Here is a 72089-nt window from a genome sequence, read left to right as displayed (position 1 = left end):
AGTACTGGGACCCTCCCCGGCCTGGCTTTGAAAAATTCGGGCCCCGATAACCACCTCTTGGAACTGAAGGAAAGTTCCTGTGTGGCCTGCAGATTGAAATAGCACATATGCATTGCACAGCTAGCTTTTTGTACCACACTTTCGTTTTTCATGTGGCATTGTAGAGCTTCAGAAGTTGATCTGAAAGATCAACCCCTCCCATGTGCCTGTTGTAATCAAGGACGCAAACCGGTTTAGGGGTAGTGGTTGTGGTACCTTGTTTAGCGGCATAGAAGCTGGTGTTAGTGTCAATGGTGGTCAGTAAAAGAACATCCCTCTTGTCCTTGGACTTAACCGCCAGCATGTTCTCATGGAGGAGAGCCCTGCTTTCACTCTTTCTCAGTGGTTGCCCTATCAGGTATCTAGGGAGACCTCCCTGATTTTTGCTCACTGTGCCGCAAGCCACAGTACCTCTGGCAGTTAGGGACACGAATAGGGGTATTCTGGTATACTAGTTATCCACTTAGAGGTGGTAACTCTTATTCAGCAGTGGGTGCAGTAAGTCATACACTAACTCCTAGGACGGGGAGGGGGGGGGGGGGCATTCTGGTAGTTCTATCCTGGAATCTCTTCCTTTGTAAATGCGGAACTTGTGGGTGTACCCGGAGCTACTCTCACAAAGTTTGTAAATCTTAATGTCATACCGTCATACCTTGCCCGTTTGCTAGGCAGGTACTGGTGGAATCTAACCCCTTCCCTCTGAAAACTAATAGGCACTCATCTACACAGACATTTTTATCAGGGGTGTACACCTCAGCAAACCTGGTGTTAAAGTGGTCAAGGACAGGCCTAATCTTGAACAGCCGGTCAAATGTCGGGTCGTTATGGGGTGGGCACTGTGCATTGTCGTTGTAGTGTAGGAATTTCCTAATTGACTCAAATCGCTTCCAGGTCATGGTCTTACTGTAAATTGGAGTCTGGTAAAAAATGTCCGAACTCCAATATTGTCTAATGTTTTTTTTTTTTTTTTTTTTTTTTACAACACCCATATGTAGCACGAGTCCACAAAACTTCATCTCTGCTGCATTTACTGGAGTCCAACCTAGGGGTCTAGCATATTGTGATGTAGGGTTCTGAGCAATAAATTGCTGGGTGTATAAATTGGTTTGGGCCACCATTAAATTTACTAAATCTTCAGAGAAGATGATTTTGAAAAAATCTAGTTCAGTGAAGCCTGCAGTCTGTATTCCGGAGCTGCCCACAAAATCCGGAATTTGGGGTTGATAATTGTCAGGGGGTAGGGTCCATAAGGGTTCACTCTGGGGGGCTGCCTCCACTGCTACCCTGGGGCGACTTATAGAGGGTCCCTCATCACCGGATGATGAGGGGGTAGAGGAAAGTGGCATCCTCTTCTCCCTCACTGGCAGACTCAGTATCAGAGGCAAGAATGGCGTATGCCTCTTCAGCTGATTATACTCGTTGGGACGGACGGGCCATTTTTATTTTATTAGGGTGTGAAATGTGTAAACCTTTATTTATTGTGAGGGGTGTGTATGTTGTGTATTCACACGTGAAGGGGCTTGTAATTAATTTGAAATATAGGAATCATGCAAACGGCAGGTCGGCAATTCACGGCCCCTGGCCGTGTGCACCCCGCATGCGGACCCATTCACATTCCGGAGATGCGGAACGGAACACCGGAAGCACTACGGAGTGCTTCTGTGGCGTTCCTTTCCGTGCTTCCGCACCGCATGACATACCACAGACCCATTCAAGTTGAATGGGTCCGGCCCACTGCACGGATGTTGCCCATGCATTGGGGACCGCAATCACAGAGAGGCACAGAGCATGATCAATCATGTTACTGCTCCATGTCTCTGCTGTCTGGGACGGGGCTTGGGTGTCTTTCACACAGCGGATTCCACGCACAGGATCTGCTCGTGTGAAAGAGCCCTAACACTACCTAACTAAAACCTGTAAATACACGGAAAAAAAATAAAATAAAATCTGCACCGTAAACTGAGCAGACCGGTCAGAATTTTTTTTGTTTCTGATCAGTGCTCAGCAGGACGCACGCACACACAAAGATATTATGTGTGTCCAAAAATCTACACTAACACTACCTAAAATTGATTTCAAAGTAACACTAAATATATTTTTTTCAAAATAAATAAATAAATACTTATTGGTGCTCAGGGATGCAGAACACACGCAAGCTGACGTTTGTGCATCTGTGCAGACACTGCAGTATAAAAATTTACTGCAGATACAAAAAAAGAACACTAGCTAAAAATGTATATATATTTATTGAGGGGATTCGCTCTAGTAGACAGGATAAGCGGACGCAGTATAGAGGCACCAACCAGTTCTTAAATCAAACAGTTCAGTGTTTATTCCCACTCTTGGCAAGTTCATAAACAAAATGTCACCTTTTGGTTTTGGTGTTAGTTTACACCCAGTCCATGAACAGACTTTAGGCGGGCTGTTTCCCCTGACGCTGGTCTCAGACCTCCAAGCCCAGCACAAGCCTCAGATCCCAATACAGAGATCCTTTCTGCTGAACCCAGCTGTCTTTAAAAGGCAGCTAGGTATTTTCAAAACCCGGACCGGCACATGAGTCCAGTCCGGTGTTTGACCCCACCTGGCCACTAATCAGTCCAGCAGCACACACTGGGAGGAAAATACCTGCCTCCCCATACAACTCCCTATACTGTGTCACTATATACAGGTCCTTCTAAAAAAATTAGCATATTGTGATAAAGTTCATTATTTTCTGTAATGTACTGATAAACATTAGACTTTCATATATTTTCGATTCATTACACACAACTGAGTAGTTCAAGCCTTTTATTGTTTTAATATTGATGATTTTGGCATACAGCTCATGAAAACCCAAATTTCCTATCTCAAAAAATTAGCATATTTCATCCGACCAATAAAAGAAAAGTGTTTTTAATACAAAAAAAGTCAACCTTCAAATAATTATGTTCAGTTACGCACTCAATACTTGGTCGGGAATCCTTTTGCAGAAATGACTGCTTCAATGCGGCGTGGCATGGAGGCAATAAGCCGGTGGCACTGCTGAGGTGTTATGGAGGCCCAGGATGCTTCGATAGCGGCCTTAAGCTCATCCAGAGTGTTGGGTCTTGCGTCTCAACTTTCTCTTCCCAATATCCCACAGATTCTCTATGGGGTTCAGGTCAGGAGAGTTGGCAGGCCAATTGAGCACAGTAATACCATGGTCAGTAAACCATTTACCAGTGGTTTTGGCACTGTGAGCAGGTGCCAGGTCGTGCTGAAAAATGAAATCTTCATCTCCATAAAGCTTTTCAGCAGATGGAAGCATGAAGTGCTCCAAAATCTCCTGATAGCTAGCTGCATTGACCCTGCCCTTGATACAACACAGTGGACCAACACCAGCAGCTGACATGGCACCCCAGACCATCACTGACTGTGGGTACTTGACACTGGACTTCAGGCATTTTGGCATTTCCCTCTCCCCAGTCTTCCTCCAGACTCTGGCACCTTGATTTCCGAATGACATGCAACAGTCCAGTGCTGCTTCTCTGTAGTCCAGGTCAGACACTTCTGCCGCTGTTTCTGGGGAATGCGGCACCTGTAGCCCATTTCCTGCACACGCCTGTACACGGTGGCTCTGGATGTTTCTACTCCAGACTCAGTCCACTGCTTCCGCAGGTCCCCCAAGGTCTGGAATCGGTCCTTCTCCACAATCTTCCTCAGGGTCCGGTCACCTCTTCTCGCTGTGCAGCGTTTTCTGCCACACTTTTTCCTTCCCACAGACTTCCCGCTGAGGTGCCTTGATACAGCACTCTGGGAACAGCCTATTCGTTCAGAAATGTCTTTCTGTGTCTTACCCTCTTGCTTGAGGGTGTCAATGATGGCCTTCTGGACAGCAGTCAGGTCGGCAGTCTTACCCATGATTGCGGTTTTGAGTAATGAACCAGGCTGGGAGTTTTTAAAAGCCTCAGGAATCTTTTGCAAGTGTTTAGAGTTAATTAGTTGATTCAGATGATTAGGTTAATGGCTCGTTTAGAGAACCTTTTCATGATATGCTAATTTTTTTAGATAGGAATTTTGGGTTCTCATGAGCTGTATGCCAAAATCATCAATATTAAAACAATAAAAGGCTTGAACTACTTCAGTTGGTGTGTAATGAATCTAAAATATATGAAAGTCTAATGTTTATCAGTACATTACAGAAAATAATGAACTTTATCACAATATGCTAATTTTTTGAGAAGGACCTGTATATATATATATATATATATATATATATATATATATATATATATAAAAGCTTCTAACTATTACTACTTAAAAAAAAATAAAAAAGGCACAGATGAAAAAAAATGTCAACACAAAAAAAAAAGAGCCCAGGTGCTGAACGGTGAAGTACTGACTGATAAGCGCGGTTGCTGAAAAAAAAAAATCACTGCAGCAGATGTAAGGTACCAGTAAGCAGTGGTGGTGAACCACAAGTTCCATGCAGTCTCCAGCTAGAATGGCTGCGTGCAGAGGGATTCTTCCGGTTCCCTCTGATGCTGGAGCGTTGTTCCAAACACTTTAGTGCCCTGGCTGACCTCGGAGGAGCATTGTGCTGACTACTTCAGCACCGGTCACCTCCACATGATGCCCTGCAGCTCCATACTGCTTCCGGCGCTGCGATGTGCCAGTCTTCAGTGACCGGCCAATCGCAGCGCTTGGAGTTGGGGGGGGGGGGGATGGAAATACGCAATGCTGCTCTTGCCGGTAAGAGCTGCCATCGCACCCCGATTCCCCTGCGATCCTCTCCCAGAACCCGGCGGACCAGTACGGCGCTGGTCCTTAACCCCTTAAGGACATAGGGCGTACCGGTACGCCCTATTTCCCGAGTCCTTAAGGACCAAGGGCGTACCGGTACGTCCTAACTTAAAATCTTAATTCCGGCGCCGCTGGGGTTAATCGGAACGGGATTTCGGCTGAAATCATTCAGCCGGCATCCCGTAACAACGCAGGGGGGGGTCATTTGACCCCCCCGTATCGGCGATCGCAGAAAACCGCAGGTCAATTCAGACCTGCGGTTTGCTGCGCTTTTTGCCGTTTCTGATCCCCGCGGTCCCTGACCGCGGGGATCAGAAACTTCAGAGTGCCCGAAATCAATATTGTTAACCCCCCCCTGCACCCCTGCACGATTTGATGGCGGCGGGTGGTGCAGGGGGGGTGTCGCATGCAGTGGGGGTGTTGCGGGAGGCGGGCGGTGCGGCAGGCGGGATCGCGATCCCCCGCCCGCCTCCCATTGCATAATCGTTGGTGTACAGTGGGTATACCAGGGTGCCAGCACATTGCTGGCACCCTGGTATAAACGGCTGACATCGTTGATGCGATGTCAGCCGTTTAACCCTTTCCATACAGCGGTCCGTACGGACCGCTGTATGGAAAAGGTTAACAGTAAGAGGGAGCTCCCTCCCTCTCCGATCGGGGGGCTGCTGTGCCTTTGCAGCCCCCCGATGGGAGAAGGAGAGAGCCCCCAGACAGCCCCCCCAGAACCCCGTCCTTACCCTTCCCCGTCTGCGAAGTTCTGACCATAACTGAGCAGACGGGGAAGGTTCCCATGGCAACAGGACGCCTGATCAGGCGTCCTGCTGTCCATGGTGCTGAACAGATCTGTGCTGAAAGCATAGACCTGTTCAGTGTAAGTAAAATACAGTGCAGAAACCTATATAGGTTCTGTTCTGTATTTTACAGACATCAGACCCACTGGATCTTCAAGAACCAAGTGGGTCTGGGTCAAAAAAATCAAATAAAAAGTGAAAAAAGTTAAGATAAAAAAAAAAAACATTTATCACTGAATAAAAATTAAAAAAATAAAATACACTACACATATTAGGTATCGCCGCGTCCGTAACGACCTGATCTATAAAATGGTCATGTTACTTTCCCTGCACAGTGAACGCCATAAAAATAAAAAAATAAAAACTATGAGAAAATTGAAATTTTGCCCACCTTACTTCCCAAAAAAGGTAATAAAAGTGATCAAAAAAGTCGCATGTACGCCAAAATAGTACCAATCAAACCGTCATCTCATCCCGCAAAAAATGAGACCCTACTCAAGATAATCGCCCAAAAACTGAAAAAACTATGGCTCTTAGACTATGGAAACACTAAAACATGATTTTTTTTGGTTTCAAAAATAAAATCATTGTGTAAAATGTACATAAATAAAAATAAAGTATACATATTAGGTATCGCCGCGTCCGTATCGACCGGCTCTATATAAATATCACATGACCTAACCCCTCAGGTGACCACCGTAAAAAAAAAAAAAAAAAAACTGTGTAAAAAAAGCAATTTTTTGCCATCTTACGTCACAAAAAGTGTAATAGCAAGCGATCAAAAAGTCATATGCACCCCAAAATAGTGCCAATCAAACTGTCATCTCACCCCGCAAAAAATTAGACCCTACTCAAGATAATCACCCAAAAACTGAAAAAACTATGGCTCTTAGACTATGGAGACACTAAACAATTTTTTGGTTTTCAAAATGAAGTTATTGTATAAAACTTACATAAATAAAAAAAATTGTATACATATTAGGTATCGCCGCGTCCGTGACAACCTGCTCTATAAAATTACCACGTGATCTAACCTGTCAGATGAATGTTGTAAATAACAAAAAAAAAAACATGCCAAAAAAGCTATTTCTTGTTACCTTGCCGCACAAAAAGTGTAATATAGAGCAACCAAAAATCATATGTAACCTAAACTAGTACCAACAATACTGCCACCCTATTCCGTACTTTCTAAAATGGGGTCACTTTTTTTGGAGTTTCTACTCTAGGGGTGCATCAGGGGGGCTTCAAATGGGACATGGTGTCAAAAAACCAGTCCAGCAAAATCTGCCTTCCAAAAACCGTATGGCATTCCTTTTCTTCTGCACCCTGCCGTGTGCCCGTACAGTAGTTTAGGACCACATATGGGGTGTTTCTGTAAACTACAGAATCAGGGCCATAAATAATGAGTTTTGTTTGGCTGTTAACCCTTGCTTTGTTACAGGAAAAAAAATATTAAAATGGAAAATCTGCCAAAAAAGTGAAATTTTGAAATTGTATCTCTATTTTCCATTGAATCTTGTGCAACACCTAAAGGGTTAACAAAGTTTGTAAAATCAGTTTTGAATACCTTGAGGGGTGTAGTTTCTTAGATGGGGTCACTTTTATGGAGTTTCTACTCTAGGGGGGCATCAGGGGGGCTCCAAATGGGACATGGTGTCAAAAAACCAGTCCAGCAAAATCTGCCTTCCAAAAACCGTATGGCATTCCTTTCCTTCTGCGCCCTGCCGTGTGCCCGTACAGTAGTTTACGACCACATATGGGGTGTTTCTGTAAACTACAGAATCAGGGCCATAAATAATGAGTTTTGTTTGGCTGTTAACCCTTGCTTTGTTACTGGAAAAAAAATATTAAAATGGAAAATCTGCCAAAAAAGTGAAATTTTGAAATTATATCTCTATTTTCCATTGAATCTTGTGCAACACCTAAAGGGTTAACAAAGTTTGTAAAATCAGTTTTGAATACCTTGAGGGGTGTAGTTTCTTAGATGGGGTCACTTTTATGGAGTTTCTACTCTAGGGGTGCATCAGGGGGGCTTCAAATGGGACATGGTGTCAAAAAAACTGTCCAGCACAATCTGGCTTCCAAAAACCATACGGCGCACCTTTCACTCTACGCCCCGCTGTGTGGCCGTACAGTAGTTTATGGCCACATATGGGGTGTTTCTGTAAACAGTAGAGTCAGGGCAATAAAGATACAGTCTTGTTTGGCTGTTAACCCTTGCTTTGTTAGTGGAAAAAATGGGTTAAAATGGAAAATTAGGCAAAAAAATGAAATTCTCAAATTTCATCCCCATTTGCCAATAACTCTTGTGCAACACCTAAAGGGTTAACGGAGTTTGTAAAATCAGTTTTGAATACCTTGAGGGGTGTAGTTTCTTAGATGGGGTCACTTTTATGGAGTTTCTACTCTAGGGGTGCATCAGGGGGCTTCAAATGGGACATGGTGTCAAAAAAACTGTCCAGCACAATCTGGCTTCCAAAAACCATACGGCGCACCTTTCACTCTACGCCCCGCTGTGTGGCCGTACAGTAGTTTATGGCCACATATGGGGTGTTTCTGTAAACAGTAGAGTCAGGGCAATAAAGATACAGTCTTGTTTGGCTGTTAACCCTTGCTTTGTTAGTGGAAAAAATGGGTTAAAATGGAAAATTAGGCAAAAAAATGAAATTCTCAAATTTCATCCCCATTTGCCAATAACTCTTGTGCAACACCTAAAGGGTTAACGGAGTTTGTAAAATCAGTTTTGAATACCTTGAGGGGTGTAGTTTATAGAATGGGGTCATTTTTGGGCGGTTTCTATTATGTAAGCCTCGCAAAGTGACTTCAGAGCTGTAGTGGTCCCTAAAAATTGGGTTTTTGTAAATTTCTGAAAAATTTCAAGATTTGCTTCTAAACTTCTAAGCCTTGTAACATCCCCAAAAAATAAAATATCATTCCCAAAATAATTCAAACATGAAGTAGACATATGGGGAATGTTAAGTCATCACAATTTTTTGGGGTATTACTATGTATTACAGAAGTAGAGAAACTGAAACTTTGAAATTTGCTAATTTTTCCAAATTTTTGGTAAATTAGGTATTTTATTATGCAAAAAAATTAATTTTTTTGACTTTTTTTTACTAGTATCATGAAGTACAATATGTGACGAAAAAACAATCTCAGAATGGCCTGGATAAGTCAAAGCGTTTTAAAGTTATCACCACTTAAAGTGACACTGGTCAGATTTGCAAAAAATGGCCTGGTCCTTAAGGTGAAAATGAGCCCGGTCCTTAAGGGGTTAAGGGGTTAAATGCCCTACTTTAATGATATAATATCCCTGGAGCTGGAACATTTACATATTCCATAAATTTCACCCGAAAGCCAAATATCCCTAACTTTTTGTGAGTAGTGTATGTTTTCATTTCTTTGAATATTTTGCTGGCAGATTAGCACATGGATGATGCTGTCTGGTCTCTTATGTTTCTTCTGGGTCTCGCTGATCCCACCAGGAAGCCCATTCAATGCTGCAACCAAACATGATTAAAGGGGCTATCCGAGAAGAAAACAGTCCCGCACTGGTGACGATACTCACCTGGTCCCCGCCGCTGGATTTGGTTTGTGTGACGTCACACATGACCTAAGGGGAAGAGGTCACCGCTAGAGATGAGCGAATCGAATCCCACAAAGTGGAATTCGATCCGATTTTCAGGATAAATTTGATTTGCCTAGAAGCCAAATTTCCTTGTGCTTCGTGTCGGCGAATCGATTAAACTTGGCCTCCTCCACTTGCTGGCGACGGGCCGCCAGCCTCCATCTTGCTTGAAGATCTCGCGCCACACAGGATTTCGCCCGAGATCTTCAAGCAAATGAATGCGGTAAGTTTGATGTATCGTTAATTTCTCAGTTGTCGCAATCATGTATGGACGTGGCATCTGAGGGGTACAATGACGGGGGCGGCGCTATTGCTTCCCCCCTGTCATTGCACACGCTACTTTTAAAAAAATGCACTTTGTGACGAAGTAATTTGTCACAAAGCAAATTTTGGGGTGAAATTTGGGGAGTCAGCCGAATCGGAATTTTTATTAATTCGCTCATCTCTTGTCACCCCCGAAGCCTGTGATTGGCGATGACACATGTTGATGCCGATGCAGAATTGCCATTCCGAGCCACACAGGCCGAATTCAGCAGCGGGGATCGGGTGAGTATAGTCGCCAGTGCGGGTATGCCACATCTAGGAGGTCTGTTTTTGTCTTGGATAGCCCCTCAGGACAGGGCCATTTTAGTTTTTTACTGCCAGCCTTAACTTTTTTTTTTTTTTTCCTTTCACATGTGAGAGTTTGCTTTTTGCGGGACAAGTTGTACTTTCTAGTCACGTTATATTGCATCTGATGAAGTGGGAAGCTGAAAGATAACTTCCAAATGGGGTGGATTTGGGAGACAAAAGTCAATTCCACCAGTTTTATGGGTTTTGTTTTTACAGCGTTCCCTATGAGATAAAGCTGGCCTGTTCCCTATATTTGATATAAATTACAGTGATTTACATCGTTTTTCTTGATTTCTGATGAAAAAAATAAATACATTTTACATCACCATATTCTGACCCCCCCCCCCATAATTTATTTTTTTATGTACAGAGCTGTTTTTTTTGGCAATACCATATTATTGTTTGATTGCCTTTTATAAAAAAAATGTAGGGGAGGTGAAATGACAAAATAGTGACAAATCAGCGATTTTGAAGTCCCCCCCCCCCCCCCCCATTACGCCACACAGCCACCTCTCCAGTATATAATCTCACACAGCAGCCACCTCTCCAGTATATAATCTCACACAGCAGCCCCCCTCCAGTATATAATCTCACACAGCAGCCCCCCTCCAGTATATAATCTCACACAGCAGCCCCCCTCCAGTATATAATCTCACACAGCAGCCTCTCCAGTATATAATCTCACACAGCAGCCACCTCTCCAGTATATAATCTCACACAGCAGCCCCCCTCCAGTATATAATCTCACACAGCAGCCCCCCTCCAGTATATAATCTCACACAGCAGCCCCCCTCCAGTATATAATCTCACACAGCAGCCTCTCCAGTATATAATCTCACACAGCAGCCACCTCTCCAGTATATAATCTCACACAGCAGCCACCTCTCCAGTATATAATCTCACACAGCAGCCCCCCTCCAGTATATAATCTCACACAGCAGCCCCCCTCCAGTATATAATCTCACACAGCAGCCCCCCTCCAGTATATAATCTCACACAGCAGCCCCCCTCCAGTATATAATCTCACACAGCAGCCCTCCTCCAGTATATAATCTCACACAGCAGCCCTCTTCCAGTATATAATCTCATACAGCAGCCCCCTCCAGTATATAATCTAATACAGCAGCCCCCTCCAGTATATAATCTCATACAGCAGCCCTCTTCCAGTATATAATCTCATACAGCAGCCCCCTCCAGTATATAATCTCGCACAGCAGCCCCCTCCAGTATATAATCTCGCACAGCAGCCCCCCTCCAGTATATAATCTCGCACAGCAGCCCCCCTCCAGTATATAATCTCACACAGCAGCCCCCCTCCAGTATATAATCTCGCACAGCAGCCCCCCTCCAGTATATAATCTCGCACAGCAGCCCCCCTCCAGTATATAATCTCGCACAGCAGCCCCCCTCCAGTATATAATCTCGCACAGCAGCCCCCCTCCAGTATATAATCTCGCACAGCAGCCCCCCTCCAGTATATAATCTCGCACAGCAGCCCCCTCCAGTATATAATCTTGCACAGCAGCCCCCCTCCAGTATATAATCTCGCACAGCAGCCCCCCTCCAGTATATAATCTCACACAGCAGCTCCCCTCCAGTATATAATCTCGCACAGCAGCCCCCTCCAGTATATAATCTCGCACAGCAGCCCCCCTCCAGTATATAATCTCGCACAGCAGCCCCCCTCCAGTATATAATCTCACACAGCAGCCCCCCTCCAGTATATAATCTCGCACAGCAGCCCCCCTCCAGTATATAATCTCGCACAGCAGCCCCCCTCCAGTATATAATCTCACACAGCAGCCCCCCCCCCCCCATGTATATAATCTCACACAGCAGCCCCCCTCCAGTATATAATCTCACACAGCAGCCCCGCCCTCCAGTATACAATCCCGCACAGAATCCCCCGCTCAGCCCCCCTCCCCAGCACTGTCAGACGCTGTCCTTCCTACTCTGCAGTCAGCCAGTGCCTGTGATAGAGCGCCCGGCTGCAGACCCATGTTGTGACGTCAGGAGGTCCTTGCGGAGTATAGTATTTCCCCTGACACAATGTACGGTTCTTCCAGCAGGAGTAACAGGCTGTCCCTCCGCCGGGATACGCTCCACACATAGCTAGCCGCACTACAGCAGCACACGTAACGTGCACCGGAATCACAGGACGAGAATGTGAACAAGCCGTGGCCAGGAAACACCTCCTCTCAGATGAGTATATCTCACACCCGCCGCTTCCTCCTGTCACTCCCTCCACCTGTGTGAAGAGACGGTGCATCTACTGACAGAGGAAGAGCAGTCGGACATGGTGTCTCCTGGGACGTGACCCTGTGCAGCATCTCGTGCTCTTTCCCACTTGCTTCTAGTCCGGGCAGAGACAGAGCAGCGACTTCAGGTAAAGACATGGAGAACACAAGAGGTTTCCAACCTATTTTACAGTTTGTTGTCGCAGTTTTTAAAGCCAGACTCAGATGTGGATTTTAAAATTAGAGCAGGAATTATTTTCTCCTGCAGGTGTGACCATACCTTTACTCCAGGAACTCTTATGATTCTTTTGACCGGGCTGACGTCAAGCTGTCACATTTTGTTTCCTTGGGGCATACTCCATACCTTAGCTCTCTGAAATTTGTATTTACGTTCCACTTCAAGTGGGGGCTGTTCCTTAGTACATGGGTTGGATACAAAAAGTTTGGTGTTTGTCCCATACAAAGAATACATATAGGGACAAATCTTTAAAATGTGGCCCTGCTGAAGCTTACGACAAATGAGGATATGAAAAAATAGATGAACAAAAAATGGTTAACCATTTAACGGACAGAGGATTGTTGTTACATTACACAAACAGCTGGGACTACAATGGAGATTCCTAAAAACTGCATTCACGAGATCATGTCCTATCAGGTGACTTGTCGGTGGCCGTTGTACACGGTGTGAAAGTTGTAGTGAAGGCCACGGGGAGTATTTTATTTCTGTGTCTACATCAGCTGACGCTGTAAGGGGCTTTTGGAGAATTTGGGCTCATGCACATTACCGAGATCAACCCCAGAAACATGGTCTGTGTGACGGCCGACCGCAGCTCATCTGACCTGAACTGAGTGTATTGTAGTGATTTATGATTATCACATGAGATACAAACTCACTGTATCTTAGAACATTATGATACAGTCATTTCATGTCAGGGGAGCCGCTTCCGACACACGGACTGCGTTTCCCAGGCCAATCGCGGTCACGTGCACGAGCCTTTAGAAAGAGATGTTTCATTCATTTAACTGCAGCTGCGCTGCAATACCAGGTACAGCCACAATGACAGGTGTGGCGCTGCCATGCATTTCTAATCCTGCACTTACTCGTGTATCACAATTATGCCTTAGGCCTCTTGCACATGACCGTATGGCTTTTTCAGTATTTTGTGGTCAGTTTTGTTTCCATTTCCGTTCCGTAAAAAATCTCTGTATGGCAAACCATTGTTTGCGAAAACATAACATTTTTAATCATTAATGAAATGTGTTTTAACAGTATACACATGGGCAAAGTGGGCATGGATCTGCAAAAAGCGGATGTGTTCTGTATGCATTCCGTATTTTTTGCAGCCCCATTGACTTGCATGGAGCCACAGATCGTTATTTGTGGGCAATAAAAGGACAAGTTCTATCTCTCAGTGGAACGGATATACGGAAACGGACTGGTTTTGTTTTTCGCGGAACCATTGAAATGAATGGTTCTGCATACGGACTGCAAATGGAATCTACAAAAAACGGAACGGATACGGAAAAAAACCCATTAATGTGCAAGGGGCCCTAGGCCTCTTGCACATGAACGTGTGCTGCCCGTGCCGCAGTCCGCAATGCACGGGCACCGACAGTGGGGCTGCCGCATGCGATCCGTTCGTTCTGCAAAAATATAAGACAAGTTCTATCTTTTTGCGCAACGGAAGCATGGAACAGAACCCCACGGAATCACTCCATAGGATTCAGTTCCATGCTTCCGTTCCACATCTCCGGATTTGTGGACCCATTCAATTGAATGGGTTCGCATCCGTGATGCGGAATGCACATGGCCGGTGCTCCGTGTATTGCGGACTCGCTGTATGAGGGCCGTAATGCAGCCACGGGGGGCACACGGCTGTGTGCAAGAGGCCTTATTCACACAGTCAGTGATTTCCATCAGTGATTTTGATCCAAATCCAGGTGCGGCTCTAAACACAGAACAGGTGCAGATCTTTCCCTAAGGGCTCATACACATGAACGTATTTTCTTTCCGCTTCTGTTTTTTTCTTTTTCTTTTGTGGACTGTATGCGGAACTATTCACTTCAATGGGTCTGCAAAAACAACGGAAGGACTCCGTGTGCATTCCGTTTCCTTATTTCCGTTCCGCAAAAAAGTAGTGCATGTCCTATTATTGTCCGCAAATCGTGGTCCGAGGCCCCATTCAAGTCAATGGGTCCGCAAAAAATGCAGAACTCACACGGAACACATCCGTATTTTGCGGATCCATACTGTAGAAATGCTATGCCCAGCCCATATTGCTCATGTGTTTGGTGATTTAATAAATTTCCGTTTCCATACGGATATGTTTTGTGGAATAATGGAACGGAAGAGGACTTAAATCGTTGAAAAAACAACCTCAGATACGGAACACGGATCCGTGAAAAACGGACCGCAAAACAACGGTCGTGTGCATGAGCCCCAACTGTGCTGCATTTTGTTTCATGTAGGTCAATCAGAAACCACTCTTGGAAATTGCGAGGGCTGTTTGCAGTCAAACCATTGATACTCCCCCATAAGCTGCTGACTAAAGCTTCTGAGAACCAGTATCGGGCCTGTTTATCAGGAAATTAATGCTCTGCAATTTTTTCCCATTGTATTTAAAAGCTTGTTCTCGTCGACATACTGCAATGTAGCAGAAATAAGCACACGGTAACAGTTTCACAAGCCGATGTCTCTCTGCGGTGCATGTGAGAACTTGTTACAAGAGGCGTTTCTGTGAAGAACACTGCATAACCTGTTTAGAAACCTTCCCTGCGTCCTTTGTGTGTTTTCACAATGCAGTTGGGAAATGCTTTGATATAGAGATGATTATGACAAGGAGCATCCTTAGGTTTACAAGGGCACTATGGCCACAGGTGCATGAAACCCCAGTCATTTGTGGTGGTGAACATGCTGGTAAGTTCCCCGCTTTACCAGCAAATTCCTGCAGCCATTGGTCACCAGTGGACAGAGCTTCATACTCGTGCGGCAGCCAGAACTTATAGTGTCCCTAGATTTTACCCACTTACCGACCGCCCATTGACTATAAACATCTTGGGCAGTCGGATTTATCTCTCATTGGCCGTTTTGGAATGTCTTTTCAGAAATTGCAGCTGGCACCCCAGAGAGAAGGTAGCGTCCATTCCTGGGTGTCCCTGCTTTCTATATCGCTGTATACAGAGTGCCTAACGAGCTCTGTGTGTACAGCTAAGGAAGCAATGTGCCGCTTCCTGTCCCGGCCCGGTGGTCGTGTGAGTGCAGGAGCTGTCAGGTCTTCCACAGACCTCGATCAGCCCTGCACTGAGGCTGTACAGTGCAGTATTAGAGCTCGTTCACACGACCCTTTTTGTCCCGTTCCCGTATTGCGGACCACATTTGCGGATCCGCAATACACGGGCACCGTTCCATTGTCATTCCGCATCACGGATGCGGACCCATTCACTTAAATGGGTCCACAAATCCGGAGATGCGGATCTAAACACTACGGAAGCTCTACGGAGTGCTTTCTGGGGTTCTGTTCCGTGCCTCCGCACCGCAAAAAGATAGAACATGCTTATATCTTTTTTGCGGAACGGAGGGATCGTGGATCCATTCAAGTGAATGGGTCTGCGATCCCCATGCGCCTGCCCCACAGAAGGTGCCCGTGCATTGCAGACCGCAATTTGCGGTTCACAGCACGGGACACCAACGGTCGTGTGAACGAGCTCTTAGGCTACTTTCACACTAGCGTTCGGGCGGATCCGTTCTGAACGGATCCGCTCATATTAATGCAGACGGAGGCTCCGTTCAGTACGGATCCGTCTGCATTAATAACTTTAAAAAAATTCGCAAGTGCGCAAGTAGCCTGCGCGGATCCGTTCAGACTTTCAATGTAAAGTCAATGGGGGACGGATCCGCTTGAAGATTGAGCCATATGGTGACATCTTCAAGCGGATCCGTTCCCATTGACTTACATTGTAAGTCTGAACGGATCCGCACGCCTCCGCACGGCCAGGCGGACACCCGAACGCTGCAAGCAGCGTTCAGCTGTCCGCCTGTCCGTGCGGAGGCGAGCGGAGCGGAGGCTGAACGCCGCCAGACCGATGCAGTCTGAGCGGATCCGCTCCATTCAGACTGCATCAGGGCTGGACGGCTGCGTTCGGGTCCGCTCGTGAGCTCCTTCAAACGGAGCTCACGAGCGGACCGACGAACGCTAGTGTGAAAGTAGCCTTATGCTGTACAGCCTCTCTGGGGGTGTATTTCCCTTGTAACTGGGGCTAAATTAATAATGGGAAAAAAAAACTCAATATTGCTCATTTCTTATCCTGGCTTGCCATCTGTTGGTCAAAATAAGAATTGCAGCATGACCACTTTCAGCCTAGTCAGCGAGGCTGAAAGTGTTCAGCCCAGCTACCGATGCCTCAATTGGCCACATGGGCATCGGTAGGAAGCCCGGAAGTGTGTGCTTCTGTTTTTTTTTTTTTTTTGTGTGCATTTAGATGCCATGAGCTCACTTGGTCACGGCATATATTTAATTACCGCGATCGGCGTTATTTCCGGTCACGGTAATTAGCCACAGGTCTCTGCTGTTTGAAACAGCAGAGATCTGTCAACCATGGCCGGCAATTTCACCTTCATTTTGCTTTAATTTCTGTGGAACACTTAAAGGGTTAACAACATTTCCAGAATAGTTTGAGGGGTGTAGTTTGTATTGGTTCTATTATGTAAGCTCCTCAAACTGACTTCAGAATTAGGCCTCATGCACATGACCGTTGTGTGTTTTGCTGTCCGCAAATTGCGGATTGGCACGGACAGCCATTAATATAACTGCCTATTCTTGTCTGCAAAACATGGACAAGAATAGGACCGGTTATATTTATATATAATTTTTGCGGACCACGAAATGGAGCAACGGGTGCGGGCAGCACACGGAGTGCTGTCTGCATCTTTTGCGGCTCCATTGAAGTGTATGGGTCTTCATGCAAGCCGCAAAAACTGCGGCTCAGATGCGGACCAAAACAACGGCCGTGTGCATGAGGCCTTAAACTTTCAGAAATTTGCTTCTAACATTCTAAACCTTCTAACGTCCTAAAAAAATTAAATGACATTACCAAAATGATGCCAAGATAAAGTAGACATATGGTGAATGTTAACTGATAAGTATTTTTGAGATATCACTATCTACCTTAAAGGGGTATTCTCAACACTCTATTTTATACTTACCTGCTCCCGGCACGCTGTCCACTTCCTGGTTTCGGAACTCGGCAGGGGGTGGGCTCCATCAAGTATACTATACTGGCCAGGAAGAAATCACCATAGCGCATGCGCGTTCAGTACAGCGCGCGGCCGGCTGGGAGAAGAGAAGAAGTCGTCTGCGCACGCGCGGCCACCGCGATTCCTGAGAAGATCGGTGGCCGTAACCAGGGGAGACGGAAGACAACAGTCAGGTAAGTATAGGTTTATTTTCTTCTAAGGGGTGGGACTTTGTTAATTAAATATATTTAGAAAAATGATCACTGTTAAATCATTAACAGATTTAACAGTGATCATTAAGATGGGAATACCCCTTTAAAAGCTGAGAGATAAAAACTTAGAAAACAGTGAATTTTTTTTTTTCATAAATGAAGGTAAAGCATATTGACTCAAATTTACCATTAACACGATGTACAATCTCTGAATGGCTTGAATGTGTAAAAGTGTTCCAAAGTTATTACCACATAAAGTGACACATCAGATTTGCAAAAATAGGCCTGATCAGGAAGGGGGCAAATGGCTTCGTCTGGAAGTGGTTAAACGTATCCCCTATCAGCAGGACCCCATTGATCATAAGAATGGGAATTTTGTGTGTCTCCCTTAGATGACCCCCATTTGGCTGGACTTGTAAAGGAAAGAAGACTTTCCTGCGCCACCTACCCGCTCCTTCTGCTCCAGGCCTGCAATGTTGACGTCAACATTCAGTTTGACATTACTGCAGCCAATCACTGGCCACGGCAGGGACTGGCTCCCCTTACATCATGACAAATGGTCAGATGACATAAGGGGATCCGGTCCCTGCTGTGGCCATGTCAAACTGGATGTTGATGTTGAGGGAGTCCAGCGTAACGCCACAGGCCTGGAGGAGAAGGAGCAGGGAGCCCAAGCCTGGAAGTAGGTATGTCATTTTTCCTTTACAGGCCTAACTAAGTTGGGGGATTGCTGGTTTCGAGACAGGACCAGGAAGAAGAGAGCAATAGGGACCTGCACAACATTGGAACATGAACAGAGGGGGGATCAAGGTGAGTATTGGTGCTTTTATTTTTTAACCCCCTCTGAGCCCGTTCCCACCTGTTCTTTCCCACTGGAAACCCCCTTTAATGTGAATAAACATTTAAGACTAATTACTGGATTATTCTTTTTTTGCTTTGTAGAAGTGTTCTTGCTGTGGTTGGTTTTACTGTCATTCTCTAGAAACCAGGATAACCACACTGACTTATAAAGCCATGGTTTGTCTTCTAGTAATTTCATCACTTCCAGCAATGAATGTGAGCGCTTAAAAAGGGGAACCCAAAAAAAAAAAAATAATCATTGGTAAACAGAAGTCCAAAAGATGGTCTGTAAAAATATGCGGTCTGGTTGGTTGTGCTGTAAAGCTCTGTAATTGTTTTTAGTTGTTTTAAAGCAATTCTAGGAACATTTCTGAGAACTACTTGTATTTTACATAAAATATATCCTCCATCAACTCATTGTCAAAATGTCTATTTTTAGGGCTGGGTTCAAATATTAAGGGTTTATTTTTGGACTACCAACTGACCAGTTGTAGCATTTACACCACTAGGGACAGATTAACCAAAGCACCACATTCTTGCTACCTGCAACCTCCACTATACGGAGCATACTGCTAATAACACGCTAAGCTCCCACTCTCTCTAGTGGAGGGCGCAAGCAGAATGTTGTGTTAAAGGAATTTTCCTGGGAATTAACTATTCATGAGCTGTCCTCAGGATAGGTCATCAATTTCTGGTCAGTGGGGTCAGACTAACCTCCCCCCGACAAATCAGCTGTTTGAAGGGGCCATAGTTCTTGGATGAGCACTGTGGCCTCTTCATACTATATCATACACAGCACTGTACATGGTATAGCAGTGCAACCGCTTGAAAGTGACAGTGGAGCGGCAGGGGTGCCGGCATTTGGACTCGCCACCAAGCAGATATTGATGACCTAACCTCAATATAATCAATATTTGAATCCTGGAAAACCTCTTTAAGGGTACCTGCAGACGGACACAGGAGAACCTGCAGAAGATCAGAATAATTTTTCATTTGAATTTCTTCGTTTTCACACCAAAAAAACTGAATACGCAACTGCGGTTTTTGGTGCAGAATTGATGTAGTTTTGCAGCAGATTTCACACTTCCATTGAAAAGGGTAAAATCCACGCAAGGCAAACGTATGTGAGATTTGTTTAATCTCATTCACTTTGCTGGTGCAAAAAAACGTGCATAATGCACATCGTGCGCAGGTATATGAAGGCACTGCAGGGCCCAAGGCTTAAAGGAGTTCTTCGGGCTTTTAATATTGATGACCTATACTCAGGATAGGTCATCAATATAAGATTGGCAGGGGTCCAACACCCGGCACCCCCGCCGATCAGCTGTATTAAGGGAAGGCGTGCTCCGTGTGCAGATGCCGTCTTCCTTCCTGCTCACCGCTGCTAGGTGTATGGCAAAGCAGGAAGGGAGACGGCACATGCACACTGCGCAGCCCTCTCCTTATACAGCTGGCAATGTTAAAGATAATACAACCGGATCCGATCATAACGGATGCAGGCGGTTGTATTATCAGTGACGGAAGCGTTTTTGCTGAGCCCTGCCCGATTCGGCAAAAACGCTAGTGTGAAAGTAGCCCTTAGTTTGGTTAATTCGTCCTTTTTCTGCTAGACAGTATTGATTCTTTAAAAAAAATTAAAAATTATATATTATCATGGTGATGGGGACTGAAGAGACTTGCACATGTTGCGCTGATACGGAGTATGGCTGGGCTTCCGCTGTAATGGCCGGTATCACAGTTGACTCCGATGCCAGACGCTTAACCCCCTAGATGTTTAGGCAGTTACACAGAGGCTCCCTATCGACCCCGTGAACACAATGTACCGATGTGTTGCAATGGCAATAGGACTGCCATGATCGTTTGGATATTAGGCTGTATCACAATGATGGGCTTTAATGCAGTGGTATACAAGGTGCTGTATCCCACTGCATTATATAAGCCATGTCTGCCAGTGAGAGTAAAACCAAAAAATTAAGGTGAGTGAAGTTTATTTATATAATGCAATTTTTCCAATTAAAAAGTGGTTTTATTTTGTATACATCTATGGTATTACTCTGTGTTCGCCACAACCCATATAATAAAGATAACCTGTTATATACACCACCTTGTCAACAAATTAAAAAATAAATAAATGACAAACGTATAAGAAAAAAACCAAATAAGAATTCTTCCTATCCACCTCCCAAAAATAAATGTTAAATAGTAAATGCCATGTAACCAAAAATAGTACCAATGAAACCCTTGAGATGCGATGACATGATGAGCAATTTTTTATTTTTTTTTGCATGGGACATACTATCAGGGTTGGACTTGGAACTTAAAGGGGTATTCCCATCACAGACAATGGGGGCATATCGCTAGGATATGCCCCCATTGTCTGATAGGTGCGGGTCCCACCTCTGAAACACCTACCTACAACGAGAATGGAGCAGAGAGAGTTGTGGCTGGAGGACCCCAGGGTACAGCCACCACCAGACACTGCTCCCATACAAGTAAATGGGAGCGCATCGCGCATGTACGGCCCCCGCTATTCATTTCTATGGGGGCGACTGAAATAGTGCTCGGCTATTTTTGGCAGCCCAATAGAAATTAACTGAGGGCGCCCTCCACTACTTTCCCCGCTCCGTTCTCCGTGTACGTGCAGGTCCTAGAGGTGGGACCCGCACCTATCAGACAATGGGGGCATATCCTAGCGATATGCCCCCGTTGTCTTTTATGGAAAAACCCCTGTAAAGTGGCCTTTTGTTAAAAAAAAATAAAAAAGCCTCATGTTGTAGGCGGCTCCAAATTGACAGGCCAGGGCAAAACAAGTGGGCAGGTACAACAGAAGAATTAATACTACAGTGCAGCACAAAATAACTCCAACAGAACCAAAAACCACAGTGTAGCTAAAAAAACTGCCGCTGCAGTATATAACTGTATCACCGTTCTGAGGACGGCGATACAGTTGATTTCAGGATGGCACCTGCAGCCACCAGCCAGGTGCATGAGTGCCTAGTGCTCCTAGCATTAAGGCCGAATGCACACGGCCGTGTTCCGCGGCCGAGAGTGGACCGTGGAAGCCCGGCCGGGATTCCTCCTGACAGCATGAGCGCACGGCGTCATTGGTTGCTATGATGCCATGCGCTCCCTGCTGCCGCCGCAATACAGTAATACACTGGTATGATCTATACCAGTGTATTACTGTACTGTGGCGGCAGCAGGGAGCGCACGGCGTCATAGCAACCAATGACGCCGTGCGCTCATGCTGTCAGGAGGAATCCCGGCCGGGTTTCCACGGTCCACTCTCGGCCGCGGAACACGGCCGTGTACATGAGGCCTTATGCTGAGAGCACCAGATTGATACTTTGGAGAGAGTTCAGAGAAGAGCTACTAAACTAGTACATGGATTGCAGGATAAAACTTACCAGTAAAGATTAAAGGACCTTAACATGTATAGCTTAGAAGAAAGACGAGACAGAGGGGATATGATAGAAACTTTTAAATACATGAAGGGAATCAACAAGGTAACAGAGGAGAGGATATTTAAAAGAAGAAAAACTGCTACAAGAGGACATAGTTTTAAATTAGAGGGGCAAAGGTTTAAAAGTAATATCAGGAAGTATTACTTTACTGATAGAGTAGTGGATGCATGGAATAGCCTTCCTGCAGTAGTGGTAGCTGCAAATACAGTGGAGGAGTTTAAGCATGCATGGGATAGGCATAAGGCCACCCTTCATATAAGATAGGGCCAGGGGCTATCCATAGTATTTAGTATATTGGGCAGACTAGATGGGCCAAATGGTTCTCATCTGCCGACACATTCTATGTTTCTATGTACCTGGCCAGCAGGCTTGGGTGGCCCCCTGAGAACCAACCCACCAGGAAATTTCCCTGTAGGGTCTATGACCAGAACACCCCTGCAAAGGCAGTATATTGATAAAGGTTATCGCTAAAAAAATTAAGGAAACTATATAATTATCCTTAAAGGGTTTTTCCAGGATTTTAATATTGATGGTGACTAGGGCTGCAGTTATCGACTATTTTTGTAATCGAGTTTTCGGTCGATTAATCCAACGATTAAGGGTCCATTCACACGTCCTGTTTTTTTTCATCCTGAAAAACGGTCCGTTTTTTGCGGATCCGTTGTTTCTGAAAATGTTTCCGTATGTCATCCGTTTTTTGCGGATCCGCAAAAAACGGAAACATGTATACATTTCAATAATCAAATAAAGTTGTTTGGATTTCTTTGAAAAAAAAAAAAAAAAAAAAAAAAAAAAAAAATTATGTGTTTCCAGGAACGGAATCCGCAAAAAACGGATGACATACGGAATGACATCCGAATGTCTTCCGTTTTTTGCGGATCCATTGACTTTGTATTGTACCAGGATCCAATTTTTCAGGACAAGAATAGGACATGTTTTATATTTAAACGGACATGCGGAACGGAACAACGGAAACAGACAGCACACATTGTGCTGTCCGATTTTTTTCCAGGACCCATTGAAAATGAATGGGTCCAGATCTGGTCCTGATCTGTTCCTGAAAAAACGGAACAGATCAGGAAAGAAAAAACGGACGTGTGAATAGACCCTTATTGAGTACTCTTATAACAAAAAACTAATTAAAATGTTTTTCTTTATAAAAACTCATCAGATTCACGCCCCAAGTGCCACTAATGCTGCACCTCCCCCCCCCCTTCCCCAGTGCCACCATCTCCCCAGCGCCAGTACTTACCTTTCCTGCAGGGGCGCCCCTCCATCTTCTCTGCGTGCTGCACTGCCGTCCTGATGTCGCACAGCTTCGGGTCATAGTGCACGCTTACATGCACTATTACCTGACTATGTGTCAGGATGCAGTGCGGGCCGGCGGGTGACCACGGAGCGTTGAGTAATAGCAAGCGCTTCACTCCCACTCTGTGGTCATATGACACAAATGATTAAAAATTTTATTTTGTGTCAAATTACGCGATTCAATTGAGTAATCCTTTCAACCCTAATGGTGACCTGTAGGATAGGTCATCAATATCGGATCGGCAGGGGTCCGACACCCGGCACCCCACCGATCAGCTGGTTAAAGAGAAGGATCGCTTTGTGAGAGCACAGCCTTTCCTTCATTGTTTACCTGGTCACTTTCGACATCGCAGTGGTGCGCAGGTGTAATTAAAAGGTATCCCATTCACTTCAGTGGGATGGCTCGTTCCTGTTCAAGTGTATAGGAAGGAGCCGTCCCATTAAAGTGTCGGACCCCTTGCCGATCTGATATTGATGAGCTATCCTGAAGATAGGCTATCAATATTAAAATCCCAGAAAACCCCTTTAAATTGAAATTCATCAAGATTATTTTATAGGCAGAATCTCCTGCCCCCAACGAAAATGTGCCCCTATGGTTTTAAAAGAATGTCATTAGTTATAGGGGATCTTGTAGATATTAACAATTTCTGATTCCAGCACAGTCGATACAACATAATGATTCCAAACCCTCACAAGGTAAACACGCCAGGTAGTTAAAACAGCAATAAAACCAGTGAACGTGCATAAATCAGAGTAACTAAAGAAATCTAGATATTCCTGTGAACTTTACACAGTGACTGAAGCGGTGATGTAAGTCATCAAATCATAAAAAGTCAACGTTCCAGCTAGAGATAAGCGAATTTCTGCTTATGAAATTCGTTCACACTTAGTTTGTTGGTTAAAGGTGAATTGCGTTATGGATTCCGTTACCACGGACCATAATGCAATTCTATGACTGAATGCATAACGGAATGCCTTTAGAGACATTCCGTTATAATAGCAGTCTATGGACTGCAAAACTGATCCGTCCCGTTTCCGTTATGCAGGGGAGTTCTGCGTCTTATAGGGCAAAAAATACGGTATATAGCCCAGAAATATTACACAGGGGTTTAAGACATTGTGATCGCTTGCTAGTTTGTATTTGTAGTGTGGGAAGAAACTGGAGTGTATATAACTAGCCTGGTAAAAATGTTAGAATAAAACAAAAAAAAAATCTTTATTCAATACACGTAATACAGTTGAAAAAAGACAAAAGTCCATCAAGTTTAACTATGTAAAATTGGAGCCTCTACACCTGAAAAACCTGTGTCCTCAGTGAAAGTGGAGGGAATTTCTTAGATATTATATATACCCATCCACTTTCTCATGTAGCATGCTGAAGCTTAACAAACTTCAGGACAGCCCCACATGGATCTCACCCACAGATTTGCAATACTGTTCATTACTGCATGACGGGGACCTCTTCGCGCGTGTCTTCCCAGTCGCAGTATAAGTGAAAAGTGTCCTCTTTGATTCAGCTGACTCTGCACATATTATCAGCTGGAGGACTAACTAATCGTGTATCTCCCGGTCTCAGCCTATGTGCCATAATTTCAGACTGGGGTCAGCAGACACTCTATGGCATCAGTAGAGGCCACTCTAAGGCTGGGTTCACACCTGAGCGTATTCGATAAGCGCTGTTTACAGGCGTTTTTATTGGGCGTTTTTGTATTTTGGAAACGCACGTCGTACGCGTGTTCTTGCTATTGACCACAGAGGCGTACAATGAAAAACAGAGGTGTTACGCGCGACAATATGCCCCAAAGAAGCTCCTGTACTTCTTGGGGCGTAGGGCGTTTTACAGCGCGTTCAGGTGAGAACCATGCCCATAGGGAAACATTGGTTTTTGCCTGTTGAGCGTTTTTACAGCGCATAGGAACGCGCTGTAAAATGCTCAGGTGTGAACCTAGCCTCACTGCCAATGTAAATTCGATGCCCCCTACAGCAAAGAAAGCCCTGCTCGGTTAGTATTCAGATGCTCTCTACTGCACAAAAAGCCCTGCTTTACGCATTTCCTTAGCAGTGTATCCTAGTAAATGATCAGGAGCAGGGCAGATGGAATAAAACTGCATTCACTACTAACACGTCTAGTGGCAGCAGATAATGCTTAGCGCTGACCGCTACTGATAATGTGAGGTAAGCTAAATATACCGACACTATGCCTGTTTCATCTGCTCACAGCATATGTAAGATGCTGACTGCTACTCACGGCTGTCATAGCGCCGGTGACTATAGTTTACCGCACACCAATTTCAACTGTACAGAGTTTTTTTTTTGTTTTTGTTTTTTTTCTCTTGGGTTCATATGGAATCCATGAGACAGAAGATTGTGGCATGTTCCATTACATGCTGTATTATGAAGTATTGTTCCCTAGAAGGAGAGAACTCTGCAAGCTGCCTTACAACTTTACCATGTGAACAAACCCTTAGGGCTCATGCACACAAACGTATTTTCTTTCCGTGTCCGTTCCTTTTTTTTTTTTTGCAAACCGTATACAGAACCATTCATTTCAATGGGTCCACCCAAAAAAAAACAGAAGTTACTTTGTGTGCATTCCATTTCCGTATGTCCGTTCCGCAAAAAGATAGAACATGTCCTATTATTGCCCACATTACAGACAAGGATAAGACTGTTCTATTAGGGGCCAGCTGATCCGATCCGCAAAATACAGAATGCACGCGGACGTCATCCATGTTTTTTGCGGACCGCAAAATACATACCGCCGTGTGCATGAGCCCTTAATTAAAGCACTTTAAACCATGTGATAATCTGCAAAGTAATTGAACAATTTTTGCCTAGTGTAAACACTTTCTGCGATTTATTTTCTTGTTTGATCACAACTTGTGAAATGTTGTGACATGGTGTGGTGGAGCCATTGTAAGCCAAGCGGATTGCTGCTAGACTGCATCTGTACTTGCATCTTAGCATAAGGCCACACAGCGCAGTCATGTGACCCTATTGACACGGCCATGGTGGCTTTCTAGTACCGTACAGTCGAAAGTGCTGCAGTGGTCTAAACTAATGAGACTGCACTATTCAGGGTGTATGAATTTTTAATGGCCGTGCAGTATTGAAGTTGCTGCACGGCCATTAAAAATACAGGCCCAATAAATGGTGCAGGTTCATTAGTTTAATTAGAGCCTTCTGTGGTCATAAGCACCACACTTCTTTCACACTGCTGTTAGTAGTTCCTGCAGAAAACAGCCTGCCAGAACTCTGGATCTGGCAATGCCAGATGTTACCGGAATGCCCACCGGCCCAATTGACAAATATGCCAGGTAGTGTTCGAATCCCATGATAGTCAATTGGGCCGGCGGGAATTCCGGTGACATCCACCATTGCCAGATCCAGAGAGTGGATCAAAGGAATATCTCAATTGACGTTTATCTTGCCCTAATTTAACCAGCACTTCCTAACAGCTAGGCCAGAATGGCCTAGATGGCAGGCAGTTTGTCAAAATGACCATCCTGCTTCTCTCAGCCCAATGATGTGCCCCTTCTCAAAGTCTGTCAGCTGGGCAAAATGTCTTTGAGTGGCTCATAGAGGTATGTCTAAGTCAACGATCTCTCACCAAAAGATACACTATCTAAACGTGGCCTCTGAAAGCCCTTTTTATAGGACAGGGGGATGCATTTTATGCCCTCTTGTGGCAAGACCGCTGCTGGGGCAGTATTTGGTGCTGCATTATCATATTTGGTTTTACTGGGGGGGTACTTTGTGCAGCACTATGTTATTGCTGGCTCCACCTACTTCTGTTACCCTGCCTTCTGTCAGTTTGGACCTACAACTTTTAGGATTTTCCCAGGGCCTTTTTAAGTTCCCATTCAGCCCCTACTTCCATCCATTGTATAGTATCTCAAGCCAGCGTCTTCCAGAAAATAGCTGACCCACATTCAAGTACTGAAAAAAACCTTGGTTGTTGTAAACAATTACCTACTGGTGACCTGTACCAGCACCTGTTGGTGGCCTTCAGTCCTCTACACATGCTCCTACTGATAAATGGTTCTGTACTGTCTTGGTATTTATTTATTTTTTCAGTTTTATTAAGAAAAATACGAAAATTTGAGATTCAAATAGAAAATCGTGTTAAAAAAATAAAATTTGAGGTTTTATTTTTGTTTGCAAAATCATCCAGCCCTAATATAAAATATATATATATTTTTTATTTTTTTTCCATTAGTATAATCAGTATATTTTTAAGTACTGTAGTTTAAAAAAGGAAAAAAAGAGAAGTGCTTTCTAGTTCTGTTTTTATAAAACATCCTCTTTTCCTTTTGGGTAACTTGAGTCATTTGATTGGTCTCTTAAAAGAAGCAAGAGCACACTGCCCTATTTATAAGCAACCAGATGCTGTAGAAGCCTCAGTGGACTTATAATATTTCATGTAGAGTTTACTCAATGGTGAGCATTTTAACCCAGTAAGAAGATGGAGGATACAAGAAGTGATCAGGTGCAGAATGCAGGTAGGTGTTTGTAGTTTGTCTGCGGACAGTTCATTAGAATGCCGTCAGATATTGGGGAAAACTGCATTTCTCCTGGTCTCTAAATACTATTATTGGGCACAGAATTCTGCATCTCAGACTTTTCTCTGCATTGGTTGGTGAACCTTTAAAGAATTTTTTTTAAACATAATGATGGGAATGGTAAGTTGTAAATTAGTGGGATTAAATGGGTTTCATTTCAGTAAAGCCTAACCAAGTTCTGCAAATTATATGCGTTTTTTCAAAGTTCTCACCATTTCCAAGACTGTTAGCAGTTCTTTAAATTATATGTACTTCTAATAATTAGATATTTGGCATTATATTCTATCGTTTTTTATTGATAGGAATATTTTGAATCTGTATTTTACATTTATGTATTGCTTATTATGATCATACACTATACAATACTTATAAATCTGAGTTTCTATACAAAGCCAGCTAATCTTCAACCAGGACTAGCTTAGGGACTAATTTCTGCTATAATTTAATCTACAATTTTATATATTAAAACTATTTAAAAAAAAAAGAAAAATATTGAAATGGAAACCAACTTTTTTCAGTCACCATACAGTACAATCTATTGATTGCTGTAAGATTTTGGAAACTGTTGAGTAAAGAGGCAAGGCTGTTCACGCCTGTTCCCGAGCTGTACTGTTGTAAGGGTTGTCTTGTCTCTGCCACGTACATACACACACACACACACACACACACTTTTGTTCATCCTGGGGGGGGGGGGGGGTTTGGGCCAGAAAAATGCCTGGTTTGTTCAGCAGCATTTTTCAGGCATTTTTGAGCATATAGTGTGTTGTTTTTTTGTTACATTTATTTTTATTTTTTATTATTTAAGTATTATTATTTTTTTTCAAAGGAAAGTATGTGCCCCTCTTATTCTCTAGAGAGCTGTATTTGGGGAAAAAAAAACACATTTACAGCAAAAAAAGCAAAAATACCATTAAAAAAACGTTAACACAGATTACACATGCAATTTTTGAAGTGGCAATAAAAACCATTGGAGTTCTATGGGAGAGAAATGGCAGACAAGGGGCAAAAAAAACTGAATGGTTGCTGAGAATTTAAAAAAAAATAAAAATAAAAACGATTGACCCACAAAATATACACTTTAAGGCCTCATGCACACGACCGTTGTGTGCATCCGTGGCCGTTGTGCCGTTTTCCGTTTTTTTTTCACGGACCCATTGACTTTCAATGGGTCCGTGGAAAAATCGAAAAATGCACAGTTTTGCAGCCGAGACCGTGATCCGTGTTTCCTGTCCGTCAAAAAAATATGACCTGTCCTATTTTTTTGGACTGACAACGGTTCACGGACCCATTCAAGTCAATGGGTCCGTGAAAGAACACGGATGCACACAAGATTGGCATCCGTGTCCGTGATCCGTAGGTTACTTTCATACAGACGGATCCGAAGATCCGTCTGCATAAAAGCTTTTTCAGAGGTGAGTTTTCACTTTGTGAAAACTCAGATCCGACAGTATATTCTAACACAGAGGAGTTCCCATGGTGATAGGGACGCTTCAGGTTAGAATATACTGAAAAACTGTGTACATGACTGCCCCCTGCTGCCCCCCCCCCCCGTTTTTAACTCATTGGTGGCCAGTGCGGCCGCTCCCCTCCCTCCCCTGTAGTTAACTCATTGGTGTCCAGTGGGCCCCCCCTCCCTCCCCTGTAGTTAACTCGTTGGTGGCCAGTGGGCCCTCTCCCCTCCCTCCCCCTCCTAATTAAAATCGCCCCCCCCCCATCATTGGTGGCAGTGGAGAGTACCGATCGGAGTCCCAGTGTAATCGCTGGGGCTTCGATCGGTAACCATGGCAACCGGGACGCTACTGCAGTCCCGGTTGCCATGGTTACTTAGCAATTTGTAGAAGCTTCATACTTACCTGCGAGCAGCGATGTCTGTGACCGGCCGGGAGCTCCTCCTACTGGTAAGTGACAGGTCTGTGCTATAGGCAATGCGCCGCACAGACCTTTCACTTACCAGTAGGAGGAGCTCCCATCCACCAATGAGTTAAAAACAGGGGGGGGGGCAGTCATGTACACAGTTTTTCAGTATATTCTAACCTGAAGCGTCCCCATCACCATGGGAACGCCTCTGTGTTAGAATATACTGTCGGATCTGGGTTTCACGATGTAGCTCATATCCGACAGTATATTCTAACATAGAGGCGTTCCCATGGTGATGGGGACGCTTCAAGTTAAAATATACCATCGGATTGGAGAAAACTCCAATCCGATGGTATAAAAGAACTCCAGACTTTACATTGAAAGTCAATGGGGACGGATCCGTTTGAAATGGCACCATATTGTGTCAACGTCAAACGGATCCGTCCCTATTGACTTGCATTGTAATTCAGGACGGATCCGTTTGGCTCCGCACGGCCAGGTGGACACCAAAACGACTTTTTTTTCATGTCCGTGGATCCTCCAAAAATCAAGGAAGACCCACGGACGAAAAAACGGTCACGGATCACGGACCTGCGGACCGTGAAAAAATACTGTCGTGTTCATGAGGCCTAATCGTGAATAAGCGCAACTACAAAAAAAAAAACTGTTCATCCTGTGTTAAAGGGAGTTCTCCAGGATTTATATATTCATGACCTATCCTCAGGATAGCTCATCGATATGAGATTGGTGGAGTCCGACTCCCAGGACCTTGCCAATCAGCTGTTTGAAGAGGCCGCAAGGCGCGGGCATTCAGAGTGACACGATTGCTGGAGAGCAGGTAAGTATAATGTAAATAAGGGGCACAGGCATTTGGGGGGGGGATAGGGGCATCTTTTTAGACTTTAGATTAGGGATCGATATATATATATATATTATAATATAAAAAATTTGTAGAGCTGATACCAATAGAGATTATCTGTGAACTTTCAGGCCGATAATTTATACCGATTATTGTGTGAATTTTCATTTTAAATAAAAAATTCCTACCCAAATCTGCTGAAAATGAATGTTTATTGTTAACATGTAGGTTTTTTTTAATTTTTGTAAATCTTTCTTTTTCATTGATACTTAATATTTTAGTGTGTTTTTTTTTTTTTTTTTTTTTTTACTAACTTTTAGCCCCCTTGTCCTATTTACCATGATAGAGCTCTATAGGACCTCACACTGTCTCTGTTGCCCTGTGCTTTGTGCACAGGGCAGCAGGGAGCTAACTATGGCAGCCAGGGCTTTAATAGCGTCCTGGCTGCCATGGTAACCGATCAGAGTCCCAGGCTTACATTGCTAGGGCTCCGATCAGAACTGCCACTGAGGAGAGGAGGAGAGGGGACCCTGTGGCCACTGCCACCAATGATTAATACTGGGGGGCTTGGGTGGGGGGGCGCACTGCGCCACCAATGAAGATGACTCTCTCATTCATTCATATACAGGAGGCGGGAGCTGGCTGCAGAATCGCATAGCCGGCTATGTGATTCTGCAGCCAGCTCCCGCCTCCTGTATATGAATGAATGAGAGAGTTATCTTCATTGGTGGCGCAGTGGCCATAGCCCCTCCCCTCCTCTTGTCCTCTGTCCTCTTATTGGTGGCAGTGGCACAGGGGAGGGAGACACTGCTTCCTTCTCCCCTGTGCTGCTGAGGGAACACTGATCGCGCTGACAGCAACGAGATCCTTGTTCCCGATTCGTTATCGGAATATCGGCAAAATAGATGCCGATACCGATAACGTTCAAAATCCTGAATAATATCGGTAAAACCGATAATCGGTCGATCCCTACTTTAGATAACCCCTTTTAAACTCTGGAGAAAAAACGCACTTACAAAATGAAACGTTGAAATAATTGTATATGTGTGAAGAAACCATAATATGGATGTTTGCAGAATTACGACTCTGTAGACAGAGTAAATGTAAGCTGTTTAGACCTGCACCAGATTTATCAGTGGCTCAGGCTGGATGATAAATGTGCATGAATAGACCCTTTAGTCTAACAACCTCTTACTTTGTGACAAAATTTCCATATCCTCACCATGACGGCATGACAAGGAGATTGACCCCTGACCTCTGTAGGGGCAGGAACAGAGAGGTTAAATCTCCACCTCCCACCACCGACACCAGTGTTTCCTGTCCCTACAGAGGCCAGGGCAGAGAAAGGTCTCCTTGCATGCAGGGAGATTAAGAAAGAAGAACTTTTATTGTTGGGCTATATGTGTCAGTTGTGGCACTCATCTGATTCCGGAGGTCCACCTGCTCCCTAGCACTCTTGTACTAATGCTGAGCAGGGGGGGATCAGAAGGGCTCGCTCTGGTTGATCTAGGGCCTATTCCCGGGGCGGCGTCTTCCTCCTTGCCCCTGGTAGGTTAAGCTGGGAGTGAGTGCCCGGCACGTCTCGCACTTTACTGTTTCGTGACCCAGAAGGCGGTGTTCCAGATGACTGCATATAACAGGGGAACAATGAGTCATAACTGATCTGAGGTCTTTCCTCCTGACTCTGGTCTGTTCTCGTCTCATGGGTATCTAAAGAGGCACAGAAGAAACAAAAAATAAAAAATATCAAAATGTATCTCATGTTACAAAAAATTACCAGATACCTACCCCAAAAAGATCTGCAAGTACTACATTGCAAACATTGTTCATGTCGAACAACCCTCAATAATGGATGAGTTCAGATCCATGATACAGGAGGAAATTAGATCACCGTTATCCCATATGTCTGAGGCTGCCATAGGTCCGCTTCCACCAAAACGACAAAAATTAATAGCACCCTCATGCTCAGATTCAGAATGTTTGGGGGAGGACGCTTCCTCCTCCAGACATTGGGATGAGAATGACCACCTTTCAGAATTTTCTGAGGGGGGTAGGAAATTCTACTTCGCTGCAGATGAAATGTTGGACCTGTTAAAAGCCATGAGGGCTACCATGGGGTTGGAAGAGGTACTAAAAACTTACTCCATCCAGGAGGAAATGTTTGGCGGTCTAAGAGTTAAAAGAGCTAGAGTGTTCCCCATTAATGAGAATATCAAGGACATGATCCTAGAAGAATGGTCAGATTCTGAAAAATTACTGGGGGTGTTATTCGATCCGGCTGAGTCAAAAATATTTGATTTCCCTAAAATAGACGTTCGGGTGGCTAAAGTAAATAAGAAAACATCTTTGCCTTTTTAAGGATGCATCCCAATTGAGAGATCTCATGGAGAGGAAGGCAGACAGTTTATTACGGAAATCCTGGGAGGCGGCCATGTTTACCGTTAAATCTAACATTGCGGCAACATTGGTTGCGAGCTCTATGTTCCTCTGGTTAAACAAGCTGGAGAACCACATTAAGAATAAGACCCCCAAAGAAGAAATGCTAAACTCAATTCCTCTGCTCAAATCAGCAACGGCTTTCTTGGCAGACTCCTCAGCCGAATCAATTAGGTCCTCAGGCAAAGACGCAGAACTATCCAATGCAGCTCTGGATGAAGTCTTGGTCAGGAGACAAGACTTAAAAAATGAAGCTGTGCTCCATTCCTTTTTCAGAGGAATATGTTTTTGGCCCAGTTTTAGATAAGATTTTGGAAAAAGTCTCAGATAAAAAGGGTTTTCCAGAAGAAAATTTCCCTTTTGTCCCTTTTTGGGCCAGGATAAATCCTATAGGGGAAAGGGAAAATCAGGGCGCTGGAGCTACCCCAAAGGAGGCAGGGGAAGGGGTTTTCTCCTTAATCCCCAGAATAAACCCAGTGATAAGCAATGACGCTAGTGAGTGTAGGGGGGAGACTGAAGAATTTTCTTTCATCCTGGGAAATTATAGCCTCAAATCCCTGGGCCTGGTAGGTGGTCAGTTTAGGTTACAAGATGGTTTTCTTCAGTCCCCCGGTTTTTAGTGTCAAACCTTGGATCTGAGTGTTCAGAACAAAGTTCAGGACCTTATAAAGAAAGAAGGGTCATTCCGAACTATAATAAATCTAAAATTCCTGAAGTATACAGAAAGTTCAGGATGGAATCTCTGGGGTCTCTAATAGGAAAGGACGCTTTAATGTGCACAGTGGACTTAAAAGATGATTTCTACCACATCCCAATTCATCACAGCTCCCAGAAATGTCTACGGTTTGCCATCAGAGATCAGAAAGGCAGTGTTCACCACTATCAATTAACGGCCATTCCATTTGGAATTTCCTCCGCACCCAGGGTATTCACCAAGCTTATAGTCGAGATGGTAGCGTATCTAAGACAAAAAAAAGTTAGCCTTAGTACCATATCTAGACTATTTTCTTCTAATCGACTATACAGTAGACCATTTATTAACCGATCTAAACTCCTTTCTATACACACTGAAAGAACTGGGCTGGATAGTGAATGTCGACAAATCTTCTCTACAACCGTCAACAAGAATATGGTTCCTGGGGGTGATCTTGGACTCTCTGATTCTTACCATCTTTCTTCCCCGAGAACAGATCCAATTATTTATAACAGAGAAAGTCCAAATATTTCAGAAAAGGGTTTGTTCCATGAGGGCAGAGATGAGTCTGATGGGCCTGTTAACATCATACATTCCTTCGGTAACATGGAGTAAGTTACATTTTCGTACCATACAAACCTGGATTCTCTGGATTTTGAACAAACAGCAAAATACTCTAGATTGAAAAGTACTCATCCCATACACTGTAAAAATGTCCCTGTATTGGTGGACAGTCCCAAGGAACCTCTCCAAAGGCGTAGTCTGGAGGAAAACGCCCTTCGTCTAGATCAAAACGGATGCAAGCCGGTTAGGATGGGGAGCGAAGGTTGGAAAGCATTATTACCAGGACTCCTGGACAGCCCCTAAATGACTGTTCAATCAAGTTGCTTTCTTTCAAAACAGCTTTTTTGAGCGTCCGCAAGAAGACTGGGTGAGATCCAGGCCATTTCCATCAGGGAGCCTTATCTCAGAATTCTAGAGGATAGAATAGTCGTCAGATTAGATCCGGGATTCCTCCCTAAAGTAGTGTTGAATTTCAAAAGGAATCAGGAGATTATTTTACCATCTTTCTGTAATAACCCTACAAACAGTAAAGAATCTGTTTTTCATTCTCAATGTTGGATGTACATATCTTGAGTCTACCAAATCGTTCAGGAAGTTTCAAAATCTTCTATAGCTAGAAGGATTAAAGACACCATTTCCCTTTGCTATGAAACTCAGGGTCTCCCCTGCCCTGATAACTTAAAAGCTCTCTCGACTAGGGCCATGTCATCTTCTCAGGCAGAAAAAGCAGGAGCATCCTTAGAAGACATTTGCAGGGCCGCAACCTGGTCTAGTGTACATACATTTACGAAACACTATCTGTTAGATTTTTCCAATACTTATGAGTGCAAAGTCCTTCAGGCAGTAACCCACCCCCCCCCCCCCCCGCACACTTAAAGAGGACCTTTTATCTGTTTTGACATAGGCTAATTATGTTATTACCTTGTAAGGCGACCCCCACTTATGCCATGGGTGTATTTGATTTTTTTATTTTCAAACATCCCCCCCCCCCCGTTCATACACTGTGGTCCCCCGTTATTTTGGCACGCTGTATTGTAATGAGCTGTAACTTCGCAATAGGGCGGAGACGCAGTCTTCTGCTATGGGCGTCTCCTTCTCCCTGGCTGTGAACGCGATCCAATCAGAGCGAACCGCTCACAGCCAGGGAGAAGGAATCTCGCGAGAACTTGATTGCACATTAATTTATTATTATTATTATTAATAATAATATTATTATTATTTTTCTTTTATTTTTTTTCTTTCTCCTTTTTGTGGAGGTTTCCTGGTGGGTATGAAGAAATACCTTCCTAAATTTATATTACAATTTTCGGTCACTATGTGATTAACTACCACCATTTTGCTCTTAGTATTTGAAAAACACTGGTGTCGGTGGAAGGGGGGGGGGGGGTATTTAACCTTTCTCTGTTCCTGCCCCTACAGAGGTCAGGGGTCAATCTTTTTGTTGTGCCGTTGTAGTGATCTCATGGAAACCGAATTACTGGTAAGACTAATTCTGAATTTTATGCCAGAATTGGTGCATCTTTTCTTTTTTTTCCATTAAAAGATATGTCTTTCTTTTTAATCCACACCCCATAGGCACAGTGAATTTTCTAAAACTAGATGTGGAAAAATGCCCCAACGTTTGTCGCAATTTAAAACCACAGTTTTGTGGCTAGTGTAGGGTCATGGGGCAGTAGATGACACAAAGAACACCATTGTTTCTCTGAAGAGTATAGACTATGTAGACATTGCTTTGCTGGATTGTTCTGTCTTTGGATTGTTAGCAGTAGGAGAAAATCTGTCTGTGTATAAGGAATTTCTGTGTTTTTTGTAGGTCCTCTTGGCTAGTACATAGTCATGTACCCTAGGAAAACTCTTGCATGTAAACCTATGAAGAAATATTAAGGAGGTTTTGAGGTGGAATAGCTCAGAGTTCAGAAATTTAACTTAACCTTTTATGATATTGAATTGAGGAGCAAGCAACTTTCCCCTATCGCATATCTTAAAGGTCTTGTGAAGACCTGCGAAGGGAAGCATACTTGCCTGCTTCCCAGCGCTGACTCCCGACTACTTTGCTCTGTGGACACGCCTGTTCCACTGGGCTTTCTGGATGTAAACTTCCTGTTTGATGTCGCTGCAGCCAGTCGCTAGCCGCAGGGGTGGCATGCTGCCCTTGCATCACATGACCATTTGGCCAGAGATCAGCTGCTGCGGCGGTTACCAAACCACCCCCTAAAAAAATATAAAAAAATAAAAAAATCACAAACCCTTGAATCTATTTTAAGAAATGCTGTGTTTTATGTCTAGCTAACATGGTTCAAAATTCTTATAGGGGTTATCCCATGTTTAATATGAAAATCAAAATCGGACCACATAGTGCTTGACATTCTCTTCCAAAAAAAGTTAGAAACCGCCCTGTACCTCACATGGATCCAGAGCTCCCTACATTCATTGCTCCAATTGCTCTTCTAGACTTGTATTTCAAACCGGCAGTTCATAAGGTGTGTCCTTTCTGCTGTAGCTCTCTGCCTTTTACAGTTCAGGGGCTATGGACTCCCGCAGATCTTTTCCTGTAACTGTCGCGGCTTCTAACAGTAGATAGGGCTGGTGAAGGATGGAACTGAGCATGTGCCTCCACCTCGGCTGGATGGAGAAATAAGGTAAAGCACAAACAGCAGATGATTCTATAAAGATTGTGGTTTTATTTATTTTTTGGGAAAAAAAGACTTTTTTCATACATTTATTTATTTTTTGCCATGAAAGGTATGGTTGAACTGCTTTACCCAGCCCATATCTAGTGCTGTCGGCAGTTTAGCATGGTCAATGTGGCTGTCAAGCTCCCTTGCAATGCTGGAATCCTGCTATGAGGAAGGAGCCCTCATGAGCTTTGGGGATAGATCCTCCTGCAGATGATTGACACCTTTCTCCCTGTGAGTAAGGCCGCTTTCACACAGTGTTTGATCAGTGATTTCCATCAGTCATTGTGAGCCAAAACCAAGTACGTGTCAAAACACAGAACGGGTACAGCTCTTCCCATTATACCTTATCTCTGTGCATGCTTCACTCCTGATTTTTGGCTGATGGAAATCACTGAACAAAGACTGTTTGACAGGGGCCTAATTGTCAATCGTTGACAAGATGGCGGGTGTTTGGCAGAGCTAAGCCCACAGCTTATAATTATGAGGACATGTAGCGGGATTCCAGGTGGCGACACAATGTCTTTTAATATTGGGTCAGTGGGGATCCAGCTCTAAGCACCTCCACCAATCAACTATTTGACAGGACCATGGCTCTGCAGCTTCTTTGCTGTTTACATTGATCTGCACTGCACAACGCTCTACCTTTTGTAACAACTGTGCTTGATATTGTAAATTTGCCCCATTCAAGCCCCTTAAAACAGCTGATTGGTGGGGGTCCAACTTTCAGCACCCCTGCCAATCTATTATTGATGGCCTGTCATAAGGACTGGTTCACATCATAAATTATAAATTTTACTTAAAAGGGTTGTCAGATATCCAATGTCCGGGCCCCTTGTATGGGTTATAGTTACCTGCTCCCCAACACCTGTGTCGATCCTGGTCCCTGCACGGCCGCTGCTGCGTTTCACAGTCGCTCGGAACGAAACATCCTGTGACGTGGGTGGTGGCAGGCAATAGTCGGCCGTGACTGTGACCAGCCTCAAGGGGCTGCTGCACATGCCAGCAGGCGACATGTTTAAATACCATGTATGGCGCCGGGGCTCTAAGGGTTAAAATCCGCACGGCAGGTCAATTCCCAAATTTACAAATGAGATTTGACAAATCTCATTCTTTGCTGGTACTGTATTATGCTACGTTTTTTCAGCATGAAAATCCAAGTGGAAAAACATTTTGTGATCTGCATTGTGCGCAGTTACCCATAATGTTTTGATGCCAATAAATTACTGGCATAATTCTGTCTTTAAAAAAAATGACCCATGGATGCTCTGCTTGTCCTGCCAACCATTTCAATTGCATTTAGTAGATAAAGTGGTGTTTTTGTTCATTTTTAATGTTTCTCAGTCTTTTTCTGAAACGCCCATTCCTAAATATTTTTTTCTGTCTTTTTATAATGCAATAGTCCGTTAGTTAACTATGCTGCTAATCTGGACTGTTGCAACTTCCTTGAACTCTGTGGTAGGAAGTATTGGCTAGTTTATCAAAGATACCCAGACGCTTTGTTAAAATGTATACTTTAAGACGAAGGGCTGATATGTTTTACTACATTTTCACTTTATCACAGTTTTTTAAAGGTTAGTCACTCGTGTGCATTATTAAAATGCTTTTTTGCTGTTCCACTGCCCCCTTCCTCCAGTAATGCGGCCACTGTCATGTGACAAAGTCCTGCATCTATGTGATCACATCCTGCCATGGCTACAGCTCTAGAGTCATTGAAGAATGTATTTAGCTGAAAACAGGGGTAGATGGTCTGCAAATTGCGGATCCGCAAAACACGGATGCGTCCGTGTACTGCAGAATAGCACTGACAGCCATTAATATAACTGCCTATTCTTGTCCACAAAGCAGACAAGAATAGGACAGGTTATATTTTTTTGGGGCGGACCACGAAACGGAGCAACAGATGTGGACAGCAAACTGCGGCTCGGATGTGGGACAAAACAACTGTCGTGTGCATGAGGCCTTAGGCTGTGACAAAGCACAACCTGGTAGATTGTCAGTTTATCAAATATACCAAAGCATTATAGAAGCAAATAATCATATTCTTCAGTTGAAAAATCACTGAAAAAGATACGAAACATCCTGCACAATATGATGGTAAATATGCGAATGTGCATGGCTACATTTATAAAATCACGGAAAGCAATGCACTAAAACAATATATGCAAATAGGGCCGAAACGAATATTCGATTGAATAAAGTAATTTGACACACAAAATCCTTGATTGCTAATTTTTTGCATCAAGGATACACGTGTGTCATGTAACCACAGAGCGGGAGTGAAGCACTTTCCTCCTGACACATCTGTGTGACGTCAGGACGACAGTGCAGTGCGGGGAGAAGAGGAGGATGGGCTGTGGAGTGGCGCCCGTACAGGAGAGGTTAGCATTTTATTTCACTGGCGCTAGGGACTTGGCTAGGAGGGGGAGATGGTGGCACTGGGGGGGGGCAGCTGGTGGCACTAGGGGGAGGCCTGATGACATGGAGGGGCAGCTGATTGTACTGGGGGGGGGGGGGGCTGATGAGTTTTTAATTAAAATAAAGTTTCTTTATAGTTTTTTGTTATTAGAGTACTCTTAATAGTTAGATTAATCGATAGAATACTCAATTACAAAAGTAGTCGATAGCTGCATCCCTAGATGCAAACATTATATATGGACTAAGCCTTCATTCTAATAATAATAAAAATCTGCCAGCCAAAAGACTCCCAGCCAATATATTTTGATCGAAACAAATCTGTGCCCGCCTACCCTTCAAGACTAATAGAGTCTCCTATTCTATTATTGGGTCTCTCACATAAAATCCCAAGAAAATTGATTTGTTTGTGGGTGTAATGTGGAAAATATGCGGAAAAGTTCCAGGGGTATGAATACTTTTTCAAGGCACTACATGTAGAGCTATGGATCCAACACAAATGATCAATCCCAGTAACAGTGATTTATATATACTATTGAGGATCGTTGCACATAATCTCTAACTCTCATTAAAGGAGTTGTCGGAAATTGTGGTAAATAAAGTTCAAAGTGCAGCAATTGTAAAAATGAAAACTTGTATGTTTTGTACTCATGGACAGACTGTAGAATGACAGGACAAACCTAAACAATATGTAGAAGTCCATACATCCTATTTACCTTCGGCTTCATAAGGCTGCTTTCACACTAGCGTTCGCTGGTCCGCTCGTGAGCTCCGTTTGAAGGGGCTCACGAGCGGACCCGAACGCTGCCGTCCAGCCCTGATGCAGTCTGAATGGAGGCGGATCCGCTCAGACTGCATCAGTCTGGCGCGTTCAGCCTCCGCTCCGCTCGCCTCCGCACGGACAGGCGGACAGCTGAACGCTGCTTGCAGCGTTCGGGTGTCCGCCTGGCCGTGCGGAGGCGTGCGGATCCGTGCGGATCCGTCCAGACTTTCAATGTAAGTCAATGGGGACGGATCCGTTTGAAGATGCCACAATGTGGCTCAATCTTCAAGCGGATCCGTCCCCCATTGACTTTACATTGAAAGTCTGGACGGATCCGTACTAGGCTATTTTCACACTTAGCTGTTCTATGCTAAAAATAATGCAGACGGATCCGTACTGAACGGAGCCTCCGTCTGCATTATTATGATCGGATCCGTTCAGAACGGATCCGCCCGAACGCTAGTGTGAAAGTAGCCTAATACGGTTATACAGTGCATTCGGAAAGTCCTCAAACACCCCTTCCCCCTTTCACGTTTTTCACCTTTTAATGTTCCAGTCTTCTCAAGTTTTCTCCCATCATTCTGCATGCAATACCCCATAAAGAGAACGTGAAAACAGAATGTTAGAAAACGTTTGGTAATTTATTGATGAGGAAAAACCAAAGTATTTCATTGACCCTTTACTCAGGACTTAGTTGAAGCACCTTTGGCAGTGATTACAGCCTCCAGTCTTCTTGGGTATGATGCCACAAGGTCTGCATACCCGGAGCTGATGAATTTCTGCAATTCTTCACTGCACATCCTCTCAAGCTCCGTCAGGTTGGATAGAGCCTGTCGGTGGGCAGCCATTTTCAGGTCTCTCTAGAGATGTTCAATTGGGTTCAAGTCAGGGCTCTGGCCAGGCCACTCAAGGATATTCAGAGTTGTCCCTAAGCTGCTCCTATGTTGTCTTGGCTGTGTGCTTAGGGTTCATTGCCTTGTTGGAAGGTAAACCATTGGCCCAGATTTTCTATAATAATATTCAGTTTTCACGTTCTCATGATTGAGTATTAAGTGCAGACAGGGCCGGCCTTAGGTGTTCAGGCGCCCTGTGCGAGCTAACCTTGTGGCGCCCCCCCCCCCCTTACCCCTGTTTTTTTGGGACCCATAATGCTGCTACACGATACGGTATCTGAATCTATGGGACTCCTGTGGATATACCATAAAAGTTTTATCTGCAGTCCTATGTAACACCACAAATAACACTACATAGCTCTCTGAATACAGATAACACAGTGATGGCTCTCTGATTTCCGTAAATGTAGTAGTGTTACCTCTGGTCCTATGCAAAACCACAGATAACACTAGTGCTGCTAATGTGGTAGTGTTACCTGCAGTCCTATGTAAAACCACAGATAACACTAGTGTAGATCATGGAAGTGTTACCTTCGTCCTTAGTGTTCCTCCCTGTGTCTATCGCACGGACTCCATGCTGGCGCTGCCTCCTCTTCCATCTTCTTCTTGCCCCGCACAGAACATTCTGAACTTCTGATGCAGCTGCGTCAAGACATAGGAACACTTTGGGCATGGTGATACACCCAGGGAGAGACACACACACACAGGGACGGACAGCCATACACACACAGGGACGGACAGCCATACACACACAGGGACGGACACACACACACACACACAGGGACGGACAGTCACACACACAGGGACGGACAGTCACGCACACAGGGACGGACAGTCACACACACATACATACAATAAATATGATCACATCACAGTTCCTGCCTGTCTGCTTTGGTAAAGCAGGGCATAGCTGGGCTATGCCAGGCTTTAGCAGAGTGGTCACAGGACAGTGGACACAGAGCACGATATGTATGCGAGTGCAGGGCAAGGCACTTGTTAATATTGCACCTAAAATATGCCCCTATAAAGAAATGCCACAGGTAACCAGTGACATGTTTTGTGGGGGGCATCTTATATGTGCAATAATACATATCGTCCAATACAGACATCCAAATTTCATGTTAGTGCAAAATCCATTTTATTGATAGTTGTCGTCCAATCAATTAATATTTTTTATTAAAGGGTTTCTGTCATCAGAAAAAACGTTATGTTATGTAGCTGACTGACATTAGTGATGGGCTGATGTCAGCAGTACATAGCAGTGTGTTTTATAACTCCCTGCCCGCCGCTGCCGCCGTTCTCTTAAAATAAAGACTTATAATATGCTAATGAGCCTCTAGGTGCTATGAGGGCGTTCCTGCAGCACCTAGAGGCTCTGTCTAGTCACCCTTTGGCAGTGGCACGCCCATGTCCAGTTGATTGACGTCCGAGTTCTCCTCTTCGTCCCATAAATCCCGCGGCTGCGCCGAATACTAAACGGGACGGCGCAGGCGTGGGATTTACGGGACGAAGAGGAGAACTCGGACGTCAATCAACTGGACATGGGCGTGCCACTGCCAAAGGCTGAATAGACGGAGCCTTTAGGTGCTGCAGCAACGCCCTCATAGCACCTAGAGGCTCATTAGCATATTATAAGTCTTTATTTTAATAGAACGGCGGCAGGCAGGGGGTTATAAAACACTCTGTTATGTACTGCTGACATCAGCCCATCGCTCAGTCAGCTCAGACTCATGTCAGTCAGCTACATAACGTTTTTTCTGATGATTGACAGATTTCAGAATCCTGTTTAAACACTGTTACATTACACTTCAAATGTTTTATATTTATACCTTTTTAGAAGTAAGTGAGTGACTATCCAGGACAACAGATGTCAGGACTCTCAGAGTTCAGTTCAGGACTCAGGACTGTCTTAGTTGGTCAGGTTGAAAAACCACTGCTGCTGCACTGCAGCCTGCAGGCAGGGCACAATAGTGGGCACTGGGCTGGGCACAGGGCACTACTTGGGCAGGCTGCCTGGCTGCTGCTGGAGGAGCTGGACTGGAGAGAAGTGAAGAGGAGTGATTTTAATTCTCCCACGGGTGAAGGAGCTCCCTGCCTCTCTCTCTGATGTCACTTCCTGACTGTGGACCGTCACCTGACTTCCTTATCAGAGAGAAGGAGGCAGGGTCACTGGGAGGCAGCCGCAGGCAGGGGAGGAGCGAGGAGGAGGGAGACTGACTGATTGAACAGTGGGTGAGCCGCTGCGCTGCCTGGCTGGGGGCACGGCACGCATCACTGTAGTGTAGATAGAGGAGGGAGGGAGCAGGGAGAGGAGGGACTCGGCTCGGGGAGGCTCGGGACTGGAGCGCTGCGCTCAGCTGATCACCCGGCTGCCGGCGCTGCAGTGAGTGACAGCAGGGCACAGGATTACAATCCCGGACGGGTGGCAACCCTAAGCTCAGAGCGGCCGCGGGCCCCGCCCCCTCCTCCCTATTTCCAATAGTCCGTGCGCTTTCAGCGCTGTTAGTTAGCCGGCGGCCGCAACAAAATAGTAATAAGTATACTTAGTTTGCGGCAGACTGTCGGCCGCCCGGCGCCCCTGTTGCTATGGCGCCCTGTGCGGCCGCACAGCCCGCACACCCCAAAGGCCGGCCCTGAGTGCAGAAAGATGAGGAAAAGTTGATTTATTTTTTTATTTTAGCACAAGGGCACAACATAAAAGGTGAAAGTCTGAAGACTTTTCAAATGTATTGTGTCTATAAACTATCAGAAAAACTGTCCGCCTTGCTCATAGCTGCCAATTGCAGAGCAGCTCTCATTTCTTAAGCCTCCTTTACACAGGCCAACAATTCGCCATATAATCATTGACGAGGGGGTTATAGGAACACTGGTTAGCCATATCTGGCGGTGAAAAGGTGCAGTCAACTACCCAATGAACGAGTGAAACGCTTGTTTGTGCATACACCTAAATTATTATTTGTCAGCAGCAGGTTGTGCTGTCAGAACAGCCTCTGCTGCCGGCAAAGAATGATTAGTGAACGCTCCTTCCCATACTGCGGAGGAGATCGCTGCATGTAAGGGCTCTTTCACACTTGCGTTGTTCTTTTCCGGCATAGAGTTCCGTCGTCGGAATGGAGAGAAATCTGTTCAGGATACATCAGGATGTCTTCAGTTCCAGAACGGAACGTTTTTTGGCCAGAGAAAATACTGCAGCATGCTGCGCTTTTTGCTCCGGCCAAAAATCCTGAACACTTGCCGCAAGGCCGGATTTTCTGAATGGTTACCATGGCTGCCAGGACGCTAAAGTCCTGTTTGCCATGGTAAAGTGTAGTGGGGAGCGGGGGAGCAGTATACTTACCGTCCGTGCGGCTTCCGGGGCGCTCCATAGTGACGTCAGGGCGCCCCACGCGCATGGATGACGTGATCACATGGACACGTCATCCATGCGCATGGGGCGCTCTGATGTCATTCTGGAGCGACCCGGGAGCCGCACGGACGGTAAGTATACTGCTCCCCCGCTCCCCACTACTACTATGGCAACCAGGACTTTAATAGCGTCCTGGCTGCCATAGTAACACTGAACGCATTTTGAAGACTGATCCGTCTTCAAATGCTTTCAGTTCACTTGCGTTTTTCCGGATCCGGCGGGCACTTCCGGCAAATGGAGTACACGACAGATCCGGACAACGCAAGTGTGAAAGAGCCCTTAATACAGCGGTCTCCTTCACTGAAGACTAGGCAATTGTCGGGAATGCTTCCTTTAAAAGGGCATTTAGGCTATGGGGTGGAGTAGATTTATCAAAACCAATGCAAAGGAAAACTGGCTTAGTTACCCACCGCAACTAATCAGATTCCACCATTAATTTTTCAGAGTTCCTTTGGAAAATGAAAAGTGGAATCTGGTTGCTAATGGCAATTAAGCCAGTTGGATAAATCAGGGCCTATGTGTATAACAGGAGCCCCAATGCTCTGCCAGATCTGTTGCATGGTTGATACTACTACCGTCCAACGGACTCCGCTTACTTATAATGGGGATTGCCACTGTAAAGTTTTAATGGAAAAATTAGTAGTTTCTGTCAAGTCACGCAAGACTGCCATACATTGTATTTTGATGTATTTTTTTTTTTTTACCTTTAAAATCTTTGTGTGGTCTGGTATATCCGTTTTTTAACAGACCTTCTAGTTTTGCTAAACTTCCTATTCTTCTTAGTGCTGGTTAGTTGTTTTTTATAATGGAGAGAAACTGTCACAAAAATGATGAAAGATGCTGATAAGAGACATACTCTCTGCCTGTTATTAGCCAATGGTGTCAGAAAATCGCGTATATGTGTGTGTATATGTGTATGTGCATATATATATATATATATATATATATATATATATATATATATCTTTATCTTAAAGGGAACCTGTGCGTTTAGCATATAAGGGTATGTTCACACGAGTCTTTTCCTCAAGTGGATTCCGAGGCTTGGCATTTCTGACAGACAATCATGTTTAAATCCACATGAAACATGTCTCTTCAGCTTCCTTTTGATTTAAGTGGGAATTGGTTCATATGACGTGGATTTCCATGTGGCAATCCATTTTCAGATCCACTGAATGACAAACTGCAAATCAATGGCTGAAATTCAAGGTTCAGACTCAGATTTCTGAAACAAATTTCACGGCAAATACACATTGGATTTTTCTGACGTGTATGTCAGTTGTGTATGCGTACCCTAAAGGCACTCGTGTTAGGGATGTTTGTAATGTATTTAGTGGATTGCAGCTGTATAGAGATGAATTAACATACACATCACCAAGGAGTGGTTGTAGTACTAGAAGGATCAGAAAGGAAAACTAATGTCAAGCACAATAAGGGAGAGTTCACATCTGTTTGTGATGAGCGAGCATGCTCGGCACGTGGCGGTACTCGGCCGAATACCACGTGTGCTCGTCACATTGCTTGTGTCTCCTGCCCGCACGTGGTGCCTCCTAAGCAGCCAATCAACGTTCAGGTAAGTAATTCCCTTCAGTGTAATGCCATAGCCATGTTAGCTATTAGCCTTACACTGATTGGCTGGCCGGAACACGTGATACCAGTTTATATAGGGGCCAACGTCCCGCGCTCGGATCATTCAGCGTCAGGGAGAGCAGACAGTAGGCAGGGACAGATAGCGTTTTGCTGGAAATTCACAGATTTAACTCCCAAAAAACTATTGAGAGACCAAACAGTCCTCTTAAGGACTACAGTGTGTGTTTGACAGCAGTGCAGCACCATAGTTTTTTTATTTTTATTATTATTATTATTTATTATTATTATTATTATTATTATTTTCTTTTCTTTTTTTTACCAGGGTTTAAATTCAGCAGTATCAGGGACAGGCGTCTCCAGGAAGGGGGAGAGAGAGTGCAGGGCTGGAAAATCGCTTTTTTAAATACCCGAAAGCTTTTAAAAGATAGAAAGATTTGCTATTAGGGAGATCTACAGTACGCCATCAGAAAGCAGTGTGTTTATCAGACATTATAAAGAGGGGCTTATTCACTAGAGTGTGCCTGCTAGCAAGATATACACTGCGGCATCAGAGATTTTTTATTTATTTTTTCTGGGGAAATTAACCTAATTTGTGCCACATCTGTGTGTGCGTTCAATCTGCAACTGTTATATTCAGTACTCCAGCAGAGAATTATTTATATTTTGGGAAAATTTAACTAGTTTTAGGCACATCTGTGTGTGCGTTTAGGCCGCAACCATATATACAGTATTCCAGCAGATAATTATTTGTATTTGGGACACATTTAACTACTTTTGGGCACATCTGTGTGTGCGTTCAATCCACAAACGTTATATACAGTATACCAGCAAAGAATTTTGCTAGGGGCAAATTTAATTAAGTTGTCCAACATCTATTAAATAAACCTTTTTAATATCAAGAAGGCGAGCACTAAGGGACGGGGAAGTGGGCGTGTTGCTGACTGTTCAGGCAGAGGCCGTAGCCCTGGGCGCAATGAAACTGTGCCAGCTGCCGGTGAAAGTGGGGGAAAAAAGCAAAAAATCCACCATACCCAGTTTTATTTCAGTTAACTGGACGTCACAGGACAACACTGTCCAAGTCGGACCAGTGCGACCGGGTAGTCAGTTGGATGGCAGAAGATAATTCTTCCACCCTCTCTTTCACCAAGACCAGTCTCATTAGCAAAGAGTCTGGTCCACAGAATCTTAGTGCATAGGCTTTAGGAGTGTAGCTGTGTACCTGAACAATTGTAGCACCATGTGATTGAGGCCCTCCTTTATGTGATATACAGGCTGTATCAGAGTGCTTCTTCCTTGTAATTTTTGGCAGCACTTGCACTGTATATACAATTGATTATACAGGAAAGAATCTTTCCTAACCATTTTTCCTCTAAGGCTACATGCACACGACCGTTGTGTGTTTTGTGGTCCGCAAATCACGGATGGCATTCATGCGCACAAATATCGCTAGGTGTTCGGACCCAGTATCCGAACGCTTTGGTGCTCGCTCATCACTAATCTGTTTCATTTTCTCCATCAGAAAAACAGGATCCTGTACAAAAAAAAAGTATCCTGTTGCATATTTGGCATGTGTTTGAGCCATTTCCGGCCTTTTTTTTATTTTTATTTAATTTTTTTTATATTTTTTTTTTTTAGGATGGGGGAAAAAAAGGTACTGTATGCAGGACTTTTTTCCATAAAAAAAAAAAATTGATCTCTGAGAGAAATTGCTCAAATGGATGCCAAATATGCAACAAGATCTGTGTTTTTATAAAAAAAAATGAAACGGAACCTGTGCATAAGGCCTCATGCACACGGCCGTTGGGTGGCCACCGGCCATGTTCACCCCGCATCACGGATGCGGACCCATTCACTTAAATGGGTCCGTAATTCCAGAGATGCGGAACGGAGTCATGGAACGGAACACCGGAACCACTACGGAGTTTCCGTGGTTCCGCACCACAAAAAAATATGATATGCTCTGCCATGCGATTGGCCAGCGCTACAGCTTAGGAGAAGGAGACGGCCAGCAGAACAAGGGCAGTCTCCTCCTACTATAACCAAGTCCCCGAACATACCGAAGGACATAACAGGAGAACAGAGCAGCGCCCAGGGATAATAGGTGCAGTGAGATCCCTGGGCGCCGCTGTATATGTCGGGATACTTAGTTCACAATGTTTGGACCGATGAAAGGTCCAAAGTGCAATTTTTCTGCGTTCAGTTGTACACAGGGGCCATCTTTTCAGTGACTGACCGCCATCTGTATACACATTCATAGAATGCTATCAATTGCTAAAAGGTCTCAAGCTAAGAAAAAGCAGAGATTTAAAAAGAATCTCTGCTTTTTCTTAGCTAGAGTCCTTTTAGCAATTGATAGCATTCTATGAATGTGTATACAGATGGCGGTCAGTCACTGAAAAGATGGCCCCTGTGTACAACTGAACGCAGAAAAATTGCACTTTTTTCTGAAACTGTACAGTATATCAATCTTCTCTACTCCTTCTGTTCTATAAAATGCTGCCTGCAGATTGCCCTGCATTTTGTGGAGACAAGTCCTCTTCAAAGGCAAATTCTTCATGCAGCAAGGATTAAAGGCATCCAAATGATTACTAGTCCAGCAAGGTACTTGCTGTTTTGATATATCGAGAATATTTACCTTATTTTTTGCTTTATAAGATGCACTACCCCCCCCCACCCCAAAAGTGGGGGGAAAATGGCTGTGCGTCTTATAAAGCGGATACTTCGCTGGCCACTATGCTGCACAGCGCGGCCAGCGAAGTATTAGTGTGGAGGGAGGAGGCGGGGACACTCATGGCGGGGCCCGGTGCAGTGACTCTACTCTAATACATTGGGTCCGCAATTACTGTACTTACTGTGGTACCTTATGTATAGCATTAAGACTGCGCAGACCGGCAGCTCCCTCGGTCATGCGCCGCCTGCTGCAGCTCCCTCCTCATGCGCCGCCTGCCTGTTTATTCATAAAGTGAGATAAGCAGGCAGGCGGCGCATGAGGAGGGAGCTGGGGCAGGTGGCCCATGACCGAAGGAGCTGCCGGTCTGGACTGTCTTAATGCTATACATAAGGTACTACAGTAAGTACAGTACAGTAATTGCGGACCCAATTACATAAGTTTCATCCACAGAGGGCCCCCCCCATAAGTGTCATCCACAGATCCCCCCCCCCCCCTTCAATAACACTGCGGCATCCACAGATCACCATTAGTTCAAAACCTACCAAAAGCACACCTTTTGGTTCAAAATATATATTTTTTTATTTCCCTCCTCAAAAACCTAGGTGCGTCTTATCATCAGGTGCGTCTTATAAAGCGAAAAATATGGTATATTGTGTACTTTTTCTGCGGTCGAACTACTGTATGGTTGTGTCATCGTTGTACAGGCATGGTCCAGGCACAAGTATTCTGTCAGGGGTGGACTAAAGTGGCCCTGGAAAAAAGAAACAAAAAGTGTTTCCATGTTTTAGGTGGATCCAAATTGGCAGAAGGCTCGGGGCAACACAAATAGTAGGTGTCAGAAATACCATAGTGCGAAATACCGTCTCAGCAGAACCAAATACCACAGTTTATATTGCCCCAAAAGCATTCCCTCTGTGGTGGTCATCAGTAGCTACCATCTTCTGTCCTCCTCCTCCTCCAGTTGCCTTAGGAGGTGTGATGCTGGCCATGGCAGTTGAATTCAGGAGGACATGTGTGGTCGCTGGCCAGGTATAGGAGTACCTAAATCTCGCAGCGTTAATTACTGCCAAGAACTTGTTATCTACCTGGCCAGTGTCGGAGAGTAGGACTTGGGCCGCTCCCTAGTCATTGGCCCACCGGAAAATTTCTCAGTACAGTTTATGGCCAGTCTGCCTCTGTGTTCTGTACTCCAGATAGAACATGCATTCATAGTGTGCTAAATCTTTTTTATTTTTACTTGGTATAAGGGAAATTGAATGTCTAATGTGGAAAAAAGTCTACTCCTTATTAACTACCAAGACTTGCTTCAAGCCTTTTCCATACACATGGGAGTCCCACCTACGGGTCTGACATTTTAGTTGCGGTTAGGTATGTATTTTTCTGTAGCGGCAATGCTACTAGGGTAGAAATGCACCATGTGATTCTGCATGCCACATGAAAAATTGGAGGCATACATGGGTAAAGTATGGCTACTGTACAAAGGATTCATACATCATTAAATATTATGCATGCCTTTAATTGTATACTACATTAAAGGTGTTGTCCAGAATTATTATTTTTTTTATCGCCATCCACCCTGGAATACCTGTGGAGAAATCAATACTTGTCAGCTCCTCGACATTCTGTTCCGGCTCTTTGCCTTTCTTCACTGTTCTTCTAGACCAGGAATTCCCAACGTGTGGCCCTTCAGCTGTTGTTAAAACTACAACTCCCAACATGCCCTAATAGCTGTAGGCTGTCCAGGCATGCTGAGAGTTGTAGTTTTGCAACAGCTGGAGGGCGTGGGCTGGGCATCCCTGTTCTAGACCATGTTTGTCTGCTTCTACATGGACAGGGTCACATGTACTGCTGCAACCAATGAGTGGCCTCACAGATGACATATCCTCAAGTGTCATTTGACCCAGCAGTGCCATGCCACTTGAGGACACATCACTGCTGATGCTAATCATTGGCTACAGCAACCCATATGACTCCATCCGTGTGGAAGTTGACAGCCAGGTAATAGAAGACCAGTGAAGAAAGGCCACTGTTTGCATAACTCCCACAGCGGTGCATGGGAGCTGCTTCAGAGTAAGGGTCCATTCACACGTCTGCAAAATGGGTCCACATCCATTCCGCAATTTTGTGGAACTGGTGCGGACCCATTCATTTTCAATGGGGCTGCAAAAGATGTGGACAGCACACAGTCTGCTGTCCACAGCCGCACTTCCGTTCTGCGGCCCCGCAAAAAAAATAGAACGTGTCCTATTCTTGTCCGCAGACACTGGCAAGAAAAGGCATTTCTGTTATAGTGCGGTCCGCAAAATGCGGAACGCACATGGCCGGTGTCCGTGTTTTGCGGGTCCGCAATTTTCGGCCTGTGAAATGGTCACGGATGTGTGAATGGACATAAGTCACCCCAAAAAAATGAATTCTACTTTGTATGTTTTTTTTGTTTAGTTTTTTCCACTGTTGCGTCACAGTCGCAGCATGTCTCATTGCGGCACCATTGAAATACATTACATGAAATGTTTCACGGCATGTTGCTGCGTAGCCTAAGCCTTAGGCTACATTTACAAGACCGTACGAGTCCACATCCGTTTTGCAATGGGTGCGGACCTATTCATTTCAATGGGGCCACAAAAGATGCGGATAGCACACAGTGTGCTGTTCACATCGATGGTTCCGTTCTGTGGCCCCGCTAAAAAGATAGAGCATGTTCTATTCTTGTCCGCATTTCTATGGAAGCGGTGTCCGTGTACATGCCGCAATTTTGCGGATCCGCAAAACACTGTGGTCGTGTAAATGTAGCTTTACAGAAACAGTGTAGCTGGCCGCTCAGCTATTTCCATAACTCCACCTCCCCTGTCCGGCACTTACTGTTTTTATTCCCATCTTGGCTATGAAAGGTTTATAGGACAACCCCTTTAAGCATAAATCAGTTGAATACTATTAGGTTTTGCTGCAGTGCTAGGTTGTGAGAGAAAAATCCAAAAGTGCCTAGGCACCTATATCTAAACCATATACTTTCAATGCTTATGAGAATGTTTTTGTATGTAAAAATAAAGATTTAATTACTCCTCGCCCCTACTTCTGTAACACCACTGAAGCTGATCACACTTTAGTGGTACAACAGGAAGTCACAGGAACATAGCTATCTTTGTACTTTATCTTCTAACTGTAGGAACGTTCGTTCTTGCTAATCTGCCTGTTCGGTGTAAACCCGCCTTAAATTGCAGCAATGTTAGTTATTAGGTTAATTTACTGTTGCGTATATCTTTTGTTTCTTCACTACAAATACACTGACTATTATCTCTTTCACAGTAATCATGAAGGACCGTCTCAGTGAGCTACTGGAATACGCAAGACTTCACAATCAATATGTTCAGAGTAGTGATGAGGACAGTCCAGAAGATGTTGCTATGTTTGAAACTGACCATTCTTTAGAAGTCCTGTACCGGGATATACAATTAATCCGCACAGAAAACCACTTGTTGAAGGTTGATGTAAGACGCTTGGGGAAGCAAACAACACGCTTTCTTACATCAATGCGTCGCCTTAGCAGCATAAAAAGGGACTCCAACAGTATAGCTAAAGACATTAAGCTACGAGGAGAAGGCATCCACAGGAAACTCCAAAACCTCAAAAACCTTAGTGAAGATGCTGAAAACAAGTTTGGGGAAAGTTCAGTGATAGCACGTGTGTCCAAAGCTCAGTATATTACCCTCACACTTGCTTTCCAGCAAGCCATGGTTGAATACAATGAAGCTGAAATGGTTCAACGAGAGAACTGCAAAATCCGAATCCAACGTCAGCTTGAGATCATGGGGAAAGATGTGTCAGGAAACCAGATTGAAGATATGATTGAACAAGGGAAATGGGATGTCTTCTCTGAAAATCTTCTCTCTGATGTTAAAGTTGCACGCTCAGCGCTAAATGAAATTGAAACGCGGCACAAAGAGCTCATAAAGCTGGAGACACGTATAAAAGAGGTCCATGATCTCTTCTTACAGATGGCCCTACTGGTTGAAGAGCAGGCTGAGACTCTAAATGTTGTTGAGTTAAACATGGAAAAAGTTCAAGATTATGTTGGCGCAGCAAAAGCACAAATCAAACAAGCTGTAGAGTATAAGAAGAAGAATCCGTGCCGCAGGATGTTTTGTTGTTGCTGCCCTTGCTGCGACTGAAGCCAAAAGTTTCCATGAACAGATTTTCCTCAAGCTGGGGGTCTTATTTATAGAAAACTGTATGAACTTGCAGTGCCTTACAAGTATTCAAGATCTTTTTCCTTTTTTTTTTTTTTTTATTTCACTCTATTATATAGTTACTGAATATTGATGCTGAAAAAAAAAAAAAATCCTGTTTGTGAGTAATCCTGTATATGTATAAAAATGTTGTATGTGACTGTTACATATAGAAGTCACTGCCTTGTTTTATTCTTTACATAAAAAGGTTTATTTTATATGTTTAGCGTCAAAACTAATATGGATGTTTCTAGGAATTATTAATAAAAAATAAATAAAAAAACAATATTGAAAAAACAGACAAATGCATTCATTTTATTTTTGTACTATACTTAAAGGGGTATTCCAGTTGTTAGAAGTTATCCCTACTACTAGATAGGTGTGTGTCCTACCGCTGGGGTAGAGAGCAGGGACCCCTTCCCTCTTTTCCTTAGGATACGTCATCAATATTGAAAGCCCAGAGAACCCCATTATGTATATGGTTTTCAGTGTGTTAATCGCCACGTGCCTACTTTCCAATTCAATAGCTTTTACTAGGCCGGGTGACATCCGTATTGCATCTGTTTTTTTGCAGATCCATTGTAACAAGGCAAAACGGACAAGAATAGGACATGTTCTATCTTTTGTGGAGCTGCGGACCTGAAGATCGGGGCCGCGCTCTGCAAATGCAGATGCTGACAGCACACTGTGTGCTGTCCGCATCCATTCCGTCCCCATAGAAAATGAATGGGTCTGCACCCGTTCCGCAAAATTGCTGAACGAATGCGAACCCATTTGCAGACGTGTGAATGGAGCCTAACAACAACACTACACACATGGATCTCAAGAAACATTTAAGGTGTGCCACTAATAACACTTATCCCCTATCAACAGGATAAGTGTTTGATTACTGGAGGTCTGACCACTGGGACCTCCAGCCTGGGCCAGCGTCTACACCCGGGCAAGTGCCGGGGTCCACTGCTCCTGGGGATGCCCACTCACCCCTGCAGCTGTGTCCTGGTCTTCATTAAACTGCCTGTTCTGAATTCTAGGGCAGCTTACCCCAGCAATGCAGACCATTTTTGCGGCGTGCACTGCTGGGATGGTTGGCCCCAGAAGTCAGAGGAGGAGGCCTAGCTTTGTTTTTCTGTCCGCGTGTGTGTGTTTAAGAGGCATTGCTTAGACTCCATAGCACAGTCTAGCCAGTGCCTAATGGGTTACAGTTTAGACCCCCTTCTGGTACATGCTGATAATTCCCTTTTAAACCCCAGCCCATGTCTCCTCAGTACTGGGAATCAGTGGAAGTCTTATTAGAAGGTAACAAAAGGTTGGAGCATAACTAAAGGTGGAATTGCCTTTTAATGCCCCTTTAAAGTGGCCACACACATTAGATAGAAGTTTGTTGACCACCATCACACAGGTGTCTGTCAATATGTGTATCCCGGTTTCTGTGTCTCTCCTTGTGTGTATGTGTGTCCCTGTGTTGTATCTGTCCCTATGTGTATCTGTCTGTCCCTGTGTGTGTCACCATCACCATGCCCGCAGTGTTCCTATGTCTTGACGCAGCTGCATCAGGATGTTCTGTGCGGGGCGAGAAGAAGTTTGAAGAGGAGGCAGCGCCGCCAGCATGGAGTCTGTGGGAGAGGCACACTAAGGACTGCAGGTAACACTACCACATTATCAGGACTAGTGTTATCTGTGGTTTTACATAAGACTGCAGGTAACACTACTACATTTTCTGTACACAGATAGCCATCACTGTGTTATCTGTGCTGTTACATAGGACTGCAGGGGACATCTACTATATTATCTGTACTCAGAGACTTATCACTGTGTAAGGGGGCCCACTGAGACTTTATCGCCCAAGGGCCCAAATGAGCCTGGCAGGGATCACAAGTATGCATGTGGCGCTAAAATGCACCATGAAAATGGAGTGGTGGTGTGTGCGTGTTTACCGCTTCATTCACTTCTATGGGACGGTTGAGTACAATGCTAGAATAAGGCCCCATGCACACTGCCGTGTTTCACAGCCATGTGCGGGCCGTGGAACCGCGGCCTGGATCCCTCCTGAGAGCAGGAGCGCACGGCGTCACTGGTTGCTATGACGCCGTGCGCTCCCTGCTGCCGGCACAGTACAGTAATACACTGGTATAGATCATACCAGTGTATTACTGTATTGCGGCGGCAGCAGGGAGCGCACAGCGTCATAGCAACCAGTGACGCCGTGCGCTCCTGTTCTCAGGAGGGATCCAGGCCGCGTGCATGGGGCCTAAGTCTGATAGAAGCGAATGGAGCAGTGGGCGTGCATGCGCATTCTCATGGGGAAGTTTAGCCACACTTGAGGACCCGCTTCTCGTATTTGATCACTGGGGGTATGACTACTGGGACCCCCCAGCTATCAAATACTTATCCTATCCTGTGGTTAAAATATAACTATAAAATACTATATTATAGCAACGTAGGGATATAAATCTAATATATCATTCACACAGTGTTCTGCATATTTGTTTTCCTGTAGGAATTGCAGAATTTGGAAGAATTTTTCATGGGGATCTGTTTTGTTTTTTCGTAAACAAAATGATGAATGGGCAGATGGATCTCTTTAACCTCGTATATATTAAAGGGTTACTCCCTTCTGGACTTCTATGGCACATCCACAGGATATGCACCTGTTGGACAGTACTATAAACGTCCAGATAAAAAATACCCCTTTAAAGGGGTTTTCTGGTTTCAAGAGGAAACGGCAAAACACAGGGGATCACTTAGCTGCCTGATCCCACCCTGCTGCTCCAATTCTCCGGTGCTCTGTTTTCCTGGCTGCAGTGGTGATGTCATATCAACAGCAAGTGACCGTTGCAGCCAATATCTGGCCTCGATATTGCACTGAAGAAGGCAGAGATTGGTTGCAACAGTCCTATTTTGTCAACATGATATCATTGCTGTAGCCGGGAAAACCGGAGTGGCTGGATGGGATCTTTGTTACAGGTCCCTTGAGTCGTTAGTTTTTTCTTTAGAAACCGGACAACCCCTTTAAGACTTATAAAAACCAAAGCATCGTTACTTACATCTTCAGTGTCTACCCTATGTGAATGACTATAGGTATAACTAAAGAACGTACACGTAACATTTCCTGCCAAGCCCCCTATACTGATTTGTTAGCTGCCTTGCCATGACTGACCCTATTTTACATAGTTGATAAGGTTAAAAACTACAGCGGTCCATCGAGTCCAAAATGTAATCCTATAAGCTCCAATCGAATGGCACTCGTTCAGGCAATTCATCTCCAGTGTAAAAAAGAGCCTTAGATCTATAAAAGTGTTACCATGGTTAAAACCTCACATCTACAGATAGTTTATCTAAAGGATGCAGTACTATGTTAACATTGTAGATAACCAGTTTTTTGCCCTTTGGCAACCATCCTAGCGGCTTTATAAGATCATTCTAATCTTTATGATCTTTAACTGAAGTAGAATGGCCAATAAGTATTTAATGACATGGTATTTAACTGAAAAACTCAACTATCTGCACAGCTATCACACTGGTCTTCTGTGGAAGAACTCTATGGTCTTATTTAATTTGGCCAATATTTAGCATCAGTATTTGTAAGCTAAAACCAAGAGTGGAGAATAAGACTGGGCTACATGGCAATCTTGGGGTTGAATAGGGTTGCTGCACCCATGAGCCCAGAATCACAAATTTTGATGTCTTGCCAACTTGAGTCATGCTACGGCCCAGTTGAATGGCGGCACCGCTAAACAGCGATCTTTAGTTGTTAGATGAGTTTTGCGGCAAAGATTGCAGTAAAGCCTTAGCTTAACCGCCTCTAGACCGCCTAATGCAGGATCGCGGTCCGGAGGCGGCTGTCCCAGGCACAGTCACGCATCTACGCGTCATATCGCAAAACTTCCTGTGAATGCGCGCACACAGGCGCGCGCGTTCACAGGATCGGAAGGTAAGAGATTGGATCTACAGCCTGCCAGCGGCGATCGTTCGCTGGCAGGCTGTAGATGAGATTTTATTTTATTTTTTACCCCTAACAGGTATATTAGACGCTGTTTTGATAACAACGTCTAATATACCTGCTACCTGGTTCTCTGGTGGTCCCTTTTGCTTGGATCGACCACCAGAGGACACAGATAGCTCACCAAACACCACTACACTACACTCCCCCCCCTGTCACTTTTTTTTTTTTTTTTTTTTTTTTAATCTTTATTTTGTTTTACAAAAACATAGAGTTAATACATAGACCAATATCAGTCACACTAGTATATAAGTTGTAACAATAAACATCATATCCATCGCATCTATGTATATAATATACGAATCATAAATATCCTTCCCCTCCCCATTGGCTGCTGTTCCCCTCAATTCAGTAAAATACAGCATACAACACATACATTAGATATTTCTATGTGGCTCTGCGTGCAACTCTCCGATTCCTTTCACTATCCTCGTAAATTTTAATTTGTTGAAGGTATGAACCCCACTCCCTTGACGAGGGCTGGGAAGCAGAGCCCCAATACCTGACCACTATAGCTTTCGCTACCATCAATCCCCTCATCCAAATCCGCCTAACCTGGGGGGGAACTTCCGTTTCCGAAGTATAGTCTCCAAAGATCACTATCGGGATCCCCGGATTATAGTTCATAGAGGATTCCTTTTGTAAAGCAAAGAAAACCTCTTCCCAATATTTTCTTATTTTACTACAACTCCAAAGCATATGTGCAAAATCAGCGTTCACGTATCCACATTTAGGGCAACAACAGTCCCGATCCCTATTTTGGGGGAACTTCCCTTGGGTTTTGGGCGTATAATACAGTCTATGAAGGATCTTAAATTGGATCAATCTATGAGCACTGGAAACTGACGCTTTTCTCACATTCCTGTAAATAGTAGGCCACTGTAAAGGGGGGCAATTCAACTCTTGCTCCCATTTACCTGGGGCCTTAAAAGGTGTTACAGTAGCCAGTGCCGTTCGGAGTTTAGCATATAATCGGGATAGTTTCACCTTCTGGTCCTTCTGAGCGTCACAATAATCGAAAAAAATATTCTCTTGTGGAAATATACGGCCCCTATTCCTAGAGGCTTCAAATACATGTTTCAAACGTGCATACACGAATAAATCTAATGGTGAAGTATCAATTAACCCAAATTCCGAAGGTGATTTAAATCGACCTAAATAAAATAGGTGAGACGCTGTCACTTATTAACCCCTTATGAACCCCTGATCACCCCATATAGACTCCCTGATCACCGCCCTGTCATTGATCACCCCCCTGTAAGGCTCCATTCAGACGCCCGTATGTGTTTTATGGATCCACGCATCCATGGTTCGGATCCGCAAAACACATACGGACGTCTGAATGGAGCCTTACAGGGGGGTGATCAGTGACAGGGGGGTGATCAGCCCATATAGACTCCCTGATCACTTCCCTGTCATTGATCACCCCCCTGTCATTGATCACCCCCCTGTAAGGCTCCATTTAGACGTCCGTATGTGTTTTGCGGATCCACTGATCCGCAAAACATGACACCGCGGATCCGCAAAACACATACGGACATCTGAATGGAGCCTTACAGGGGGGTGATCAATGACAGGGTGGTGATCACCCCATATAGACTCCCTGACAAAAAATAAAAACTTCCATGAACTCACTCTGCCCATCATCAAATACCTTGGGGTGTCTTCTTTCCAAAATGGGGTCACTTGTGGGGTAGTTATACTGCCCTGGCATTTTAGGGGCCCAAATGCGTGCGAAGTAGTTTGAAATCAAAATCTGTAAAAAATGGCCTGTGAAATCCGAAAGGTGCTCTTTGGAATGTGGACCCCTTTGCCCACCTAGGCTGCAAAAAAGTGTCACACATCTGGTATCGCCGTACTCAGAAGAAGTAGGGCAATGTGTTTTGGGGTGTCTTTTTACATATACCCATGCTGGGTGAGAGAAAAATCTCGGCAAAAGACAACTTTTCCCATTTTTTTATACAAAGTTGGCACTTGACCAAGATATTTATCTCACCCAGCATGGGTATATGTGAAATGACACCCCAAAACACATTCCCCAACTTCTCCTGAGTACGGCGATACCACATGTGTGACACTTTTTTGCAGCCTAGGTGGGCAAAGGGGCCCACATTCCAAAGAGCACCTTTCGGATTTCACAGGCCATTTTTTACACATTTTGATTTCAAACTACTTCGCACGCATTTGGGCCCCTAAAATGCCAGGGCAGTATAACTACCCCACAAGTGACCCCATTAGTGACATGTAGAACAATAAATTTAGAGAAAAATTTATATATAGATGTCATTTTTTTTGAAAAATTTTACAACTGAAAGTAAAAAATTTCATTTTTGGGCAAAATTTTTGTTAAATTTCGATTAATAACGAAAAAAGTTAAAATGTCAGCAGCAATGAAATACCACCAAATGAAAGCTCTATTAGTGAGAAGAAAAGGAGGTAAAATTCATTTGAGTGGTAAGTTGCATGACCGAGCAATAAACTGTGAAAGTAGTGTAGTGCAGAAGTGTAAAAAGTGGTCTGGTCATTAAGGATGTTTAAGCTAGAGGGGGTGAGGTGGTTAAATAGAGAAGAAATGTATGGAAAGATTTTCACCTCCTTTCTGTTTGGATCTACTTCTAGTTTTAGCTTACAAATACTGATCAAAATATGGCCTACATCTACATGAAGCTTTTGCATTGGCCGGGTATTCGCGCTACGAGTTTGCCAATAGAGTGGTAATTGGCCAAACTATTTTGCCAGTAAACGTACCGGCACACTTTGCCGATTACGCATGGTTTTTCCGAGCTGTTCGGATGGAAAAAACGCAATGTAAGCCCTCAAGCACACGACCATACTTTCGATCCACATCCGATTTTGTCCATTTTGCGGACAAGAATAGGTATTTAAAACATATTGCGGGACCTGCAGAAGGGAAACTGCATGATGCACTTGGCCGGTTTCTGTGTTGTGCAGATTTGCAGACTGCAAAAACTGATATGTCCCTGTGCATGAGGCATAATACAGTACCAGCACAGTAAATGACATTTGACAAATCTCATGTGCACTTTGCTTTTTTACTTCCATGTGGAAATTGACCTGTCGTGCGGATTATGAAATATAAGGCATGTCAATTGTCTGTATGATTCCACACCCTAAATTGGTCTTCCCCTTAGGCCTCGTTCACACTTCAGTGTTTGGTCAGTGATTTCCATCAGTGATTTGTGAGCCAAAACCAGAAGTGGAGCCTCCACAGACATGAGGTAGAAGGGAAAAATCTGCTCCTGTTCTGTGTTTAGAGCCGCACCTGGTTTTGGCTCACAAATCACTGATGGAAATCACTGACCAAACACTGAAGTGTGAACGAGGCCTTAGACTTCAATGTTAACATAAACAGAAAATCTGGACCAAAAACTGCACAAATAACGCACCAGAACAGCGATAAATGGTGCTGATTTATGTGTGGTTTTTTTTTCATGCGGTTTTGGTAGGGATATCATGCTGATTTATTTGCATACAAATCAGCACCATTGCAGGTATCCTAATACCTCAGTTTTAGGGCTCATTCAGACAACCTTATGTGTTTTGCGGGGGGTTCAGCCCTCACAACCCAGTAATGCAGGTGCACATTGCTATGGCGAAATACAGATACAAATGCAAAAACACAAATGCAATCGCACTCTGCAAACCAGCACTCTGCCCTGCCTTTATGCTGGATGTTGAATAAGGCATTGGTGTACATTTTGGCCAAAGCGTAATAAGCCACTCACCACGTCAAGGTCGCCTCCATGAGTGGTCCCTAACACTAGTTCCTACCTGTTATGGGCCATGACAGCCACACAAAGTCCAGGGAGCGCAGGTACAGCATGCACGCCAAGCACACTCTGCTTTTAACCCTGTCCGGTGCCATTACAGCTTTCATCGGATCCAGGGATGCAAGTACCAACATGCATGCTCAGCCCACTATATACTTCTCCTGGAGCCAAATGGCTACTGATAGGTGCTATATAAGCAGATTCAGTTTTATACTGACTTTAAAACCAGCCTCCAGGGCAGTCTAACTGGTCAGGTGTGCATGACTGCTTGGAGATCACCACGCCTCCAATATATACTACAAAGAAAAAAATGTAATTGCATGAAAACTGTAATGGCACCGGACGGGGTTAAAAGCAGAGTGTGCTTGGCGTGCATGCTGTACCTGCACTCCCTGGACTTTGTGTGGCTGTTGTGGCCCATAACAGGTAGGAACTAGTGTTAGGGACCACTCATGAAGGCGATCTTGACGTGGTGAGTGGCTTATTACGCTTTGGCCAAAATGTACACCAATGCCTTATCCAACATCCAGCATAAAGGCAGGGCAGAGTGCTGGTTTGCAGAGTGTGATTGCATTTGTGTTTTTGCGTTTGTATCTGTATTTCGCCATAGCAATGTGCACCTGCATACTGGGTTGTGCGGGCTGAACCCCCCACATTTTTTTCTTTGTAGTATATATTGGAGGCGTGGCGATCTCCAAGCAGTCATGCACACCTGACCAGTTAGTCTGCCCTTGAGGCTGGTTTTAAAGTCAGTATAAAACTGAGTCTGCTTATATAGCACCTACCAGTAGCCATTTGGCTCCAGGAGAAGTATATAGTGGGCTCAGCATGCATGTTGGTACTTGCATCCCTGGATCCGATGAAAGCTGTAATGGCACCGGACAGGGTTAAAAGCAGAGTGTGCTTGGCATGCATGCTGTACCTGCGCTCCCTGGACTTTGTCTGGCTGTCATGGCCCATAACAGGTAGGAACTAGTGTTAGGGACCACTCATGGAGGCGACCTTGACGTGGTGAGGGGCTTATTACGCTTTGGCCAAAATGTAGACCAATGCCTTATTCAACATCCAGCATAAAGGCAGGGCAGAGTGCTGGTTTGCAGAGTGCGATTGCATTTGTGTTTTTGCTTATGTGTTTTGCGTTCCACAAATTGCGGATCCGCAAAATATGAATACCGGCCTTGTGCGTTTTCCATTCTGTGGAGAAGAATAGGACATGCTGTGTCTTTTATGCGGGGCCGTGGAACGGAAGTATGGATGTGGACAGCACAAGGTGTTCTGTCTGCATCTTTTGCAGCCTCATTGTTTTTTTTCTTACAAAAATGCTTTGTTTAAAAGTGGTGTTTCTATAATCGTACTGACCAGCAGAATAAATATAACGTCACTTTTACCGCACAGTGGACGCTGTAAAAACAAAACCCAAAAAGCAATGGCAAAGTTGCTGTTTTTATCCTGCTTTCAAAAAAGCTAAATTAAGTGTTCAAAAAGTATTATGTGCCCCAAAATAGAACCAATAATGATGGCAGCTCATAATAATATCAAGTTGAATGGGTCTTGATCCGTCCTGGCCGCTGCACGGATGTTGCCCGTGCATTGGGGAACAAATGGCCCTGTGCATAAGGCCTTAATGCTAGGAGCACAGGTGCCCCCTGACCTCAACTGTATCAACGTCCTCAGAACAGTGAAATAGTTAAATACTGTGATGAGGGTGGCAGTATTTTGGGCTGCACTACAGTATTACAGGCCCCGCTTACTTCTGTTGTCCCTGCCTACTTGTGCTAGCCCTCCCTGTTTGTGTTGCCCCATCTTCTTTCAATTTGGATCCGTCTACAAAATTGGGCTACATTTAGATTTTATTCCACTTTAAAAGGATTGCCCACTTTCTGGTTACTTGTGGCCAATGTGTATGCAAGATGACTATATCACAATTGCTAATATAGCCATTGTTGATATTGCGTGCTGTATATGCCGTGCCCCCCCCCCCCCCCTTCCCCCCTTGTTAGGTTAATCTTGTGTGCTGTCGACACAGAGGTCCTGTCCATAAGATGGCTGCTGATGGACCACCCAAATCAACTCGAAGGGCCAGATTTATCATTACTCTGACAGCTCACTCCACTTTCACATATGGCTAAAGTCAGTTTTAGCCAAGTCAGATTTATGATCGACCCTTTAAGACTGTAATAAATGTGGTTTGACTGTAGTAGTTTATCCGTCAGTAAGAAGCTTTACGAAAGTCGCACATCTTTATGAAAAATGTGCACATCTTTACAAAAAAGTTGCATGTTCTATTAAAAAGTCTCATAAAATAAGCATGGTCTTCACTGGAGTGAAGTTGCACTTTTTTTTTTGCGACTATTTAAATAGTCCCAATAGTAAATCTGTCTAGAGATTCATTTACATAAGAAAACATGCCCACTTTTCAGAAAACTAGCGAGCATAGTGCAGAGCAGACAAAAGTCGTGAATTTTTGCACAGTTTAAGTGATTGCGCAAAAATTTGCGACTTTTTCACTCCATTATTCTGACTTGAGCTAATGATAAATCTGGCCCCAAGTGTTTTCTCTATTTAAACACACTGCACCTAGACTAAACGCCCACCATTTTCAGAGCAGATGGCAGGTGCAGAGGAGGAGGACGCCCCATGGAGATGATTTGCCTTGTCTATGTATCAGCAGACATTTTATGGAGAGAATCTCTGTGTGGAGCGCACAAAAGTCCTGGCCAACAAGGGAGCATATCTTATAGAAAATGGCACAGAATATCAAAGAAATCTATAATAGTAAGTGCCATATAGTGCCATAACTAGGGTTGTTTCCATACCAATATTTTGATTCGATTTTGATACCATAAAAAAGTATTGCGATACCACACGGAAAGAAAATAAAAACACAAAAAAAACTTTTGATTATTTAAACGTAAAATGTTGATTGAATTAAACAGAAAAACCTCACTTACTATTAATGTGAGGCACATGGGGTCCAGTCCAAAAGCGTGTGCCTAGCTTGACATTAAAAAATAAGTGAACCCCATGATGTTTAAAACATGGTAGTGGCAAGATTGGGGTTAATGAGTCACATTAACCCCAAATCTTGCTGGCTGCCTGATACATGTTTTTTGCCTGCCTTTATTTTGAGGCAGGCTTAGGCTAGGGCTAGAATGTGACTTTTTGTAGCATGACTGATTGATTTTAACTATTGAATGACAGCAGCAATCCAAATGAATGCGTTGAGTTGAATGCAATCTTATGGACTGCAGCTGTCATTCAATAGTTAAAATCAATCAGTCATGCTACAAAAAGTCACACTGTAGCCCTGGGTCAATACTCTTGCACTGCTCACATATACACACACTATACACTATGCAGTCACTGTCACGTATATACACTATGCAGTCACTGCCCCCACTGTCACATATACACTATACAGTCACTGTCACATATACACTATGCAGTAACTGTCACATATACACTATGCAGTCACTGTCACATATACACACTATACACTATGCAGTCACTGTCACATATACACACTATGCAGTCACTGTCACATATACACACTATGCAGTCACTGCCCCCACTGTCATATATACACTATACAGTCACTGTCACATATACACTATACAGTCACTGTCACATATACACTATGCAGTCACTGTCACATATACACTATGCAGTCACTGTCACATATACACACTATACACTATGCAGTCACTGTCACATATACACACTATGCAGTCACTGTCACATATACACACTATGCAGTCACTGCCCCCACTGTCATATATACACTATACAGTCACTGCCCCCACTGTCACATCTACACTATACAATCACTGCCCCCACTGTCACATATACACTATGTAGTCACTGCCCCCACTGTCACATCTACACTATACAATCACTGCCCCCACTGTCACATATACACTATGCAGTCAATGTCACATATACACACTATGCAGTCACTGCCCCCACTGTCATATATACACTATACAGTCACTGCCCCCACTGTCACATCTACACTATACAATCACTGCCCCCACTGTCACATATACACTATGTAGTCACTGCCCCCACTGTCACATCTACACTATACAATCACTGCCCCCACTGTCACATATACACTATGCAGTCAATGTCACATATACACACTATACACTATGTAGTCACTGTCACATATACACACTATACAGTCACTGTCACATATACACACTATGCAGTCACTGTCGCATATACACACTATGCAGTCACTGTCGCATATACACACTATGCAGTCCCAGTCCCCACTGTATACATATACACTATGCAGAAATCAAACAGCGGTGGAAGCATCTCCCATCACTTCATCTTTATTGAGGACTTCACAGCATACAAAAACTAAGCAAAGTTTTGGCTGTGCAACAGCCTTTGTCAAGCATAAAAACAGTATGACACAGATGCATACACAGTCCTGATCAAAAGTTTAAGACTAGAGTTGAGCGAACACCTGGATGTTCGGGTTCGAGAAGTTCGGCCGAACATCCCGGAAATGTTCGGGTTCGGGATCCGAACCCGATCCGAACTTCGTCCCGAACCCGAACCCCATTGAAGTCAATGGGGACCCGAACTTTTCGGCACTAAAACGGCTGTAAAACAGCCCAGGAAAGGGCTAGAGGGCTGCAAAAGGCAGCAACATGTAGGTAAATCCCCTGCAAACAAATGTGGATAGGGAAATTAATTAAAATAAAAATTAAATAAATAAAAATTAACCAAAATCAATTGGAGAGAGGTTCCATAGCAGAGAATCTGGCTTCCCGTCACCCACCACTGGAACAGTCCATTCTCAGATATTTAGGCCCCGGCACCCAGGCAGAGGAGAGAGGTCCCGTAACAGAGAATCTGTCTTCATGTCAGCAGAGAATTAGTCTGCATGTCATAGCAGAGAATGAGGCTTCACGTCAGCCACCACTGCAACAGTCCATTGGCATATATTTAGGCCTAGCACACAGGCAGAGGAGAGAGGTCCCGTAACAGAGAATCTGGCTTCATGTCAGCAGAGAATCAGTCTGCATGTCATAGCAGAGAATGAGGCTTCACGTCAGCCACCACTGCAACAGTCCATTGGCATATATTTAGGCCCAGCACACACACAGGCAGAGGAGAGAGGTCCCGTAACAGAGAATCTGGCTTCATGTCAGCAGAGAATTAGTCTGCATGTCATAGCAGAGAATCAGGCTTCATGTCAGCCACCACTGCAACAGTCCATTGGCATATATTTAGGCCTAGCACACAGGCAGAGGAGAGGTTCATTCAACTTTGGGTAGCATCGCAATATAATGGTAAAATGAAAATAAAAATAGGATTGAATGAGGAAGTGCCCTGGAGTCCAATAATATATGGTTATGGGGAGGTAGTTAATGTCTAATCTGGACAAGGGACGGACAGGTCCTGTGGGATCCATGCCTGGTTCATTTTTATGAACGTCAGCTTGTCCACATTGGCTGTAGACAGGCGGCTGCGTTTGTCTGTAATGACGCCCCCTGCCGTGCTGAATACACGTTCAGACAAAACGCTGGCTGCCGGGCAGGCCAGCACCTCCAAGGCATAAAAGGCTAGCTCTGGCCACGTGGACAATTTAGAGACCCAGAAGTTGAATGGGGCCGAACCATCAGTCAGTACGTGGAGGGGTGTGCACACGTACTGTTCCACCATGTTAGTGAAATGTTGCCTCCTGCTAACACGTTGCGTATCAGGTGGTGGTGCAGTTAGCTGTGGCGTGTTGACAAAAGTTTTCCACATCTCTGCCATGCTAACCCTGCCCTCAGAGGAGCTGGCCGTGACACAGCTGCCTTGGCGACCTCTTGCTCCTCCTCTGCCTTGGCCTTGGGCTTCCACTTGTTCCCCTGTGACATTTGGGAATGCTCTCAGTAGCGCGTCTACCAACGTGCGCTTGTACTCGCGCATCTTCCTATCACGCTCCAGTGCAGGAAGTAAGGTGGGCACATTGTCTTTGTAGCGTGGATCCAGCAGGGTGGCAACCCAGTAGTCCGCACAGGTTAAAATGTGGGCAACTCTGCTGTCGTTGCGCAGGCACTGCAGCATGTAGTCGCTCATGTGTGCCAGGCTGCCCAGGGGTAAGGACAAGCTGTCCTCTGTGGGAGGCGTATCGTCATCGTCCTGCCTTTCCCCCCAGCCACGCACCAGTGATGGACCCGAGCTGCGTTGGGTGCCACCCCGCTGTGACCATGCTTCATCCTCATCCTCCTCCACCTCCTCCTCATCCTCGTCCTCCTCGTCCTCCAGTAGTGGGCCCTGGCTGGCCACATTTGTACCTGGCCTCTGCTGTTGCAAAAAACCTCCCTCTGAGTCACTTCGAAGAGACTGGCCTGAAAGTGCTAAAAATGACCCCTCTTCCTCATCCTCCTCCTCCTCCTCCTGGGCCACCTCCTGTTCCATCATCGCCCTAAGTGTTTTCTCAAGGAGACATAGAAGTGGTATTGTAACGCTGATAACGGTGTCATCGCCACTGGCCATGTTGGTGGAGTACTCGAAACAGCGCAACAGGGCACACAGGTCTCGCATGGAGGCCCAGTCATTGGTGGTGAAGTGGTGCTGTTCTGTAGTGCGACTGACCCGTGCGTGCTGCAGCTGAAACTCCACTATGGCCTGCTGCTGCTCGCACAGTCTGTCCAGCATGTGCAAGGTGGAGTTCCACCTGGTGGGCACGTCGCATATGAGGCGGTGAGCGGGAAGGCCGAAGTTACGCTGTAGCGCAGACAGGCGAGCAGCGGCAGGATGTGAACGCCGGAAGCGCGAACAGACGGCCCGCACTTTATGCAGCAGCTCTGACATGTCGGGGTAGTTGTGAATGAACTTCTGCACCACCAAATTCAGCACATGCGCCAAGCAAGGGATGTGCGTCAAATTGGCTAGTCCCAGAGCTGCAACGAGATTTCGCCCATTATCACACACCACCAGGCCGGGCTTGAGGCTCACCGGCAGCAACCACTCGTCGGTCTGTTGTTCAATACCCCGCCACAACTCCTGTGCGGTGTGGGGCCTGTCCCCCAAACATATGAGTTTCAGAATGGCCTGCTGACGTTTACCCCGGGCTGTGCTGAAGTTGGTGGTGAAGGTGTGTGGCTGACTGGATGAGCAGGTGGAAGAAGAGGAGGAGGAAGCCGAGAAGGAGGAGGTGGCAACAGGAGGCAAAGAATGTTGCCCTGCGATCCTTGGCGGCGGCAGGACGTGCGCCAAACAGCTCTCCGCCTGGGGCCCAGCTGCCACTACATTTACCCAGTGTGCAGTTAGGGAGATATAGCGTCCCTGGCCGTGCTTACTGGTCCACGTATCTGTGGTTAGGTGGACCTTGCTACAGATGGCGTTGCGCAGTGCACACTTGATTTTATCGGATACTTGGTTGTGCAGGGAAGGCACGGCTCTCTTGGAGAAGTAGTGCCGGCTGGGAACAACATACTGTGGGACAGCAAGCGACATGAGCTGTTTGAAGCTGTCTGTGTCCACCAGCCTAAATGACAGCATTTCATAGGCCAGTAGTTTAGAAATGCTGGCATTCAGGGCCAGGGATCGAGGGTGGCTAGGTGGGAATTTACGCTTTCTATCAAATGTTTGTGAGATGGAGAGCTGAACGCTGGCGTGTGACATGGTTGAGACGCTTGGTGACGGAGGTGGTGGTGGTGGTGTTGGTGGTACATCCCCTGTTTGCTGGGCGGCAGGTGCCAACGTTCCTCCAGAGGCGGAGGAAGAGGCCGAGGCGGCAGCAGCAGAATAGGCCGAGGCGGCAGCAGCAGAAGAGGTAGCAGGGGGAGCCTGAGTGACTTCCTTGGTTTTAAGGTGTTTACTCCACTGCAGTTCATGCTTTGCATGCAGGTGCCTGGTCATGCAGGTTGTGCTCAGGTTCAGAACGTTAATGCCTCGCTTCAGGCTCTGATGGCACAGCGTGCAAACCACTCGGGTCTTGTCGTCAGCACATTGTTTGAAGAAGTGCCATGCCAGGGAACTCCTTGAAGCTGCCTTTGGGGTGCTCGGTCCCAGATGGCGGCGGTCAGTAGCAGGCGGAGTCTCTTGGCGGCGGGTGTTCTGCTTTTGCCCACTGCTCCCTCTTTTGCTACGCTGTTGGCTCGGTCTCACCACTGCCTCTTCCTCCGAACTGTGAAAGTCAGTGGCACGACCTTTATTCCATGTGGGGTCTAGGACCTCATCGTCCCCTGCATCGTCTTCCACCCAGTCTTGATCCCTGACCTCCTGTTCAGTCTGCACACTGCAGAAAGACGCAGCAGTTGGCACCTGTGTTTCGTCATCATCAGAGACATGCTGAGGTGGTATTCCCATGTCCTCATCATCAGGAAACATAAGTGGTTGTGCGTCAGTGCATTCTATGTCTTTCACCGCTGGGGAAGGGCTAGGTGGATGCCCTTGGGAAACCCTGCCAGCGGAGTCTTCAAACAGCATAAGAGACTGCTGCATAACTTGAGGCTGAGACAGTTTCCCTGGTATGCATGGGGGTGATGTGACAGACTGATGGGGTTGGTTTTCAGGCGCCATCTGTGCGCTTTCTGCAGAAGACTGGGTGGGAGATAATGTGAACGTGCTGGATCCACTGTCGGCCACCCAATTGACTAATGCCTGTACCTGCTCAGGCCTTACCATCCTTAGAACGGCATTGGGCCCCACCATATATCGCTGTAAATTCTGGCGGCTACTGGGACCTGAGGTAGTTGGTACACTAGGACGTGTGGATGTGGCAGAACGGCCACGTCCTCTCCCAGCACCAGAGGGTCCACTAACACCACCACGACCATGTCCACGTCCGCGTCCCTTACTAGATGTTTTTCTCATTGTTATGGTTCACCACAACAACAAATATATTATTTGGCCCAATGTATTGTATTCAAATTCAGCGGGATATAAATTTGAGGCCTAGTATTTAGGCGCTGGGTGACCGGTATGGATTTAGTGACAGAATTAGACTTGGAAATGCACAGAAGCGTGTGTGTGAAGTTATTCTGAATGACCCAATGTGCACCTTGAATATTATATACCCTTTTTGGGATAGATTTCAAATAGCTCTGATATAGCAGGAACCACTAAATTATGAAATTGCTAAATTGGGAATTGTACTTCAACCCAGAACAAAAAATGTGCTTTGACGGGCACTAAATAACTTTCCCAGCTACAACAGTACAGCGGTAACGAGAGATTTAGAGGGATTTAAATTTGAGGCCTAGTATTTAGGCGCTGGGTGACAGGTATGGGTTTAGTGACAGAATTAGACTTGGAAATACACAGTAGCGGGTGTGTGTGAAGTTATTCTGAATGACCCAATGTGCACCTTCAATATTATATACCCTTTTTGGGATAGATTTCAAATAGCTCTGATATAGCAGGAACCACTAAATTATGAAATTGCTAAATTGGGAATTGTACTTCAACCCAGAACAAAAAATGTGCTTTGACGGACACTAAATATCTTGCCCAGCAACAACAGTACAGCGGTGGGTAACGAGAGATTTAGAGGGATTTAAATTTGAGGCCTAGTATTTAGGCGCTGGGTCACCGGTATGGATTTAGTGACAGAATTAGACTTGGAAATGCACAGAAGCGTGTGTGTGAAGTTATTCTGAATGACCCTATGTGCACCTTCAATATTATATACCCTTTTAGGGATAGATTTCAAATAGCTCTGATATAGCAGAAACCACTAAATTATGAAATTGCTAAATTGGGAATTGTACTTCAACCCAGAACAAAAAATGTGCTTTGACGGACACTAAATATCTTGCCCAGCAACAACAGTACAGCGGTGGGTAACGAGAGATTTAGAGGGATTTAAATTTGAGGCCTAGTATTTAGGCGCTGGGTGACAGGTATGGGTTTAGTGACAGAATTAGACTTGGAAATACACAGTAGCGGGTGTGTGTGAAGTTATTCTGAATGACCCAATGTGCACCTTCAATATTATATACCCTTTTTGGGATAGATTTCAAATAGCTCTGATATAGCAGGAACCACTAAATTATGAAATTGCTAAATTGGGAATTGTACTTCAACCCAGAACAAAAAATGTGCTTTGACGGACACTAAATATCTTGCCCAGCAACAACAGTACAGTGGTGGGTAACGAGAGATTTAGAGGGATTTAAATTTGAGGCCTAGTATTTAGGCGCTGGGTCACCGGTATGGATTTAGTGACAGAATTAGACTTGGAAATGCACAGAAGCGTGTGTGTGAAGTTATTCTGAATGACCCTATGTGCACCTTCAATATTATATACCCTTTTAGGGATAGATTTCAAATAGCTCTGATATAGCAGAAACCACTAAATTATGAAATTGCTAAATTGGGAATTGTACTTCAACCCAGAACAAAAAATGTGCTTTGACGGACACTAAATATCTTGCCCAGCAACAACAGTACAGTGGTGGGTAACGAGAGATTTAGAGGGATTTAAATTTGAGGCCTAGTATTTAGGCGCTGGGTCACCGGTATGGATTTAGTGACAGAATTAGACTTGGAAATGCACAGAAGCGTGTGTGTGAAGTTATTCTGAATGACCCTATGTGCACCTTCAATATTATATACCCTTTTAGGGATAGATTTCAAATAGCTCTGATATAGCAGAAACCACTAAATTATGAAATTGCTAAATTGGGAATTGTACTTCAACCCAGAACAAAAAATGTGCTTTGACGGACACTAAATATCTTGCCCAGCAACAACAGTACAGCGGTGGGTAACGAGAGATTTAGAGGGATTTAAATTTGAGGCCTAGTATTTAGGCGCTGGGTGACAGGTATGGGTTTAGTGACAGAATTAGACTTGGAAATACACAGTAGCGGGTGTGTGTGAAGTTATTCTGAATGACCCAATGTGCACCTTCAATATTATATACCCTTTTTGGGATAGATTTCAAATAGCTCTGATATAGCAGGAACCACTAAATTATGAAATTGCTAAATTGGGAATTGTATTTCAACCCAGAACAAGAAATGTGCTTGAACGGACACTAAATAACTCGCCCAGCTACAGCACTAGGGACAGATTTAGCTGGATATAAATTTGAGGCCTAGTATTTAGGCGCTGGGTGACCGGTATGGATTTAGTGACAGAATTAGACTGGGATATGGCCAAAAAATGAACAGACTATTGCTGGTTAAATGCACTTGGTGTGACAGCTTCACCCTGATGTAGGCTTTAGCCAAAAAACAACCACACCATTGAGGGTTAAATGCACTTGGTGACAGGCGCAGCTTGCCCCTGATTTTGTATATGGCCAAAAAATGAACAGACTATTGCTGGTTAAATGCACTTGGTGTGACAGCTTCACCCTGATGTAGGCTTTAGCCAAAAAACAACCACACCATTGAGGGTTAAATGCACTTGGTGACAGGCGCAGCTTGCCCCTGATTTTGTATATGGCCAAAAAATGAACAGACTATTGCTGGTTAAATGCACTTGGTGTGACAGCTTCACCCTGATGTAGGCTTTAGCCAAAAAACAACCACACCATTGAGGGTTAAATGCACTTGGTGACAGGCGCAGCTTGCCCCTGATTTTGTATATGGCCAAAAA

General features: G+C 44.7%; 1 protein-coding gene across 2 annotated transcripts; it reads left to right on the top strand.

The window, feature by feature from the left end:
- Positions 1–11879: 11879 nt before the first annotated feature.
- Positions 11880–52954, top strand: STX11 (syntaxin 11). Of its 2 annotated transcripts, none has more exons than XM_044289930.1 (2): positions 11880–12220; positions 51817–52954. In XM_044289930.1, exon 2 carries the CDS (start codon positions 51822–51824, stop codon positions 52677–52679), a length of 858 nt encoding a protein of 285 aa, XP_044145865.1. In that variant the 5' UTR covers positions 11880–12220; positions 51817–51821; the 3' UTR covers positions 52680–52954. The 2 variants fall into 2 exon arrangements, with proteins under 2 accessions (XP_044145865.1, XP_044145864.1); XM_044289929.1 differs by lacking the exon at positions 11880–12220 and adding an exon at positions 27504–27630.
- Positions 52955–72089: the final 19135 nt, after the last annotated feature.

The sequence above is a fragment of the Bufo gargarizans genome, chromosome 4 (assembly GCF_014858855.1).
Source record: "Bufo gargarizans isolate SCDJY-AF-19 chromosome 4, ASM1485885v1, whole genome shotgun sequence".
Classification (NCBI taxonomy): Eukaryota; Metazoa; Chordata; class Amphibia; order Anura; family Bufonidae; genus Bufo; species Bufo gargarizans.
The sequence above is the reverse complement of the archived record's forward strand: the minus strand, read 5'-3'. Positions and strand labels throughout refer to the sequence as shown.

Bases quoted from the DNA above. Each gene is read 5' to 3' on its own strand.
- STX11 (XM_044289929.1), top strand. From the start codon at position 27,594: ATGGAGGATACAAGAAGTGATCAGGTGCAGAATGCAG. The intron at 27,631-51,816 runs GTAGGTGTTTGT...TCTCTTTCACAG, and splicing joins TGATCAGGTGCAGAATGCAG to TAATCATGAAGGACCGTCTC.